Below are 71,876 nucleotides of genomic sequence, written 5' to 3'. Positions count from 1 at the left end.
TCCTATTGCTGAGGTCCTATTTCTGAGGTCCTATTGCTGAGATGGTCTTGCTGAGGTCCTATTTCTGAGGTCCTATTTCTGAGGTCACAATGCTGAGGTCCTATTGCTGAGGTCCTTTTGCTGAGGTCCTATTGCTGTGGTCCTATTGCTGATGTGACAATGCTGAGGTCCTATTGCTGAGGTCACAATGCTGAGGTCCTATTGCTGAGGTCACAATGTTGAGGTCCTTTTGCTCAGGTCCTATTGCTGAGGTCATATTGCTGAGGTCCTATTGCTGAGGTCCTATTGCTGAGGTTACAATGCTGAGGTCCTATTGCTTAGGTCCTATTACTGAGGTCACTATGCTGAGGTCCAATTGCTGAGGTCCTATTGCTGAGGTCACAATGCACAGGTAACAATTCTGAAGTCCTATTGCTGTGGTCCTATTGCTGATGTCCTATTGCTGAGGTCCTATTGCTGAGGTCACAATGCTGAGGTCCTATTGCTGAGGTCCTATTGCTGAGGTTCTGTTGCCGATGTCCTATTGCTGAGGTCCTATTGCTGAGGTCTTATTGCTGAGATCCTATTGCTGAGGTCCTATTGCTGAGGTCCTATTGCTGAGTTCACAATGCTGAGGTCCTATTGCTCAGGTCACAATGCTGAGGTCACAATTCTGAGGTCCTATTGCTGAGGTCCTATTGCTGAGGACACAATGCTGAGGTCCTATTACTGAGGTCACAATGCTGAGGTCACAATGCTGAGGTCCTATTGCTGAGGTCACAATGCTGAGGTCCTTTTGCTGTGGTCCTATTTCTGAGGTCCTACTGCTGAGGTCATAATGCTGAGGTCACAATGCTGTGGTCACAATGCTGAGGTCCTATTGCTGAGGTCACAATGCTGAGGTCACAATGCTGAAGTCCTATTGCTGAGGTCCTATTGCTGATGTCCTATTGCTGAGGTCACAATGCTGAGGTGCTATTGCTGAGTTCAAAATGCTGAGGTCACAATGCTGATGTCCTGTTGCTGAGGTCACAATGCAGAGGTCCTATTGCTGAGGTCACAATGCTGAGGTCACAATGCTGAGGTCCTATTGCTGAGGTCACAATGCTGAGGTCCTTTTGCTCTGGTCCTATTTCTGAGGTCCTATTGCTGAGGTCACCATGCTGAGGTCACAATGCTGAGGTCCTATTGCTGAGGTCTTATTGCTGAGGTCACAATGCTGAGGTCACAATGCTGAGGTCACAATGCTGAGGTCCTATTGCTGAGGTCCTATTGCTGAGGTCCTATTGCTGAGGTCCTATTGCTGAGTTCACAGTGCTGAGGTCCTATTGCTGAGGTCCTATTGCTGAGGTCTTTTTGCTGAGGTCACAATGCTGAGGTCACAATGCTGAGGTCACAGTGCTGAGGTCCTATTGCTGAGGTCCTATTGCTGAGGTCCTATTGCTGAGGTCCTATTGCTGTGGTCAAAATGCTGAGGTCACAATGCTGAGGTCACAATGCTGAGGTCCTATTGCTGAGGTCACAATGCTGAGGTCCTATTGCTGAGGTCCTATTGCTGAGGTCAAAATGCTGAGGTCACAATGCTGAGGTCACAATGCTGAGGTCACAATGCTGAGGTCCTATTGCTGAGGTCCTATTGCTGAGGTCTTTTTGCTGAGGTCCCAATGCTGAGGTCCTATTGCAGAGGTCCTATTCCTGAGGTCACAATGCTGAGGTCCTATTGCTGAGGACACAATGCTGAGGTCACAATGCTGAGGTCCTATTTCTGAGGTCCTATTGCTGAGGTCATAATGCTGAGGTCACAATGCTGAGGTCACAATGCTGAGGTCCTATTGCTGAGGTCACAATACTTAGGTTACAATGCTGATGTCCTATTGCTGAGGGCCTATTGCTGAGGTCCTATTGCTGAGGTCCTATTGCTGAGGTCACAATGCAGAGGTCACAATGCAGAGGTCACAATGCTGATTTCCTATTGCTGAGGTCCTATTACTGAGGTCACAATGCTGAGGTCCTATTGCTGAGGTCCTATTGCTGAGGTCACAATGCTGATGTCCTATTGCTGAGGTCACAATGCAGAGGTCCTATGGCTGAGGTCCTATTGCTGAGGTCCTATTGCTGAGGTCACAATGCTGAGGTCCTATTGCTTACGTCACAATGCTGAGGTCACAATGCTGAGGTCCTATTGCTGAGGTCTTATTGCTGAGGTCACAATGCTGAGGTCACAATGCTGAGGTCACAATGCTGAGGTCCTATTGCTGAGGTCCTATTGCTGAGGTCACAATGTTGAGGTCCTATTGCTGAGGTCCTAATGCTGAGGTCCTATTGCTGAGGTCCTATTGCTGAGGTTACAATGCTGAGGTCCTATTGCTGAGTTCACAATTCTGAGGTCACAATGCTGAGGTCCTGTTGCTGAGGTCCTATTGCCCATGTCTTATTCCTGAGGTCACAATGCTGAGGTCCTATTGCTGAGGTCCTATTGCTGAGGTCCTATTTCTGAGGTCCTATTTCTGAAGTCACAATGCTAAGGTCCTATTGATGAGGTCCTGTTGCTGAGGTCCTATTGCTGAGGTCACAATGCTGAGGTCCTATTGCTGAGGTCCTATTGCTGAGGTCTTTTTGCTGAGGTCCCAATGCTGAGGTCCTATTATTGAGGTCCTACTACTGAGGTCACAATGCTGAGGTCACAATGCTCAGGTCCTATTGCTGAGGTCCTATTGCTGTGGTCAAAATGCTGAGGTCACAATGCTGAGGTCACAATGCTGAGGTCACAATGCTGAGGTCCTATTGCTGAGGTCACAATGCTGAGGTCCTATTGCTGAGGTCCTATTGCTGAGGTCAAAATGCTGAGGTCACAATGCTGAGGTCACAATGCTGAGGTCACAATGCTGAGGTCCTATTGCTGAGGTCCTATTGCTGAGGTCTTTTTGGTGAGGTCCCAATGCTGAGGTCCTATTGCTGAGGTCCTTTTGCTGAGGTAACAATGCTGAGTTCTCAATGCTGAGGTCCTATTGCTGAGGTCGTATTGCTGAGGTCACAATGTTGAGGTCCTAATACTGAGGTCCTAATACTGAGGTCCTATTGCTGAGGTCCTATTGCTGAGGTTACAATGCTGAGGTCCTATTGCTGAGTTCACAATTCTGAGGTCACAATGCTGAGGTCCTATTGCTGAGGTCCTATTGCCGAGGTCCTATTGCTGAGGTCACAATGCTGGGGTCACAATGCTGAGGTCCTATTGCTGAGGTCACAATGCTGAGGTCACAATGCTGAAGTCCTATTGCTGAGGTCCTATTGCTGATGTCCTATTGCTGAGGTCACAATGCTGAGGTGCTATTGCTGAGTTCAAAATGCTGAGGTCACAATGCTGATGTCCTGTTGCTGAGGTCACAATGCAGAGGTCCTATTGCTGAGGTCACAATGCTGAGGTCACAATGCTGAGGTCCTATTGCTGAGGTCACAATGCTGAGGTCCTTTTGCTCTGGTCCTATTTCTGAGGTCCTATTGCTGAGGTCACCATGCTGAGGTCACAATGCTGAGGTCCTATTGCTGAGGTCTTATTGCTGAGGTCACAATGCTGAGGTCACAATGCTGAGGTCACAATGCTGAGGTCCTATTGCTGAGGTCCTATTGCTGAGGTCCTATTGCTGAGGTCCTATTGCTGAGTTCACAGTGCTGAGGTCCTATTGCTGAGGTCCTATTGCTGAGGTCTTTTTGCTGAGGTCACAATGCTGAGGTCACAATGCTGAGGTCACAGTGCTGAGGTCCTATTGCTGAGGTCCTATTGCTGAGGTCCTATTGCTGAGGTCCTATTGCTGTGGTCAAAATGCTGAGGTCACAATGCTGAGGTCACAATGCTGAGGTCCTATTGCTGAGGTCACAATGCTGAGGTCCTATTGCTGAGGTCCTATTGCTGAGGTCAAAATGCTGAGGTCACAATGCTGAGGTCACAATGCTGAGGTCACAATGCTGAGGTCCTATTGCTGAGGTCCTATTGCTGAGGTCTTTTTGCTGAGGTCCCAATGCTGAGGTCCTATTGCAGAGGTCCTATTCCTGAGGTCACAATGCTGAGGTCCTATTGCTGAGGACACAATGCTGAGGTCACAATGCTGAGGTCCTATTTCTGAGGTCCTATTGCTGAGGTCATAATGCTGAGGTCACAATGCTGAGGTCACAATGCTGAGGTCCTATTGCTGAGGTCACAATACTTAGGTTACAATGCTGATGTCCTATTGCTGAGGGCCTATTGCTGAGGTCCTATTGCTGAGGTCCTATTGCTGAGGTCACAATGCAGAGGTCACAATGCAGAGGTCACAATGCTGATTTCCTATTGCTGAGGTCCTATTACTGAGGTCACAATGCTGAGGTCCTATTGCTGAGGTCCTATTGCTGAGGTCACAATGCTGATGTCCTATTGCTGAGGTCACAATGCAGAGGTCCTATGGCTGAGGTCCTATTGCTGAGGTCCTATTGCTGAGGTCACAATGCTGAGGTCCTATTGCTTACGTCACAATGCTGAGGTCACAATGCTGAGGTCCTATTGCTGAGGTCTTATTGCTGAGGTCACAATGCTGAGGTCACAATGCTGAGGTCACAATGCTGAGGTCCTATTGCTGAGGTCCTATTGCTGAGGTCACAATGTTGAGGTCCTATTGCTGAGGTCCTAATGCTGAGGTCCTATTGCTGAGGTCCTATTGCTGAGGTTACAATGCTGAGGTCCTATTGCTGAGTTCACAATTCTGAGGTCACAATGCTGAGGTCCTGTTGCTGAGGTCCTATTGCCCATGTCTTATTCCTGAGGTCACAATGCTGAGGTCCTATTGCTGAGGTCCTATTGCTGAGGTCCTATTTCTGAGGTCCTATTTCTGAAGTCACAATGCTAAGGTCCTATTGATGAGGTCCTGTTGCTGAGGTCCTATTGCTGAGGTCACAATGCTGAGGTCCTATTGCTGAGGTCCTATTGCTGAGGTCTTTTTGCTGAGGTCCCAATGCTGAGGTCCTATTATTGAGGTCCTACTACTGAGGTCACAATGCTGAGGTCACAATGCTCAGGTCCTATTGCTGAGGTCCTATTGCTGTGGTCAAAATGCTGAGGTCACAATGCTGAGGTCACAATGCTGAGGTCACAATGCTGAGGTCCTATTGCTGAGGTCACAATGCTGAGGTCCTATTGCTGAGGTCCTATTGCTGAGGTCAAAATGCTGAGGTCACAATGCTGAGGTCACAATGCTGAGGTCACAATGCTGAGGTCCTATTGCTGAGGTCCTATTGCTGAGGTCTTTTTGGTGAGGTCCCAATGCTGAGGTCCTATTGCTGAGGTCCTTTTGCTGAGGTAACAATGCTGAGTTCTCAATGCTGAGGTCCTATTGCTGAGGTCGTATTGCTGAGGTCACAATGTTGAGGTCCTAATACTGAGGTCCTAATACTGAGGTCCTATTGCTGAGGTCCTATTGCTGAGGTTACAATGCTGAGGTCCTATTGCTGAGTTCACAATTCTGAGGTCACAATGCTGAGGTCCTATTGCTGAGGTCCTATTGCCGAGGTCCTATTGCTGAGGTCACAATGCTGGGGTCCTATTGCTGAGGTCCTATTGCTGAGGTCCTATTTCTGAGGTCCTATTTCTGAAGTCAAAATGCTAAGGTCCTATTGATGAGGTCCTATTGCTGAGGTCCTATTGCTAAGGTCACAATGCTGAGGTCCTATTGCTGAGGTCCTATTGCTGAGGTCTTTTTGCTGAGGTCCCAATGCTGAGGTCCTATTGCTGAGGTCCTACTACTGAGGTAACAATGCTGAGGTCACAATGCTGAGGTCCTATTGCTGAGGTCCTCTTGCTGAGGTCACAGTGCTGAGGTGCTATTTCTGAGGTCCTATTTCTGAGGTCACAATGCTGAGGTCCAATTGCTGAGGTCCTATTGCTGAGGTCCTATTGCTGAGGTCGTATTGCTGAGATCACAATGCTGAGGTCCTATTGCTGAGGTCCTATTGCTGAGGTCACAATGCTGAGGTCCTATTGCTGAGGTCCTACTGCTTAGGTCCTATTGCTGAGATCACAATGCTGAGGTCGCAATGCTGAGGTCCTATTGCTGAGGTCCTATTGCTGAGGTCTTTTTGATGAGGTCCCAATGCTGAGGTCCTATTGCTGAGGTCCTACTACTGAGGTAACAATGCTGAGGTCACAATGCTGAGGTCCTATTGCTGAGGTCCTCTTGCTGAGGTCACAATGCTGAGGTCCTATTTCTGAGGTCCTATTTCTGAGGTCACAATGCTGAGGTCCAATTGCTGAGGTCCTATTGCTGAGGTCCTATTGCTGAGGTCGTATTGCTGAGATCACAATGCTGAGGTCCTATTGCTGAGGTCCTATTGCTGAGGTCGTATTGCTGAGATCACAATGCTGAGGTCCTATTGCTGAGGTCCTATTGCTGAGGTCACAGTTCTGAGGTCACAGTGCTGAGGTCACAGTGCTGAGGTCCTACTGCTGAGGTAACAATGCGGAGGTCCTGTTGCTGAGGCCCTATTGCTGAGGTCCTATTGCTGAGGTCACAATGCTGAGGTCCTATTGCTGATGTCCTATTGCTGAGGTCACAGTTTTGAGGTCCTATTGCTGAGGTCACAATGCTGAGGTTCTATTTCTGAGGTCCTATTGCTGAGGTCACAATGCTGAGGTCCTATTGCTGAGGTCCTTTGCTGAGGTCAAAATGCTGAGGTCACAATGCTGAGGTCACAATGCTGAGGTCCTGTTGCTGAGGTCACAATGCTGAGGTCACAATGCTGAGGTCACAATGCTGAGGTCCTATTGCTGAGGTCACAATGCTGAGGTCCTATTGCTGAGGTCCTATTGCTGAGGTCAAAATGCTGAGGTCACAATGCTGAGGTCCTGTTGCTGAGGTCACAATGCTGAGGTCACAATACTGAGGTCCCATTGTTGAGGTCCTATTGCTGATGTCCTATTGCTTCTGTCCTTTTGCTGACGTCACAATGCTGAGGTCACAATGCTGAGGTCACAATGCTGAGGTCCTATTGCTCAGGTCCTATTGCTGAGGTCACAATGCTGAGGTCCTATTTCTGAGGTCCTATTGCTGAGGTCATAATGCTGAGGTCCTATTGCTGAGGTTACAATGTTGAGGTCCTTTTGCTGAGGTCCTATTGCTGAGGTCATATTGCTGAGGACCTATTGCTGAGGTCCTATTGCTGAGGTCACAATGCTCAGGTCACAATGCTGAGGTCCTATTGCTGAGGTCCTATTGTTGACGTCCTATTGCTGAGGTCACAATGCAAAGGTCCTATTGCTGAGGTCACAATGCTCAGGTCAAAATGCTCAGGTCACAATGCTCAGGTCACAATGCTGAGGTCCTATTGCTGAGGTCCTATTGCTGAGGTCCTATTGCTGAGGTCACAATGCTGAGGTCACAATGCTGAGGTCCTATTGCTGAGGTCCTATTGATGAGGACACAATGCTGAGGTCCTATTGCTGAGGTCACAATGTTGAGGTCCTATTGCTGAGGTCCTATTGCTGAGGTCACAATGCTGAGGTCCTATTGCTGAGGTCCTATTGCTGAGGTCACAATGCTGAGGTCCTATTGCTGAGGTCCTATTGCTGAGGTCCTATTGCTGAGGTCAAAATGCTGAGGTCCTATTGTTGAGGTCCTATTGTTGAGGTCCTATTGCTCAGGTCACAATGCTGAGGTCACAATGCTGAGGTCCTATTGCTGAGGACACAATGCTGTGGTCCTATTGCTGAGGACACAATGCTGTGGTCCTATTATTGAGGTCCTATTGTTGAGGTCCTATTGCTCAGGTCACAATGCTGAGGTCACAATGCTGAGGTCCTATTGCTGAGGTCACAATGCTGAGGTCCTATTGCTGAGGTCACAATGCTGAGGTCCTATTGTTGAGGTCCTATTGTTGAGGTCCTATTGCTCAGGTCACAATGCTGAGGTCACAATGCTGAGGTCCTATTGCTGAGGACACAATGCTGTGGTCCTATTGCTGAGGTCACAATGCTGAGGTCCTATTGTTGAGGTCCTATTGTTGAGGTCCTATTGCTCAGGTCACAATGCTGAGGTCACAATGCTGAGGTCCTATTGCTGAGGTCACAATGCTGAGGTCCTATTGCTGAGGACACAATGCTGTGGTCCTATTGCTGAGGTAACAATGCTGAGGTCCTATTGCTGAGGTCTTATTGCTGAGGTCACAATGCTGAGGTGCTATTGCTGAGGTCACAATGCTGAGGTCCTATTGCTGAGGTCACATTGCTGAGGTCACAATGCTGAGGTCCTATTGCTGAGGTCACAATGCTGAGGTCCTATTGCTGAGGTCCTATTGCTGAGGTCACAATGCTGAGGTCACAATGCTGAGGTCCTATTGCTGAGGTCACAATGCTGAGGTCCTATTGCTGACGTCCTATTGCTGAGGTCCTATTGCTGAGGTCACAATGCTGAGGTCCTATTGCTGACGTCCTATTACTGAGGTCCTATTGCTGAGGTCACAATGCTGAGGTCACAATGCTGAGGTCCTATTGCTGAGGTCCTATTGCTGAGGTCCTATGGCTGAGGTCACAATGCTGAGGCCTTTTTGCTGAGGTCCTATTGCTGAGGTCCTATTGCTGAGGTTCTATTGCTGAGGTCACAATGCTGAGGTCACAATGCTGAGGTCCTATTGCTGAGGTCAGAATTCGGAGGTATAATTGCTGAGGTGCTAGTGCTGAGGTACTATTGCTGAGGTCACAATGCTGAGGTCCTATTACTGAGGTCCTATCGCTGAGGTCAAAATGCTGAGGTCCTATGGCTGAGGTCACAATGCTGAGGTACTATTGCTGAGCTCCTATTGCTGAGGTCACAATGTTGAGGTCACAATGCTGAGGTCCTTTTGCTGAGGTCAAAATGCTGAGGTCACAATGTTGAGGTCACAATGCTGAGGTCCTATTTCTGAGGTCCTCTTGCTGAGGTCCCAATGCTGAGGTCTTATTGCTGAGGTCCTATTGCTGACGTCACAATGTTGAGGTCTCCATGCTGAGGTCCTGTTTCTGAAGTACTATTGCTGTGGTCCTATTGCTGTGGTCCTATTGCTGAGGTCACAATGCTGAGGTCCTATTGCTCAGGTCCTATTGCTCAGGTCACAATGCTAATGTCCTTTTGCTGAGGTCCTATTGCTGAGGTCACTATGCTTAGGTCCTATTGCTGAGGTCTTAATGCTGAGGTGACATTGCTGAGGTCCTATTGCTGAGGTCACAATGCTGAGGTCCTATTGCTGAGGTCCATTTGTCTGAGGTCCTATTGCTCAGGTCCTATTGCTGAGGTCACAATGCTGAGGTCCTATTGCTTAGGTCCTATTACTGAGGTTCTATTGCTGAAGTCCTATTGCTGAGGTCCTATTGCTGAGGTCACAATGCTGAGGTCCTATTGCTGAGGTCACAACGCTGAGGTCCTGTTGCTGAGGTCCTATTGCTGAGGTCCTATTGCTGAGGTCCTATTGCTGAGGTCACAATGCTGAAGTCACAATGCTGAGGTCCTATTGCTGAGGTCACAATGCTGAGGTTCTATTTCTGAGGTCCTATTGCTGAGTTCACAATGCTGAGGTCCTATTGCTGAGGTCCTATTACTGAGGTCACAATTCTGAGGTCACAATGCTGAGGTCCTATTTCTGAGGTCCTACTACTGAGGTCACAATGCTGAGGTCACAATGCTCAGGTCCTATTGCTGAGGTCCTATTGCTGAGGTCAAAATGCTGAGGTCACAATGCTGAGGTCCTATTGCTGAGGTCCTATTGCTGAGGTCTTTTTGCTGAGGTCCCAATGCTGAGGTCCTATTGCTGAGGTCCTTTTGCTGAGGTTACAATGCTGAGTTCTCAATGCTGAGGTCCTATTGCTGAGGTCGTATTGCTGAGGTCACAATGTTGAGGTCCTATATCTGAGGTCCTAATACTGAGGTCCTATTGCTGAGGTCCTATTGCTGAGGTTACAATGCTGAGGTCCTATTGCTGAGTTCAAAATTCTGAGGTCACAATGCTGAGGCCCTATTGCTGAGGTCCTATTGCCGAGGTCCTATTGCTGAGGTCACAATGCTGAGGTCCTATTGCTGAGGTCCTATTGCTGAGGTCCTATTTCTGAGGTCCTATTTCTGAAGTCAAAATGCTAAGGTCCTATTGATGAGGTCCTATTGCTGAGGTCCTATTGCTAAGGTCACAATGCTGAGGTCCTATTGCTGAGGTCCTATTGCTGAGGTCTTTTTGCTGAGGTCCCAATGCTGAGGTCCTATTGCTGAGGTCCTACTACTGAGGTAACAATGCTGAGGTCACAATGCTGAGGTCCTATTGCTGAGGTCCTATTGCTGAGGTCACAATGCTGAGGTCCTATTGCTGAGGTCCTATTTCTGAGGTCACAATGCTGAGGTCCAATTGCTGAGGTCCTATTGCTGAGGTCCTATTGCTGAGGTCGTATTGCTGAGATCACAATGCTGAGGTCCTATTGCTGAGGTCCTATTGCTGAGGTCACAATGCTGAGGTCCTATTGCTGAGGTCCTACTGCTTAGGTCCTATTGCTGAGATCACAATGCTGAGGTCCTATTGCTGAGGTCCTATTGCTGAGGTCCTATTGCTGAGGTCACAGTGCTGAGGTCACAGTGCTGAGGTCACAGTGCTGAGGTCCTACTGCTGAGGTCACAATGCGGAGGTCCTGTTGCTGAGGCCCTATTGCTGAGGTCCTATTGCTGAGGTCACAATGCTGAGGTCCTATTGCTGATGTCCTATTGCTGAGGTCACAGTTTTGAGGTCCTATTGCTGAGGTCACAATGCTGAGGTTCTATTTCTGAGGTCCTATTGCTGAGGTCACAATGCTGAGGTCCTATTGCTGAGGTCCTTTGCTGAGGTCAAAATGCTGAGGTCACAATGCTGAGGTCACAATGCTGAGGTCGTGTTGCTGAGGTCACAATGCTGAGGTCACAATGCTGAGGTCACAATGCTGAGGTCCTATTGCTGAGGTCACAATGCTGAGGTCCTATTGCTGAGGTCCTATTGCTGAGGTCAAAATGCTGAGGTCACAATGCTGAGGTCCTGTTGCTGAGGTCACAATGCTGAGGTCACAATACTGAGGTCCCATTGTTGAGGTCCTATTGCTGATGTCCTATTGCTTCTGTCCTTTTGCTGACGTCACAATGCTGAGGTCACAATGCTGAGGTCACAATGATGAGGTCCTATTGTTCAGGTCCTATTGCTGAGGTCACAATGCTGAGGTCCTACTTCTGAGGTCCTATTGCTGAGGTCATAATGCTGAGGTCCTATTGCTGAGGTTACAATGTTGAGGTCCTTTTGCTGAGGTCCTATTGCTGAGGTCATATTGCTGAGGACCTATTGCTGAGGTCCTATTGCTGAGGTCACAATGCTCAGGTCACAATGCTGAGGTCCTATTGCTGAGGTCCTATTGTTGACGTCCTATTGCTGAGGTCACAATGCAAAGGTCCTATTGCTGAGGTCACAATGCTCAGGTCACAATGCTCAGGTCACAATGCTCAGGTCACAATGCTGAGGTCCTATTGCTGAGGTCCTATTGCTGAGGTCCTATTGCTGAGGTCACAATGCTGAGGTCACAATGCTGAGGTCCTATTGCTGAGGTCCTATTGCTGAGGACACAATGCTGAGGTCCTATTGCTGAGGTCACAATGTTGAGGTCCTATTGCTGAGGTCCTATTGCTGAGGTCACAATGCTGAGGTCCTATTGCTGAGGTCACAATGCTGAGGTCCTATTGCTGAGGTCCTATTGCTGAGGTCCTATTGCTGAGGTCACAATGCTGAGGTCCTATTGTTGAGGTCCTATTGCTCAGGTCACAATGCTGAGGTCACAATGCTGAGGTCCTATTGCTGAGGACACAATGATGAGGTCCTATTGCTGAGGACACAATGCTGTGGTCCTATTGTTGAGGTCCTATTGTTGAGGTCCTATTGCTCAGGTCACAATGCTGAGGTCACAATGCTGAGGTCCTATTGCTGAGGTCACAATGCTGAGGTCCTATTGTTGAGGTCCTATTGTTGAGGTCCTATTGCTCAGGTCACAATGCTGAGGTCACAATGCTGAGGTCCTATTGCTGAGGACGCAATGCTGTGGTCCTATTGCTGAGGTCACAATGCTGAGGTCACAATGCTGAGGTCCTATTGTTGAGGTCCTATTGCTCAGGTCACAATGCTGAGGTCACAATGCTGAGGTCCTATTGCTGAGGTCAGAATTCGGAGGTATAATTGCTGAGGTGCTAGTGCTGAGGTACTATTGCTGAGGTCACAATGCTGAGGTCCTATTGCTGAGGTCCTATTGCTGAGGTCACAATGCTGAGGTGCTATTGCTGAGGTCACAATGCTGAGGTCCTATTGCTGAGGTCACATTGCTGAGGTCACAATGCTGAGGTCCTATTGCTGAGGTCACAATGCTGAGGTCACAATGCTGAGGTCCTATTGCAGGGGTCACAATGCTGAGGTCCTATTGCTGACGTCCTATTGCTGAGGTCCTATTGCTGAGGTCAAAATGCTGAGGTCATATTGCTGAGGTCCTATTACTGAGGTCCTATTGCTGAGGTCACAAAGCACAGGTCACAATGCTGAGGTCCTATTGCTGAGGTCCTATTGCTGAGGTCCTATGGCTGAGGTCACAATGCTGAGGCCTTTTTGCTGAGGTCCTATTGCTGAGGTCCTATTGCTGAGGTTCTATTGCTGAGGTCACAATGCTGAGGTTACAATGCTGAGGTCCTATTGCTGAGGTCAGAATTCGGAGGTATAATTGCTGAGGTGCTAGTGCTGAGGTACTATTGCTGAGGTCACAATGCTGAGGTCCTATTACTGAGGTCCTATTGCTGAGGTCAAAATGCTGAGGTCCTATGGCTGAGGTCACAATGCTGAGGTACTATTGCTGAGCTCCTATTGCTCAGGTCACAATGTTGAGGTCACAATGCTGAGGTCCTTTTGCTGAGGTCAAAATGCTGAGGTCACAATGTTGAGGTCAAAATGCTGAGGTCCTATTTCTGAGGTCCTCTTGCTGAGGTCCCAATGCTGAGGTCTTATTGCTGAGGTCCTATTGCTGACGTCACAATGTTGAGGTCTCCATGCTGAGGTCCTGTTTCTGAAGTACTATTGCTGTGGTCCTATTGCTGTGGTCCTATTGCTGAGGTCACAATGCTGAGGTCCTTTTGCTGAGGTCCTATTGCTGAGGTCCTATTGCTCAGGTCACAATGCTAATGTCCTATTGCTGAGGTCCTATTGCTGAGGTCACTATGCTTAGGTCCTATTGCTGAGGTCTTAATGCTGAGGTGACATTGCTGAGGTCCTATTGCTGAGGTCACAATGCTGAGGTCCTATTGCTGAGGTCCATTTGTCTGAGGTCCTATTGCTCAGGTCCTATTGCTGAGGTCACAATGCTGAGGTCCTATTGCTGAGGTCCTATTGCTTAGGTCCTATTACTGAGGTTCTATTGCTGAAGTCCTATTGCTGAGGTCCTATTGCTGAGGTCACAATGCTGAGGTCTAATTGCTGAGGTCACAACGCTGAGGTCCTTTTGCTGAGGTCCTGTTGCTGAGGTCCTATTGCTGAGGTCCTATTGCTGAGGTCCTATTGCTGAGGTCACAATGCTGAAGTCACAATGCTGAGGTCCTATTGCTGAGGTCACAATGCTGAGGTTCTAATTCTGAGGTCCTATTGCTGAGGTCACAATGCTGAGGTCCTATTGCTGAGGTCCTATTACTGAGGTCACAATTCTGAGGTCACAATGCTGAGGTCCTATTGCTGAGGTCCCATTGGTGAGGTCCTGTTGCTGAGGTCAGAATGCTGAGGTCACAATGCTGAGGTCCGATTGCTGAGGTAACAATTCTGAGGTCCTATTGCTGAGGTCAGAATGCTGAGGTCCTATTGCTTAGGTCCAGAAGATGACGTCCTATTGCTAAGGTCTTATTGCACAGGTCACAATGCTGAGGTCCTATTTCTGAGGTCCTATTGCTAAGGTCACAATGCTGAGGTCACAATGCTGAGGTCACAATGCTGAGGTCACAAGGCTGAGGTCCTATTGCTGGCGTCCTATTGCTTAGGTCACAATGCTGAGGTCACAATGCTGAGGTCACAATGCTGAGGTCCTATTGCTGAGGTAACAATGCTGATGTCACAATGCTGAGGTCCTATTTCTGAGGTCCTATTACTGAGGTCCTATTGCTGAGGTAACAGTGCTGAGGTCCTATTGCTGAGGTCACAATGCTGAGGTCTTATTGCTGAGGTCCTATTGATGAGGTACTATTTATGAGGTCACAATGCTGAGGTCCTATTGCTGAGGTCCTTTTGCTGAGGTCCTATTGCTGAGGTCACAATGCTGAGGTCGTGTTGCTGAGGCACTATTGCTGAGGTCCTATTGCTGAGGTCACAATGCTGAGGTCCTATTGTTGATGTCCTATTGCTCAGGTCACAATGCTGTGGTCCTATTGCTGTGGTCCTATTGCTGAGGTCCTATTGCTGAGGTCACAATGCTGAGGTCCTATTGCTGAGGTCCTTTTGCTGAGGTCCTATTGCTGAGGTCCTATTACTGAGGTCACAATGCTGAGGTCCTATTGCTGAGGTCATATTGCTTAGGTCCTATTGCTGAGGTCACAATGCTGAGGTCCTATTGCTGAGGTGAAAATGCTGAGGTCCTATTGCTGAGGTCACAATGCTGAGGTCGTATTGCTTAGGTCCTATTGCTGAGGTACTATTACTGAGGTCCTATTGCAGAGGTCACAATGCTGAGGTCCTATTGCTGAGGTCCTATTGCTGAGGTCACAATGCTGAGGTCCTATTGCTGAGGTCCTATTGCTGAAGTCACAATGCTGAGGTCCTATTGCTGAGGTCACAATGCTGAGGTCCTATTGCAGAGGCTCTATTGCTGAGGTCCTATTGCTGAAGTCCTATTGCTGAGGTCCTATTGCTGAGGTCGCAATGCTGAGGTCCTATTGCTGAGGTCCTATTGCTGAGTTCACAATGCTGAGGTCCTATTGCTGAGGTCACAATGCTGAGGTTTTATTGCCGAGGTCCTACTGCTGAGGTCACAATTCTGAGGTCCTATTGCTGAGGTCCTATTGCTGAGGTCCTATTGCTGAGTTCACAATGCTGAGGTCCTATTGCTGAGGTCACAATGCTGAGGTCACAATTCTGAGGTCCTATTGCTGAGGTCCTATTGCTGAGGTCACAATGCTGAGGTCCTATTGCTGAGATCCTATTGCTGAGGTCCTATTGCTGAGGTCCTATTTCTGAGGTCACAATGCTTAGGTCCTATTGCTGAGGTCCTATTGCTGAGGTCACAAAGATGAGGTCCTATTTCTGAGGTCCTATTGCTGAGGTCCTATGGCTGTGGTCCTATTACGGAGGTCATAATGCTGAGGTCCTATTGCTGAGGCCCTATTGCTGAGGTCACAATGCTGAGGTCCTATTGCTGAGGTCCTATTGCTGAGGCCCTATTGCTGAGGCCCTATTGCTGAGGCCCTATTGCTGAGGTCCTATTGCTGAAGTCACACTGCTGAGGTCCTATTGCTGAGGTCACAATTCTGAGGTCCTATTGCTGAGGTCCTATTGCTGAGGTCACAAAGCACAGGTCACAATTCTGAGGTCCTATTGCTGTGGTCATATTGCTGAGGTCCTATTGCTGAGGTCCTATTACTGAGGTCCTATTGCTGAGGTCCTATTGCTGAGGTTCTATTGCCGAGGTCCTTTTGCTGAGGTCACAATGCTGAGGTCCTATTGCTGAGGTCCTATTGCTGAGGTCCTATTGCTGAGTTCACAATGCTGAGGTCCTATTGCTGAGGTCACAATTCTGATGTCCTATTGCAGAGGTCCTATTGCTGAGGACACAATGCTGAGGTCCTATTGCTGAGGTCCTATTGCTGAGGTCCTATTGCTGAGGTCACAATGCTGAGGTCACAATGCTGAGGTCCTATTGCTGAGGTCACAATGCTGAGGTCACAATTCTGAGGTCCTATTTCTGAGGTCCTGTTGCTGTGGTCATAATGCTGAGGTCACAATGCTGAGGTCACAATGCTGAGGTCCTATTGCTGAGGTCTCAATGCTTAGGTTACAATGCTGAGGTCCTATTGCTGAGGTCCTATTGCTGAGGTCCTATTGCTGAGGTCACAATGCTGAGGTGCTATTGCTGAGTTCAAAATGCTGAGGTCACAATGCTGATGTCCTATTGCTGAGGTCACAATGCAGAGGTCCTATTGCTGAGGTCCTATTGCTGAGGTCCTATTGCTGAGGTCACAATCCTGAGGTCCTATTGCTGACGTCACAATGCTGAGGTCCTTTTGCTGTGGTCCTATTTCCGAGGTCCTATTGCTGAGGTCACAATGCTGAGGTCCTATTGCTGAGGTCCTACTACTGAGGTAACAATGCTGAGGTCACAATGCTGAGGTCCTATTGCTGAGGTGCTATTGCTGACGTCAAAATGCTGAGGTCACAATGCTGAGGTCCTATTGCTGAGGTCACAATGCAGAGGTCCTATTGCTGAGGTACTATTGCTGAGGTCACATTTCCGAGGTCCTATTGCTGATGTCATATTGCTTAGGTCCTATTGCTGAGGTCACAATGCTGAGGTCCTATTGCTGAGGTGAAAATGCTGAGGTCCTATTGCTGAGGTCACAATGCTGAGGTCGTATTGCTTAGGTCCTATTGCTGAGGTACTATTACTGAGGTCCTATTGCACAGGTCACAATGCTGAGGTCCTATTGCTGAGGTCCTATTGCTGAGGTCACAATGCTGAGGTCCTATTGCTGAGGTCCTATTGCTGAAGTCACAATGCTGAGGTCCTATTGCTGAGGTCACAATGCTGAGGTCCTATTGCAGAGGCTCTATTGCTGAGGTCCTATTGCTGAGATCACAATGGTGAGGCCCTATTGCTAAGGTCCTAATGCTGAGGTCCTATTAATGAGGTCACAATGCTGAGGTCCTATTGCTGAGGTCTTATTGCTGAGGTCCTATTGCTGAAGTCCTATTGCTGAGGTCCTATTGCTGAGGTCACAATGCTGAAGTCCTATTGCTGAGGTCCTATTGCTGAGGTCACAATGCTGAGGTCCTATTGCTGAGGTCCTATTGCTGAGGTCCTATTGCTGAGGTCCTATTGCTGAGTTCACAATGCTGACGTCCTATTGCTGAGGTCACAATGCTGAGGTTTTATTGCCGAGGTCCTACTGCTGAGGTCACAATTCTGAGGTCCTATTGCTGAGGTCACAATGTTGATGTCCTATTGCTGAGGTCCTATTGCTGAGTTCACAATGCTGAGGTCCTATTGCTGAGGTCACAATGCTGAGGTCACAATTCTGAGGTCCTATTGCTGAGGTCCTATTGCTGAGGTCACAATGCTGAGGTCCTATTGCTGAGATCCTATTGCTGAGGTCCTATTGCTGAGGTCCTATTTCTGAGGTCACAATGCTTAGGTCCTATTGCTGAGGTCCTATTGCTGAGGTCACAAAGATGAGGTCCTATTTCTGAGGTCCTATTGCTGAGGTCCTATGGCTGTGGTCCTATTACGGAGGTCATAATGCTGAGGTACTATTGCTGAGGCCCTATTGCTGAGGTCACAATGCTGAGGTCCTATTGCTGAGGTCCTATTGCTGAGGCCCTATTGCTGAGGCCCTATTGCTGAGGCCCTATTGCTGAGGTCCTATTGCTGAAGTCAAACTGCTGAGGTCCTATTGCTGAGGTCACAATTCTGAGGTCCTATTGCTGAGATCCTATTGCTGAGGTCACAAAGCACAGGTCACAATTCTGAGGTCCTATTGCTGTGGTCATATTGCTGAGGTCCTATTGCTGAGGTCCTATTACTGAGGTCCTATTGCTGAGGTCCTATTGCTGAGGTCCTATTGCTGAGGTTCTATTGCCGAGGTCCTATTGCTGAGGTCACAATGCTGAGGTCCTATTGCTGAGGTCCTATTGCTGAGGTCCTATTGCTGAGGTCCTATTGCTGAGTTCACAATGCTGAGGTCCTATTGCTGAGGTCACAATTCTGATGTCCTATTGCAGAGGTCCTATTGCTGAGGACACAATGCTGAGGTCCTATTGCTGAGGTCCTATTGCTGAGGTCCTATTGCTGAGGTCACAATGCTGAGGTCACAATGCTGAGGTCCTATTGCTGAGGTCACAATGCTGAGGTCACAATTCTGAGGTCCTATTTCTGAGGTCCTGTTGCTGTGGTCATAGTGCTGAGGTCACAATGCTGAGGTCACAATGCTGAGGTCCTATTGCTGAGGTCACAATGCTTAGGTTACAATGCTGAGGTCGTATTGCTGAGGTCCTATTGCTGAGGTCCTATTGCTGAGGTCCTATTGCTGAGGTCACAATGCTGAGGTGCTATTGCTGAGTTCAAAATGCTGAGGTCACAATGCTGATGTCCTATTGCTGAGGTCACAATGCAGAGGTCCTATTGCTGAGGTCCTATTGCTGAGGTCCTACTGCTGAGGTCACAATGCTGAGGTCACAATGCTGAGGTCCTATTTCTGAGGTCACAATGCTGAGGTCCTATTGCTGACGTCACAATGCTGAGGTCCTTTTGCTGTGGTCCTATTTCCGAGGTCCTATTGCTGAGGTCACAATGCTGAGGTCCTATTGCTGAGGTCCTACTACTGAGGTAACAATGCTGAGGTCACAATGCTGAGGTCCTATTGCTGAGGTGCTATTGCTGACGTCAAAATGCTGAGGTCACAATGCTGAGGTCCTATTGCTGAGGTCACAATGCAGAGGTCCTATTGCTGAGGTACTATTGCTGAGGTCCTATTGCTGAGGTCACAATGCTGAGGTCACAATGCTGAGGTCACAATGCTGAGGTCACAATGCTGAGGTCCTATTGCTGAGGTCACAATGCTGAGGTCACAATGCTGAGGTCCTTTTGCTGTGGTCCTTTTGCTGTGGTCCTATTTCTGAGGTCCTATTGCTGAGGTCACAATGCTGAAGTCACAATGCTGAGGTCACAATGCTGAGGTCCTACTGCTGAGGTCCTATTGCTGAAGTCACAATGCTGAGGTCACAATGCTGATGTCCTATTGCTGAGGTCACAATGCAGAGGTCCTATTACTGAGGTCCTATTGCTGAGGTCCTATTGCTGAAGTCACAATGCTGAGGTCCTATTGCTGATGTCCTATAGCTGAGATCCTATTGCTGAGGTCACAATGCTGATTTCACAATACTGAGGTCCTATTGCTGAGGTCACAATGCTGAGGTCACAATGCTGACGTCCTATTGCTGAGGTCCTATTTCTGAGGTCCTATTGCTGAGATGGTCTTGCTGAGGTCCTATTTCTGAGGTCCTATTGCTGAGGTCACAATGCTGAGGTCCTGTTGCTGAGGTCCTATTGCTGAGGTCCTATGGCTGAGGTCACAATGCTGAGGCCCTTTTGCTGAGGTCCTATTGCTGAGGTCCTATTGCTGAGGTTCTATTGCTGAGGTCACAATGCTGAGGTCACAATGCTGAGGTCCTATTGCTGAGGTTAGAATTCGGAGGTATAATTGCTGAGGTGCTAGCGCTGAGGTACTATTGCTGAGGTCACAATGCTGAGGTCCTATTACTGAGGTCCTATTGCTGAGGTCAAAATGCTGAGTTCCTATGGCTGAGGTCACAATGCTGAGGTACTATAACTGAGCTCCTATTGCTGAGGTCACAATGTTGAGGTCACAATGCTGAGGTCCTTTTGCTGAGGTCAAAATGCTGAGGTCACAATGTTGAGGTCACAAAGCTGAGGTCCTATTTCTGAGGTCCTCTTGCTGAGGTCCCAATGCTGAGGTCTTATTGCTGAGGTCCTATTGCTGACGTCACAATGTTGAGGTCTCCATGCTGAGGTCCTGTTTCTGAAGTACTATTGCTGTGGTCCTATTGCTGTGGTCCTATTGCTGAGGTCACAATGCTGAGGTCCTTTTGCTGAGGTCCTATTGCTGAGGTCCTATTGCTCAGGTCACAATGCTAATGTCCTATTGCTGAGGTCCTATTGCTGAGGTCACAATGCTTAGGTCCTATTGCTGAGGTCTTAATGCTGAGGTGACATTGGTGAGGTCCTATTGCTGAGGTCACAATGCTGAGGTCCTATTGCTGAGGTCCATTTGTCTGAGGTCCTATTGCTCAGGTCCTATTGCTGAGGTCACAATGCTGAGGTCCTATTGCTGAGGTCCTATTGCTTAGGTCCTATTACTGAGGTTCTATTGTTGAAGTCCTATTGCTGAGGTCCTATTGCTGAGGTCCTATTGCTGAGGTCACAATGCTGAGGTCCTATTGCTGAGGTCCTATTGCTGAGGTCCTATTGCTGAGGTCCTATTGCTGAGGTTCTATTACTGAGGTCACAATTCTGAGGTCACAATGCTGAGGTCCTATTGCTGAGGTCCCATTGCTGAGGTCCTATTGCTGAGGTCAGAATGCTGAGGTCACAATGCTGAGGTCCGATTGCTGAGGTAACAATTCTGAGGTCCTATTGCTGAGGTCAGAATGCTGAGGTCCTATTGCTTCGGTCCAGAAGATGACGTCCTATTGCTAAGGTCTTATTGCACAGGTCACAATGCTGAGGTCCTATTTCTGAGGTCCTATTGCTAAGGTCACAATGCTGAGGTCACAATGCTGAGGTCACAATGCTGAGGTCACAATGCTGAGGTCACAACGCTGAGGTCCTATTGCTGGCGTCCTATTGCTTAGGTCACAATGCTGAGGTCACAATGCTGAGGTCACAATGCTGAGGTCCTATTGCTGAGGTAACAATGCTGATGTCACAATGCTGAGGTCCTATTTCTGAGGTCCTATTACTGAGGTCCTATTGCTGAGGTAACAGTGCTGAGGTCCTATTGCTGAGGTCACAATGCTGAGGTCTTATTGCTGAGGTCCTATTGATGAGGTACTATTTATGAGGTCACAATGCTGAGGTCCTACTGCTGAGGTCCTATTGCTGAGGTCACAATGCTGAGGTCGTGTTGCTGAGGCACTATTGCTGAGGTCCTATTGCTGAGATCCTATTGCTGAGGTCACAATGCTGAGGTCCTATTGTTGATGTCCTATTGCTCAGGTCACAATGCTGTGGTCCTATTGCTGTGGTCCTATTGCTGTGGTCCTATTGCTGAGGTCCTATTGCTGAGGTCACAATGCTGAGGTCCTATTGCTGAGGTCCTTTTGCTGAGGTCCTATTGCTGAGGTCCTATTACTGAGGTCACAATGCTGAGGTCCTATTGCTGAGGTCACAATGCTGAGGTCACATTTCTGAGGTCCTATTGCTGATGTCATATTGCTTAGGTCCTATTGCTGAGGTCACAATGCTGAGGTCCTATTGCTGAGGTGAAAATGCTGAGGTCCTATTGCTGAGGTCACAATGCTGAGGTCGTATTGCTTAGGTCCTATTGATGAGGTACTATTACTGAGGTCCTATTGCAGAGGTCACAATGCTGAGGTCCTATTGCTGAGGTCACAATGCTGAGGTCCTATTGCTGAGGTCCTATTGCTGAAGTCACAATGCTGAGGTCCTATTGCTGAGGTCACAATGCTGAGGTCCTATTGCAGAGGCTCTATTGCTGAGGTCCTATTGCTGAGATCACAATGGTGAGGTCGTATTGCTTAGGTCCTATTGCTGAGGTACTATTACTGAGGTCCTATTGCAGAGGTCACAATGCTGAGGTCCTATTGCTGAGGTCCTATTGCTGAGGTCACAATGCTGAGGTCCTATTGCTGAGGTCCTATTGCTGAAGTCACAATGCTGAGGTCATTTTGCTGAGGTCACAATGCTGAGGTCCTGTTGCTGAGGTCAAAATGCTGAGGTCCTATTGCTGAGGTCACAATGCTGAGGTCGTATTGCTTAGGTCCTATTGCTGAGGTACTATTACTGAGGTCCTATTGCAGAGGTCACAATGCTGAGGTCCTATTGCTGAGGTCCTATTGCTGAGGTCACAATGCTGAGGTCCTATTGCTGAGGTCCTATTGCTGAAGTCACAATGCTGAGGTCCTATTGCTGAGGTCACAATGCTGAGGTCCTATTGCAGAGGCTCTATTGCTGAGGTCCTATTGCAGAGATCACAATGGTGAGGCCCTATTGCTAAGGTCCTATTGCTGAGGTCATATTACTGATGTCACAATGCTGAGGTCCTATTGCTGAGGTCTTATTGCTGAGGTCCTATTGCTGAAGTCCTATTGCTGAGGTCCTATTGCTGAGGTCACAATGCTGAAGTCCTATTGCTGAGGTCCTATTGCTGAGGTCACAATGCTGAGGTCATATAGCTGAGGTCCTATTGCTGAGGTCCTACTGCTGAGGTCGTATTGCTGAGTTCACAATGCTGAGGTCCTATTGCTGAGGTCACAATGCTGAGGTTTTATTGCCGAGGTCCTACTGCTGAGGTCACAATTCTGAGGTCCTATTGCTGAGGTCCTATTGCTGAGGTCCTATTGCTGAGGTCCTATTGCTGAGTTCACAATGCTGAGGTCCTATTGCTGAGGTAACAATGCTGAGGTCACAATTCTGAGGTCCTATTGCTGAGGTCCTATTGCTGAGGTCACAATGCTGAGGTCCTATTGCTGAGATCCTATTGCTGAGGTCCTATTGCTGAGGTCCTATTTCTGAGGTCACAATGCTTAGGTCCTATTGATGAGGTCCTATTGCTGAGGTCACAAACATGAGGTCCTATTTCTGAGGTCCTATTGCTGAGGTCGCAATGCTGAGGTTCTATTGCTGAGGTCCTATTGCTGAGGTCACAATGCTGAGGTCCTATTGCTGAGGTACGATTGCTGAGGTCGTATTGCTGAGGTCCTATTGCTGAGGTCACAATGCTGAGGTCCTATTTCTGAGGTCCTATTGCTGAGGTCCTATGGCTGTGGTCCTATTGCGGAGGTCACAATGCTGAGGTCCTTTTGCTGTGGTCCTATTTCTGAGGTCACAATGCTGAATTCCTATTGCTGAGGTCCTATTGCTGAGGCCCTATTGCTGAGGCCCTATTGCTGAGGTCACAATGCTGAATTCCTATTGCTGAGGTCCTATTGCTGAGGCCCTATTGCTGAGGCCCTGTTGCTGAGGCCCTATTGCTGAGGTCCTATTGCTGAAGTCACACTGCTGAGGTCCTATTGCTGAGGTCACAATTCTGAGGTCCTATTGCTGAGGTCCTATTAATGAGGTCACAAAGCACAGGTCACAATTCTGAGGTCCTATTGCTGTGGTCATATTGCTGAGGTCCTATTGCTGAGGTCCTATTACTGAGGTCCTATTGCTGAGGTCCTATTGCTGAGGTTCTATTGCCGAGGTCCTATTGCTGAGGTCACAATGCTGAGGTCCTATTGCTGAGGTCCTATTGCTGAGGTCCTATTGCTGAGTTCACAATGCTGAGGTCCTATTGCTGAGGTCACAATTCTGATGTCCTATTGCAGAGGTCCTATTGCTGAGGACACAATGCTGAGGTCCTATTGCTGAGGTCCTATTGCTGAGGTCACAATGCTGAGGTCACAATGCTGAGGTCCTATTGCTGAGGTCACAATGCTGAGGTCACAATGCTGAGGTCCTATTGCTGAGGTCACAATGCTTAGGTTACAATGCTGAGGTCCTATTGCTGAGGTCCTATTGCTGAGGTCCTATTGCTGAGGTCCTATTGCTGAGGTCACAATGCTGAGGTGCTATTGCTGAGTTCAAAATGCTGAGGTCACAATGCTGATGTCCTATTGCTGAGGTCACAATGCAGATGTCCTATTGCTGAGGTCCTATTGCTGAGGTCCTATTGCTGAGGTCACAATGCTGAGGTCACAATGCTGAGGTCCTATTGCTGAGGTCACAATGCTGAGGTCCTATTGCTGACGTCACAATGCTGAGGTCCTTTTGCTGTGGTCCTATTTCCGAGGTCCTATTGCTGAGGTCACAATGCTGAGGTCCTATTGCTGAGGTCCTACTACTGAGGTAACAATGCTGAGGTCACAATGCTGAGGTCCTATTCCTGAGGTGCTATTGCTGACGTCAAAATGCTGAGGTCACAATGCTGAGGTCCTATTGCTGAGGTCACAATGCAGAGGTCCTATTGCTGAGGTACTATTGCTGAGGTCCTATTGCTGAGGTCACAATGCTGAGGTCACAATGCTGAGGTCACAATGCTGAGGTCCTATTGCTGAGGTCACAATGCTGAGGTCCTTTTGCTGTGGTCCTTTTGCTGTGGTCCTATTTCTGAGGTCCTATTGCTGAGGTCACAATGCTGAGATCACAATGCTGAGGTCACAATGCTGAGGTCCTATTGCTGAGGTCACAATGCTGAGGTCCTATTGCTGAGGTCACAATGTTGAGGTCCTTTTGCTCAGGTCCTATTGCTGAGGTCATATTGCTGAGGTCCTATTGCTGAGGTCCTATTGCTGAGGTCACAATGCTGAGGTCACAATCCTGAGGTCCTCTTGCTGTGGTCCTCTTGCTGTGGTCCTTTTGCTGTGGTTCTATTTCTGAGGTCACAATGCTGAGGTCACAATGCTGAGGTCCTATTGCTGAGGTCCTATTGCTGAGGTCCTATTGCTGAGGTCCTATTGCTGAGTTCACAATGCTGAGGTCCTATTGCTGAGGTCACAATGCTGAGGTCACAATTCTGAGGTCCTATTGCTGAGGTCCTATTGCTGAGGTCACAATGCTGAGGTCCTATTGCTGAGATCCTATTGCTGAGGTCCTATTGCTGAGGTCCTATTTCTGAGGTCACAATGCTGATGTCCTATTGCTGAGGTCCTATTGCTGAGGTCACAAAGATGAGGTCCTATTGCTGAGGTTCTATTCCTGAGGTCCTATTGCTGAGGTCCTATTGCTGAGGTCCTATTGCTGAGGTCACAATGCTAAGGTTCTATTGCTGAGGTCCTATTGCTGAGGTCACAATGCTGAGGTCCTATTGCTGAGGTACGATTGCTGAGGTCGTATTGCTGAGGTCCTATTGCTGAGGTCACAATGCTGAGGTCCTATTTCTGAGGTCCTATTGCTGAGGTCCTATGGCTGTGGTCCTATTGCGGAGGTCATAATGCTGAGGTCCTATTGCTGAGGCCCTATTGCTGAGGTCCTATTGCTGAGGTCACAATGCTGAATTCCTATTGCTGAGGTCCTATTGCTGAGGCCCTATTGCTGAGGTCCTATTGCTGAAGTCACACTGCTTAGGTCCTATTGCTGAGGTCACAATTCTGAGGTCCTATTGCTGAGGTCCTATTGCTGAGGTCCTATTACTGAGGTCCTATTTCTGAGGTCCTATTGCTGAGGTTCTATTGCCGAGGTCCTATTGCTGAGGTCACAATGCTGAGGTCCTATTGCTGAGGTCCTATTGCTGAGGTCCTATTGCTGAGGACACAATGCTGAGGTCCTATTGCTGAGGTCCTACTGCTGAGGTCACAATGCTGAGGTCACAATGCTGAGGTCACAATGCTGAGGTCACAATGCTGAGGTCCTATTGCTGAGGTCACAATGCTGAGGTCACAATGCTGAGGTCCTATTTCTGAGGTCCTGTTGCTGAGGTCATAATGCTGAGGTCACAATGCTGAGGTCACAATGCTGAGGTCCTACTGCTGAGGTCACAATGCTTAGGTTACAATGCTGAGGTCGTATTGCTGAGGTCCTATTGCTGAGGTCCTATTGCTGAGGTCACAATGCTGAGGTGCTATTGCTGAGTTCAAAATGCTGACGTCACAATGCTGATGTCCTATTGCTGAGGTCACAATGCAGAGGTCCTATTGCTGAGGTACTATTGCTGAGGTCCTATTGCTGAGGTCACAATGCTGAGGTCCTTTTGCTGTGGTCCTATTTCCGAGGTCCTATTGCTGAGGTCACAATGCTGAGGTCACAATGCAGAGGTCCTATTGCTGAGGTCCTATTGCTGAGGTCCTATTGCTGAGGTCCTATTGCTGAGGTCACAATGCTGAGGTGCTATTGCTGACGTCAAAATGCTGAGGTCACAATGCTGATGTCCTATTGCTGAGGTCACAATGCAGAGGTCCTATTGCTGAGGTACTATTGCTGAGGTCCTATTGCTGAGGTCACAATGCTGAGGTCACAATGCTGAGGTCACAATGCTGAGGTCCTATTGCTGAGGTCACAATGCTGAGGTCACAATGCTGAGGTCCTTTTGCTGTGGTCCTTTTGCTGTGGTCCTATTTCTGAGGTCCTATTGCTGAGGTCACAATGCTGAGATCACAATGCTGAGGTCACAATGCTGAGGTCCTATTGCTGAGGTCCTATTGCTGAGGTCCTATTGCTGAAGTCACAATGCTGAGGTCACAATGCTGATGTCCTATTGCTGAGGTCACAATGCTGATGTCCTATTGCTGAGGTCACAATGCAGAGGTCCTATTACTGAGGTCCTATTGCTGAGGTCCTATTGCTGAAGTCACAATGCTGAGGTCCTATTGCTGATGTCCTATAGCTGAGATCCTATTGCTGAGGTCACAATGCTGATTTCACAATACTGAGGTCCTATTGCTGAGGTCACAATGCTGAGGTCACAATGCTGACGTCCTATTGCTGAGGTCCTATTTCTGAGGTCCTATTGCTGAGATGGTCTTGCTGAGGTCCTATTTCTGAGGTCCTATTGCTGAGGTCACAATGCTGAGGTCCTATTGCTGAGGTCCTATTGCTGAGGTCCTATTGCTGTGGTCCTATTGCTGATGTGACAATGCTGAGGTCCTATTGCTGAGGTCACAATGCTGAGGTCCTATTGCTGAGGTCACAATGTTGAGGTCCTTTTGCTCAGGTCCTATTGCTGAGGTCATATTGCTGAGGTTACAATGCTGAAGTCCTATTGCTGAGGTCCTATTGCTGAGGTCACTATGCTGAGGTCCTATTGCTGAGGTCCTATTGCTGAGGTCACAATGCACAGGTCACAATTCTGAAGTCCTATTGCTGTGGTCCTATTGCTGATGTCCTGTTGCTGAGGTCCTATTGCTGAGGTCACAATGCTGAGGTCACAATTCTGAGGTCCTATTGCTGAGGTCCTATTGCTGAGGACACAATGCTGAGGTCCTATTGCTGAGGTCCTATTACTGAGGTCACAATGCTGAGGTCACAATGCTGAGGTCCTATTGCTTAGGTCACAATGCTGAGGTCCTTTTGCTGTGGTCCTATTTCTGAGGTCCTATTGCTGAGGTCATAATGCTGAGGTCACAATGCTGAGGTCACAATGCTGAGGTCCTATTGCTGAGGTCACAATGCTGAGGTCACAATGCTGAGGTCCTATTGCTGAGGTCACAATGCAGAGGTTTTATTGCTGAGGTCACAATGCTGAGGTGCTATTGCTGAGTTCAAAATGCTAAGGTCACAATGCTGATGTCCTGTTCCTGAGGTCACAATGCAGAGGTCCTATTGCTGAGGTCCTATTGCTGAGGTCCTATTGCTGAGGTCACAATGCTGAGGTCACAATGCTGAGGTCCTATTGCTGAGGTCACAATGCTGAGGTCCTTCTGCTCTGGTACTATTTCTGAGGTCCTATTGCTGAGGTCACCATGCTGAGGTCACAATGCTGAGGTCCTATTGCTGAGGTCTTATTGCTGAGGTCACAATGCTGAGGTCACAATGCTGAGGTCACAATGCTGAGGTCCTATTGCTGAGGTCCTATTGCTGAGGTCCTATTGCTGAGGTCACAATGCTGAGGTGCTATTTCTGACGTCAAAATGCTGAGGACACAATGCTGATGTCCTATTGCTGAGGTCACAATGCAGAGGTCCTATTGCTGAGGTCCTATTGCTGAGGTCCTATTGCTGAGGACACAATGCTGAGGTCCTATTGCTGAGGTCCTATTGCTGAGGTCACAATGCTGAGGTCCTATTGCTGAGGTCCTATTGCTGAGGTCACAATGCTGAGGTCCTATTGCTGAGGTCACAATGCTGAGGTCCTTTTGCTCTGGTCCTATTTCTGAGGTCCTATTGCTGAGGTCACAATGCTGAGGTCACAATGCTGAGGTCCTATTGCTGAGGTCATATTGCTGAGGTTACAATGCTGAAGTCCTATTGCTGAGGTCCTATTGCTGAGGTCACTATGCTGAGGTCCTATTGCTGAGGTCCTATTGCTGAGGTCACAATGCACAGGTCACAATTCTGAAGTCCTATTGCTGTGGTCCTATTGCTGATGTCCTGTTGCTGAGGTCCTATTGCTGAGGTCACAATGCTGAGGTCACAATTCTGAGGTCCTATTGCTGAGGTCCTATTGCTGAGGACACAATGCTGAGGTCCTATTGCTGAGGTCCTATTACTGAGGTCACAATGCTGAGGTCACAATGCTGAGGTCCTATTGCTGAGGTCACAATGCTGAGGTCCTTTTGCTGTGGTCCTATTTCTGAGGTCCTATTGCTGAGGTCATAATGCTGAGGTCACAATGCTGAGGTCACAATGCTGAGGTCCTATTGCTGAGGTCACAATGCTGAGGTCACAATGCTGAGGTCCTATTGCTGAGGTCACAATGCTGAGGTCACAATGCTGAGGTCACAATGCTAATGTCCTATTGCTGAGGTCACAATGCAGAGGTCCTATTACTGAGGTCCTATTGCTGAGGTCCTATTGCTGAAGTCACAATGCTGAGGTCCTATTGCTGATGTCCTATAGCTGAGATCCTATTGCTGAGGTCACAATGCTGATTTCACAATACTGAGGTCCTATTGCTGAGGTCACAATGCTGAGGTCACAATGCTGACGTCCTATTGCTGAGGTCCTATTTCTGAGGTCCTATTGCTGAGATGGTCTTGCTGAGGTCCTATTTCTGAGGTCCTATTGCTGAGGTCCTATTGCTGAGGTCACAATGCTGAGGTCCTATTGCTGAGGTCACAATGTTGAGGTCCTTTTGCTCAGGTCCTATTGCTGAGGTCATATTGCTGAGGTTACAATGCTGAAGTCCTATTGCTGAGGTCCTATTGCTGAGGTCACTATGCTGAGGTCCTATTGCTGAGGTCCTATTGCTGAGGTCACAATGCACAGGTCACAATTCTGAAGTACTATTGCTGTGGTCCTATTGCTGATGTCCTGTTGCTGAGGTCCTATTGCTGAGGTCACAATGCTGAGGTCACAATTCTGAGGTCCTATTGCTGAGGTCCTATTGCTGAGGACACAATGCTGAGGTCCTATTGCTGAGGTCCTATTACTGAGGTCACAATGCTGAGGTCACAATGCTGAGGTCCTATTGCTGAGGTCACAATGCTGAGGTCCTTTTGCTGTGGTCCTATTTCTGAGGTCCTATTGCTGAGGTCATAATGCTGAGGTCACAATGCTGAGGTCACAATGCTGAGGTCCTATTGCTGAGGTCACAATGCTGAGGTCACAATGCTGAGGTCCTATTGCTGAGGTCACAATGCTGAGGTTTTATTGCTGAGGTCACAATGCTGAGGTGCTATTGCTGAGTACAAAATGCTAAGGTCACAATGCTGATGTCCTGTTGCTGAGGTCACAATGCAGAGGTCCTATTGCTGAGGTCCTATTGCTGAGGTCCTATTGCTGAGGTCCTATTGCTGAAGTCACAATGCTGAGGTCCTATTGCTGATGTCCTATAGCTGAGATCCTATTGCTGAGGTCACAATGCTGATTTCACAATACTGAGGTCCTATTGCTGAGGTCACAATGCTGAGGTCACAATGCTGACGTCCTATTGCTGAGGTCCTATTTCTGAGGTCCTATTGCTGAGATGGTCTTGCTGAGGTCCTATTTCTGAGGTCCTATTGCTGAGGTCCTATTGCTGAGGTCCTATTGCTGAGGTCCTATTGCTGAGGTCCTATTGCTGTGGTCCTATTGCTGATGTGACAATGCTGAGGTCCTATTGCTGAGGTCACAATGCTGAGGTCCTATTGCTGAGGTCACAATGTTGAGGTCCTTTTGCTCAGGTCCTATTGCTGAGGTCATATTGCTGAGGTTACAATGCTGAAGTCCTATTGCTGAGGTCCTATTGCTGAGGTCACTATGCTGAGGTCCTATTGCTGAGGTCCTATTGCTGAGGTCACAAAGCACAGGTCACAATTCTGAAGTCCTATTGCTGTGGTCCTATTGCTGATGTCCTGTTGCTTAGGTCCTATTGCTGAGGTCACAATGCTGAGGTCACAATTCTGAGGTCCTATTGCTGAGGTCCTATTACTGAGGTCACAATGCTGAGGTCACAATGCTGAGGTCCTATTGCTGAGGTCACAATGCTGAGGTCCTTTTGCTGTGGTCCTATTTCTGAGGTCCTATTGCTGAGGTCATAATGCTGAGGTCACAATGCTGAGGTCACAATGCTGAGGTCCTATTGCTGAGGTCACAATGCTGAGGTCACAATGCTGAGGTCCTATTGCTGAGGTCCTATTGCTGAGGTCCTATTGCTGAAGTCACAATGCTGAGGTCACAATGCTGATGTCCTATTGCTGAGGTCACAATTCTGATGTCCTATTGCTGAGGTCACAATGCAGAGGTCCTATTACTGAGGTCCTATTGCTGAGGTCCTATTGCTGAAGTCACAATGCTGAGGTCCTATTGCTGATGTCCTATAGCTGAGATCCAATTGCTGAGGTCACAATGCTGAGGTCACAATGCTGAGGTCCTATTTCTGAGGTCCTATTGCTGAGGTCCTATGGCTGTGGTCCTATTGCGGAGGTCATAATGCTGAGGTCCTATTGCTGAGGCCCTATTTCTGAGGTCCTATTGCTGAGGTCACAATGCTGAATTCCTATTGCTGAGGTCCTATTGCTGAGGCCCTATTGCTGAGGTCCTATTGCTGAAGTCACACTGCTGAGGTCCTATTGCTGAGGTCACAATTCAGAGGTCCTATTGCTGAGGTCCTATTGCTGAGGTCCTATTACTGAGGTCCTATTGCTGAGGTCCTATTGCTGAGGTTCTATTGCCGAGGTCCTATTGCTGAGGTCACAATGCTGAGGTCCTATTGCTGAGGTCCTATTGCTGAGGTCCTATTGCTGAGGACACAATGCTGAGGTCCTATTGCTGAGGTCCTACTGCTGAGGTCACAATGCTGAGGTCACAATGCTGAGGTCACAATGCTGAGGTCCTATTGCTGAGGTCACAATGCTGAGGTCACAATGCTGAGGTCCTATTTCTGAGGTCCTGTTGCTGAGGTCATAATGCTGAGGTCACAATGCTGAGGTCACAATGCTGAGGTCCTACTGCTGAGGTCACAATGCTGAGGTCGTATTGCTGAGGTCCTACTGCTGAGGTCCTATTGCTGAGGTCACAATGCTGAGGTGCTATTGCTGAGTTCAAAATGCTGACGTCACAATGCTGATGTCCTATTGCTGAGGTCACAATGCAGAGGTCCTATTGCTGAGTTCACAATGCTGAGGTCCTATTGCTGACGTCAGAATGCTGAGGTCCTTTTGCTGTGGTCCTATTTCCGAGGTCCTATTGCTGAGGTCACAATGCTGAGGTCACAATGCAGAGGTCCTATTGCTGAGGTCCTATTGCTGAGGTCCTATTGCTGAGGTCCTATTGCTGAGGTCACAATGCTGAGGTGCTATTGCTGACGTCAAAATGCTGAGGTCACAATGCTGATGTCCTATTGCTGAGGTCACAATGCAGAGGTCCTATTGCTGAGGTACTATTGCTGAGGTCCTATTGCTGAGGTCACAATGCTGAGGTCACAATGCTGAGGTCACAATGCTGAGGTCCTATTGCTGAGGTCACAATGCTGAGGTCACAATGCTGAGGTCCTTTTGCTGTGGTCCTTTTGCTGTGGTCCTATTTCTGAGGTCCTATTGCTGAGGTCACAATGCTGAGATCACAATGCTGAGGTCACAATGCTGAGGTCCTATTGCTGAGGTCCTATTGCTGAGGTCCTATTGCTGAAGTCACAATGCTGAGGTCACAATGCTGATGTCCTATTGCTGAGGTCACAATGCTGATGTCCTATTGCTGAGGTCACAATGCAGAGGTCCTATTACTGAGGTCCTATTGCTGAGGTCCTATTGCTGAAGTCACAATGCTGAGGTCCTTTTGCTGATGTCCTATAGCTGAGATCCTATTGCTGAGGTCACAATGCTGATTTCACAATACTGAGGTCCTATTGCTGAGGTCACAATGCTGAGGTCACAATGCTGACGTCCTATTGCTGAGGTCCTATTTCTGAGGTCCTATTGCTGAGATGGTCTTGCTGAGGTCCTATTTCTGAGGTCCTATTGCTGAGGTCACAATGCTGAGGTCCTATTGCTGAGGTCCTATTGCTGAGGTCCTATTGCTGTGGTCCTATTGCTGATGTGACAATGCTGAGGTCCTATTGCTGAGGTCACAATGCTGAGGTCCTATTGCTGAGGTCACAATGTTGAGGTCCTTTTGCTCAGGTCCTATTGCTGAGGTCCTATTACTGAGGTTACAATGCTGAAGTCCTATTGCTGAGGTCCTATTGCTGAGGTCACTATGCTGAGGTCCTATTGCTGAGGTCCTATTGCTGAGGTCACAATGCACAGGTCACAATTCTGAAGTCCTATTGCTGTAGTCCTATTGCTGATGTCCTGTTGCTGAGGTCCTATTGCTGAGGTCACAATGCTGAGGTCACAATTCTGAGTTCCTATTGCTGAGGTCCTATTGCTGAGGACACAATGCTGAGGTCCTATTGCTGAGGTCCTATTACTGAGGTCACAATGCTGAGGTCACAATGCTGAGGTCCTATTGCTTAGGTCACAATGCTGAGGTCCTTTTGCTGTGGTCCTATTTCTGAGGTCCTATTGCTGAGGTCATAATGCTGAGGTCACAATGCTGAGGTCACAATGCTGAGGTCCTATTGCTGAGGTCACAATGCTGAGGTCACAATGCTGAGGTCACAATGCTGATGTCCTATTGCTGAGGTCACAATGCAGAGGTCCTATTACTGAGGTCCTATTGCTGAGGTCCTATTGCTGAAGTCACAATGCTGAGGTCCTATTGCTGATGTCCTATAGCTGAGATCCTATTGCTGAGGTCACAATGCTGATTTCACAATACTGAGGTCCTATTGCTGAGGTCACAATGCTGAGGTCACAATGCTGACGTCCTATTGCTGAGGTCCTATTTCTGAGGTCCTATTGCTGAGATGGTCTTGCTGAGGTCCTATTTCTGAGGTCCTATTTCTGAGGTCCTATTGCTGAGGTCCTATTGCTGAGGTCCTATTGCTGAGGTCCTATTGCTGTGGTCCTATTGCTGATGTGACAATGCTGAGGTCCTATTGCTGAGGTCAAAATGCTGAGGTCCTATTGCTGAGGTCACAATGTTGAGGTCCTTTTGCTCAGGTCCTATTGCTGAGGTCATATTGCTGAGGTTACAATGCTGAAGTCCTATTGCTGAGGTCCTATTGCTGAGGTCACTATGCTGAGGTCCTATTGCTGAGGTCCTATTGCTGAGGTCACAATGCACAGGTCACAATTCTGAAGTCCTATTGCTGTGGTCCTATTGCTGATGTCCTGTTGCTGAGGTCATATTGCTGAGGTCACAATGCTGAGGTCACAATTCTGAGGTCCTATTGCTGAGGTCCTATTGCTGAGGACACAATGCTGAGGTCCTATTGCTGAGGTCCTATTACTGAGGTCACAATGCTGAGGTCACAATGCTGAGGTCCTATTGCTGAGGTCACAATGCTGAGGTCCTTTTGCTGTGGTCCTATTTCTGAGGTCCTATTGCTGAGGTCATAATGCTGAGGTCACAATGCTGAGGTCACAATGCTGAGGTCCTATTGCTGAGGTCACAATGCTGAGGTCACAATGCTGAGGTCCTATTGCTGAGGTCACAATGCTGAGGTTTTATTGCTGAGGTCACAATGCTGAGGTGCTATTGCTGAGTTCAAAATGCTAAGGTCACAATGCTGATGTCCTGTTGCTGAGGTCACAATGCAGAGGTCCTATTGCTGAGGTCCTATTGCTGAGGTCACAATGCTGAGGTCACAATGCTGAGGTCCTATTGCTGAGGTCTTATTGCTGAGGTCACAATGCTGAGGTCCTTATGCTCTGGTACTATTTCTGAGGTCCTATTGCTGAGGTCACCATGCTGAGGTCACAATGCTGAGGTCCTATTGCTGAGGTCTTATTGCTGAGGTCACAATGCTGAGGTCACAATGCTGAGGTCACAATGCTGAGGTCCTATTGCTGAGGTCCTATTGCTGAGGTCCTATTGCTGAGGTCACAATGCTGAGGTGCTATTTCTGACGTCAAAATGCTGAGGACACAATGCTGATGTCCTATTGCTGAGGTCACAATGCAGAGGTCCTATTGCTGAGGTCCTATTGCTGAGGTCCTATTGCTGAGGACACAATGCTGAGGTCCTATTGCTGAGGTCCTATTGCTGAGGTCACAATGCTGAGGTCACAATGCTGAGGTCCTATTGCTGAGGTCACAATGCTGAGGTCCTATTGCTGAGGTCACAATGCTGAGGTCCTTTTGCTCTGGTCCTATTTCTGAGGTCCTATTGCTGAGGTCACAATGCTGAGGTCACAATGCTGAGGTCCTATTGCTGAGGTCTTATTGCTGAGGTCACAATGCTGAGGTCACAATGCTGAGGTCCTATTGCTGAGGTAACAATGCTGATGTCACAATGCTGAGGTCCTATTTCTGAGGTCCTATTACTGAGGTCCTATTGCTGAGGTAACAGTGCTGAGGTCCTATTGCTGAGGTCACAATGCTGAGGTCCTATTGCTGAGGTCTTATTGATGAGGTCCTATTGATGAGGTCACCATGCTGAGGTCACAATGCTGAGGTCCTATTGCTGAGGTCTTATTGCTGAGGTCACAATGCTGAGGTCACAATGCTGAGGTCCTATTGCTGAGGTCCTATTGCTGAGGTCACAATGCTGAGGTGCTATTTCTGACGTCAAAATGCTGAGGACACAATGCTGATGTCCTATTGCTGAGGTCACAATGCAGAGGTCCTATTGCTGAGGTCCTATTGCTGAGGTCCTATTGCTGAGGACACAATGCTGAGGTCCTATTGCTGAGGTCCTATTGCTGAGGTCACAATGCTGAGGTCACAATGCTGAGGTCCTATTGCTGAGGTCACAATGCTGAGGTCCTATTGCTGAGGTCACAATGCTGAGGTCCTTTTGCTCTGGTCCTATTTCTGAGGTCCTATTGCTGAGGTCACAATGCTGAGGTCACAATGCTGAGGTCCTATTGCTGAGGTCTTATTGCTGAGGTCACAATGCTGAGGTCACAATGCTGAGGTCCTATTGCTGAGGTAACAATGCTGATGTCACAATGCTGAGGTCCTATTTCTGAGGTCCTATTACTGAGGTCCTATTGCTGAGGTAACAGTGCTGAGGTCCTATTGCTGAGGTCACAATGCTGAGGTCCTATTGCTGAGGTCTTATTGATGAGGTCCTATTGATGAGGTCACCATGCTGAGGTCACAATGCTGAGGTCCTATTGCTGAGGTCTTATTGCTGAGGTCACAATGCTGAGGTCACAATGCTGAGGTCCTATTGCTGAGGTCCTATTGCTGAGGTCACAATGCTGAGGTGCTATTTCTGACGTCAAAATGCTGAGGACACAATGCTGATGTCCTATTGCTGAGGTCACAATGCAGAGGTCCTATTGCTGAGGTCCTATTGCTGAGGTCCTATTGCTGAGGACACAATGCTGAGGTCCTATTGCTGAGGTCCTGTTGCTGAGGTCACAATGCTGAGGTCACAATGCTGAGGTCCTATTGCTGAGGTCACAATGCTGAGGTCCTTTTGCTCTGGTCCTATTTCTGAGGTCCTATTGCTGAGGTCACAATGCTGAGGTCACAATGCTGAGTTCCTATTGCTGAGGTCTTATTGCTGAGGTCACAATGCTGAGGTCACAATGCTGAGGTTCTATTGCTGAGGTAACAATGCTGATGTCACAATGCTGAGGTCCTATTTCTGAGGTCCTATTACTGAGGTCCTATTGCTGAGGTAACAGTGCTGAGGTCCTATTGCTGAGGTCACAATGCTGAGGTCCTATTGCTGAGGTCTTATTGCTGAGATCCTATTGATGAGGTACTATTTATGAGGTCACAATGCTGAGGTCCTACTGCTGAGGTCCTATTGCTGAGGTCACAATGCTGAGGTCCTGTTGCTGAGGCACTATTGCTGAGGTCCTATTGCTGAGGTCACAATGCTGAGGTCCTATTGTTGATGTCCTATTGCTGAGGTCACAATGCTGTGGTCCTATTGCTGTGGTCCTATTGCTGAGGTCCTATTGCTGAGGTCACAATGCTGAGGTCCTATTGCTGAGGTCCTTTTGCTGAGGTCCTATTGCTGAGGTCCTATTACTGAGGTCACAATGCTGAGGTCCTATTGCTGAGGTCACAATGCTGAGGTCACATTTCTGAGGTCCTATTGCTGATGTCATATTGCTGAGGTCCTATTGCTGAGGTCACAATGCTGAGGTCCTATTGCTGAGGTCAAAATGCTGAGGTCCTATTGCTGAGGTCACAATGCTGAGGTCGTATTGCTTAGGTCCTGTTGCTGAGGTACTATTACTGAGGTCCTATTGCAGAGGTCACAATGCTGAGGTCCTATTGCTGAGGTCACAATGCTGAGGTCACAATGCTGAGGTCCTATTGCTGAGGTCCTATTGCTGAAGTCACAATGCTGAGGTCCTATTGCTGAGGTCACAATTCTGAGGTCCTATTGCAGAGGCTCTATTGCTGAGGTCCTATTGCTGAGATCACAATGGTGAGGCCCTATTGCTAAGGTCCTATTGCTGAGGTCCTATTACTGAGGTCACAATGCTGAGGTCCTATTGCTTAGGTCCTATTGCTGAGGTCCTATTGCTGTGGTCCTATTGCTGATGTGACAATGCTGAGGTCCTATTGCTGAGGTCACAATGCTGAGGTCCTATTGCTGAGGTCACAATGTTGAGGTCCTTTTGCTCAGGTCCTATTGCTGAGGTCATATTGCTGAGGTTACAATGCTGAAGTCCTATTGCTGAGGTCCTATTGCTGAGGTCACTATGCTGAGGTCCTATTGCTGAGGTCCTATTGCTGAGGTCACAATGCACAGGTCACAATTCTGAAGTCCTATTGCTGTGGTCCTATTGCTGATGTCCTGTTGCTGAGGTCCTATTGCTGAGGTCACAATGCTGAGGTCACAATTCTGAGGTCCTATTACTGAGGTCCTATTGCTGAGGACACAATGCTGAGGTCCTATTGCTGAGGTCCTATTACTGAGGTCACAATGCTGAGGTCACAATGCTGAGGTCCTATTGCTGAGGTCACAATGCTGAGGTCCTTTTGCTGTGGTCCTATTTCTGAGGTCCTATTGCTGAGGTCATAATGCTGAGGTCACAATGCTGAGGTCACAATGCTGAGGTCCTATTGCTGAGGTCACAATGCTGAGGTCACAATGCTGAGGTCCTATTGCTGAAGTCACAATGCTGAGGTCACAATGCTGATGTCCTATTGCTGAGGTCACAATGCAGAGGTCCTATTACTGAGGTCCTATTGCTGAGGTCCTATTGCTGAAGTCACAATGCTGAGGTCCTATTGCTGATGTCCTATAGCTGAGATCCTATTGCTGAGGTCACAATGCTGATTTCACAATACTGAGGTCCTATTGCTGAGGTCACAATGCTGAGGTCACAATGCTGACGTCCTGTTGCTGAGGTCCTATTTCTGAGGTCCTATTGCTGAGATGGTCTTGCTGAGGTCCTATTTCTGAGGTCCTATTGCTGAGGTCACAATGCTGAGGTCCTATTGCTGAGGTCCTATTGCTGAGGTCCTATTGCTGTGGTCCTATTGCTGATGTGACAATGCTGAGGTCCTATTGCTGAGGTCACAATGCTGAGGTCACAATGCTGAGGTCCTATTGCTGAGGTCACAATGCTGAGGTTTTATTGCTGAGGTCACAATGCTGAGGTGCTATTGCTGAGTTCAAAATGCTAAGGTCACAATGCTGATGTCCTGTTGCTGAGGTCACAATGCAGAGGTCCTATTGCTGAGGTCCTATTGCTGAGGTAACAATGCTGAGGTCACAATGCTGAGGTCCTATTGCTGAGGTCACAATGCTGAGGTCCTTTTGCTCTGGTACTATTTCTGAGGTCCTATTGCTGAGGTCACCATGCTGAGGTCACAATGCTGAGGTCCTATTGCTGAGGTCTTATTGCTGAGGTCACAATGCTGAGGTCACAATGCTGAGGTCACAATGCTGAGGTCCTATTGCTGAGGTCCTATTGCTGAGGTCCTATTGCTGAGGTCACAATGCTGAGGTGCTATTTCTGACGTCAAAATGCTGAGGACACAATGCTGATGTCCTATTGCTGAGGTCACAATGCAGAGGTCCTATTGCTGAGGTCCTATTGCTGAGGTCCTATTGCTGAGGACACAATGCTGAGGTCCTATTGCTGAGGTCCTATTGCTGAGGTCACAATGCTGAGGTCACAATGCTGAGGTCCTATTGCTGAGGTCACAATGCTGAGGTCCTTTTGCTCTGGTCCTATTTCTGAGGTCCTATTGCTGAGGTCACAATGCTGAGGTCACAATGTTGAGGTCCTATTGCTGAGGTCTTATTGCTGAGGTCACAATGCTGAGGTCACAATGCTGAGGTCCTATTGCTGAGGTAACAATGCTGATGTCACAATGCTGAGGTCCTATTTCTGAGGTCCTATTACTGAGGTCCTATTGCTGAGGTAACAGTGCTGAGGTCCTATTGCTGAGGTCACAATGCTGAGGTCCTATTGCTGAGGTCTTATTGCTGAGATCCTATTGCTGAGGTCACAATGCTGATTTCACAATACTGAGGTCCTATTGCTGAGGTCACAATGCTGAGGTCACAATGCTGACGTCCTATTGCTGAGGTCCTATTTCTGAGGTCCTATTGCTGAGGTTCTATTGCCGTGGTCCTATTTCTGAGGTCCTATTGCTGAGGTCACAATGCTGAGGTCCTATTGCTGAGGTCCTATTGCTGAGGTCCTATTGCTGTGGTCCTATTGCTGATGTGACAATGCTGAGGTCCTATTGCTGAGGTCACAATGCTGAGGTCACAATGCTGAGGTCCTATTGCTGAGGTCACAATGCTGAGGTTTTATTGCTGAGGTCACAATGCTGAGGTGCTATTGCTGAGTTCAAAATGCTAAGGTCACAATGCTGATGTCCTGTTGCTGAGGTCACAATGCAGAGGTCCTATTGCTGAGGTCCTATTGCTGAGGTAACAATGCTGAGGTCACAATGCTGAGGTCCTATTGCTGAGGTCACAATGCTGAGGTCCTTTTGCTCTGGTACTATTTCTGAGGTCCTAATGCTGAGGTCACCATGCTGAGGTCACAATGCTGAGGTCCTATTGCTGAGGTCTTATTGCTGAGGTCACAATGCTGAGGTCACAATGCTGAGGTCACAATGCTGAGGTCCTATTGCTGAGGTCCTATTGCTGAGGTCCTATTGCTGAGGTCACAATGCTGAGGTGCTATTTCTGACGTCAAAATGCTGAGGACACAATGCTGATGTCCTATTGCTGAGGTCACAATGCAGAGGTCCTATTGCTGAGGTCCTATTGCTGAGGTCCTATTGCTGAGGACACAATGCTGAGGTCCTATTGCTGAGGTCCTATTGCTCAGGTCACAATGCTGAGGTCACAATGCTGAGGTCCTATTGCTGAGGTCACAATGCTGAGGTCCTTTTGCTCTGGTCCTATTTCTGAGGTCCTATTGCTGAGGTCACAATGCTGAGGTCACAATGCTGAGGTCCTATTGCTGAGGTCTTATTGCTGAGGTCACAATGCTGAGGTCACAATGCTGAGGTCCTATTGCTGAGGTAACAATGCTGATGTCACAATGCTGAGGTCCTATTTCTGAGGTCCTATTACTGAGGTCCTATTGCTGAGGTAACAGTGCTGAGGTCCTATTGCTGAGGTCACAATGCTGAGGTCCTATTGCTGAGGTCTTATTGCTGAGGTCCTATTGATGAGGTACTATTTATGAGGTCACAATGCTGAGGTCCTACTGCTGAGGTCCTATTGCTGAGGTCACAATGCTGAGGTCCTGTTGCTGAGGCACTATTGCTGAGGTCCTATTGCTAAGGTCACAATGCTGAGGTCCTATTGCTGTGGTCCTATTGCTGAGGTCCTATTGCTGAGGTCACAATGCTGAGGTCCTATTGCTGAGGTCCTTTTGCTGAGGTCCTATTGCTGAGGTCCTATTACTGAGGTCACAATGCTGAGGTCCTATTGCTGAGGTCACAATGCTGAGGTCACATTTCTGAGGTCCTATTGCTGATGTCATATTGCTGAGGTCCTATTGCAGAGGTCACAATGCTGAGGTCCTATTGCTGAGGTCCTATTGCTGAAGTCACAATGCTGAGGTCCTATTGCTGAGGTCACAATTCTGAGGTCCTATTGCAGAGGCTCTATTGCTGAGGTCCTATTGCTGAGATCACAATGGTGAGGCCCTATTGCTAAGGTCCTATTGCTGAGGTCCTATTACTGAGGTCACAATGCTGAGGTCCTATTGCTGAGGTCTTATTGCTGAGGTCCTATTGCTGAAGTCCTATTGCTGAGGTCCTATTGCTGAGGTCACAATGCTGAAGTCCTATTGCTGAGGTCCTATTGCTGAGGTCACAATGCTGAGGTCCTATTGCTGAGGTCCTATTGCTGAGGTCCTATTGCTGAGTTCACAATGCTGAGGTCCTATTGCTGAGGTCACAATGCTGAGGTTTTATTGCCGAGGTCCTATTGCTGAGGTCACAATGCTGAGGTCCTATTGCTGAGGTCCTATTGCTGAGGTCCTATTGCTGAGGTCACAATGCTGAGGTGCTATTTCTGACGTCAAAATGCTGAGGACACAATGCTGATGTCCTATTGCTGAGGTCACAATGCAGAGGTCCTATTGCTGAGGTCCTATTGCTGAGGTCCTATTGCTGAGGACACAATGCTGAGGTCCTATTGCTGAGGTCCTATTGCTGAGGTCACAATGCTGAGGTCACAATGCTGAGGTCCTATTGCTGAGGTCACAATGCTGAGGTCCTTTTGCTCTGGTCCTATTTCTGAGGTCCTATTGCTGAGGTCACAATGCTGAGGTCACAATGCTGAGGTCCTATTGCTGAGGTCTTATTGCTGAGGTCACAATGCTGAGGTCACAATGCTGAGGTCCTATTGCTGAGGTAACAATGCTGATGTCACAATGCTGAGGTCACAATGCTGAGGTCCTATTGCTGAGGTAACAATGCTGATGTCACAATGCTGAGGTCCTATTTCTGAGGTCCTATTACTGAGGTCCTCTTGCTGAGGTAACAGTGCTGAGGTCCTATTGCTGAGGTCACAATGCTGAGGTCCTATTGCTGAGGTCTTATTGCTGAGATCCTATTGCTGAGGTCACAATGCTGATTTCACAATACTGAGGTCCTATTGCTAAGGTCACAATGCTGAGGTCACAATGCTGACGTCCTATTGCTGAGGTCCTATTTCTGAGGTCCTATTGCTGAGATGGTCTTGCTGAGGTCCTATTTCTGAGGTCCTATTGCTGAGGTCACAATGCTGAGGTCCTATTGCTGAGGTCCTATTGCTGAGGTCCTATTGCTGTGGTCCTATTGCTGATGTGACAATGCTGAGGTCCTATTGCTGAGGTCACAATGCTGAGGTCACAATGCTGAGGTCCTATTGCTGAGGTCACAATGCTGAGGTTTTATTGCTGAGGTCACAATGCTGAGGTGCTATTGCTGAGTTCAAAATGCTAAGGTCACAATGCTGATGTCCTGTTGCTGAGGTCACAATGCAGAGGTCCTATTGCTGAGGTCCTATTGCTGAGGTAACAATGCTGAGGTCATAATGCTGAGGTCCTATTGCTGAGGTCACAATGCTGAGGTCCTTTTGCTCTGGTACTATTTCTGAGGTCCTATTGCTGAGGTCACCATGCTGAGGTCACAATGCTGAGGTCCTATTGCTGAGGTCTTATTGCTGAGGTCACAATGCTGAGGTCACAATGCTGAGGTCACAATGCTGAGGTCCTATTGCTGAGGTCCTATTGCTGAGGTCCTATTGCTGAGGTCACAATGCTGAGGTGATATTTCTGACGTCAAAATGCTGAGGACACAATGCTGATGTCCTATTGCTGAGGTCACAATGCAGAGGTCCTATTGCTGAGGTCCTATTGCTGAGGTCCTATTGCTGAGGACACAATGCTGAGGTCCTATTGCTGAGGTCCTATTGCTCAGGTCACAATGCTGAGGTCACAATGCTGAGGTCCTATTGCTGAGGTCACAATGCTGAGGTCCTTTTGCTCTGGTCCTATTTCTGAGGTCCTATTGCTGAGGTCACAATGCTGAGGTCACAATGCTGAGGTCCTATTGCTGAGGTCTTATTGCTGAGGTCACAATGCTGAGGTCACAATGCTGAGGTCCTATTGCTGAGGTAACAATGCTGATGTCACAATGCTGAGGTCCTATTTCTGAGGTCCTATTACTGAGGTCCTATTTCTGAGGTAACAGTGCTGAGGTCCTATTGCTGAGGTCACAATGCTGAGGTCCTATTGCTGAGGTCTTATTGCTGAGGTCCTATTGATGAGGTACTATTTATGAGGTCACAATGCTGAGGTCCTACTGCTGAGGTCCTATTGCTGAGGTCACAATGCTGAGGTCCTGTTGCTGAGGCACTATTGCTGAGGTCCTATTGCTAAGGTCACAATGCTGAGGTCCTATTGCTGTGGTCCTATTGCTGAGGTCCTATTGCTGAGGTCACAATGCTGAGGTCCTATTGCTGAGGTCCTTTTGCTGAGGTCCTATTGCTGAGGTCCTATTACTGAGGTCACAATGCTGAGGTCCTATTGCTGAGGTCACAATGCTGAGGTCACATTTCTGAGGTCCTATTGCTGATGTCATATTGCTGAGGTCCTATTGCTGAGGTCACAATGCTGAGGTCCTATTGCTGAGGTCAAAATGCTGAGGTCCTATTGCTGAGGTCACAATGCTGAGGTCGTATTGCTTAGGTCCTATTGCTGAGGTACTATTACTGAAATCCTATTGCAGAGGTCACAATGCTGAGGTCCTATTGCTGAGGTCCTATTGCTGAAGTCACAATGCTGAGGTCCTATTGCTGAGGTCACAATTCTGAGGTCCTATTGCAGAGGCTCTATTGCTGAGGTCCTATTGCTGAGGTCCTATTGCTGAGGTCACAATGCTGAGGTTCTATTGCTGAGGTCCTATTGCTGAGGTCACAATGCTGAGGTCCTATTGCTGAGGTACGTTTGCTGAGGTCGTATTGCTGAGGTCCTATTGCTGAGGTCACAATGCTGAGGTCCTATTTCTGAGGTCCTATTGCTGAGGTCCTATGGCTGTGGTCCTATTGCGGAGGTCATAATGCTGAGGTCCTATTGCTGAGGCCCTATTGCTGAGGTCCTATTGCTGAGGTCACAATGCTGAATTCCTATTGCTGAGGTCCTATTGCTGAGGCCCTATTGCTGAGGTCCTATTGCTGAAGTCACACTGCTGAGGTCCTATTGCTGAGGTCACAATTCTGAGGTCCTATTGCTGAGGTCCTATTGCTGAGGTCACAAAGCACAGGTCACAATTCTGAGGTCCTATTGCTGTGGTCATATTGCTGAGGTCCTATTGCTGAGGTCCTATTACTGAGGTCCTATTGCTGAGGTCCTATTGCTGAGGTTCTATTGCCGAGGTCCTATTGCTGAGTTCACAATGCTGAGGTCCTATTGCTGAGGTCACAATTCTGATGTCCTATTGCTGAGGTCCTATTGCTGAGGACACAATGCTGAGGTCCTATTGCTGAGGTCCTACTGCTGAGGTCACAATGCTGAGGTCCTATTGCTGAGGTCATAATGCTGAGGTCACAATGCTGAGATCACAATGCTGAGGTCACAATGCTGAGGTCCTATTGCTGAGGTCCTATTGCTGAGGTCCTATTGCTGAGGTCACAATGCTGAGGTGCTATTTCTGACGTCAAAATGCTGAGGACACAATGCTGATGTCCTATTGCTGAGGTCACAATGCAGAGGTCCTATTGCTGAGGTCCTATTGCTGAGGTCCTATTGCTGAGGACACAATGCTGAGGTCCTAATGCTGAGGTCCTATTGCTGAGGTCCTATTGCTGAGGTCCTATTGCTGAGTTCACAGTGCTGAGGTCCTATTGCTGAAGTCACAATGCTGAGGTCACAATTCTGAGGTCCTATTGCTGAGGTCCTATTGCTGAGGTCCTATTTCTGAGGTCACAATGCTTAGGTCCTATTCCTGAGGTCCTATTGCTGAGGTCACAAAGATGAGTTCCTGTTGCTGAGGTTCTATTGCTGAGGTCCTATTGCTGAGGTCCTATTGCTGAGGTCCTATTGCTGAGGTCACAATGCTGAGGTTCTATTGCTGAGGTCCTATTGCTGAGGTCACAATGCTGAGGTCCTATTGCTGAGGTACGTTTGCTGAGGTCGTATTGCTGAGGTCCTATTGCTGAGGTCACAATGCTGAGGTCCTATTTCTGAGGTCCTATTGCTGAGGTCCTATGGCTGTGGTCCTATTGCGGAGGTCATAATGCTGAGGTCCTATTGCTGAGGCCCTATTGCTGAGGTCCTATTGCTGAGGTCACAATGCTGAATTCCTATTGCTGAGGTCCTATTGCTGAGGCCCTATTGCTGAGGTCCTATTGCTGAAGTCACACTGCTGAGGTCCTATTGCTGAGGTCACAATTCTGAGGTCCTATTGTAGAGGTCCTATTGCTGAGGTCACAAAGCACAGGTCACAATTCTGAGGTCCTATTGCTGTGGTCATATTGCTGAGGTCCTATTGCTGAGGTCCTATTACTGAGGTCCTATTGCTGAGGTCCTATTGCTGAGGTTCTATTGCCGAGGTCCTATTGCTGAGTTCACAATGCTGAGGTCCTATTGCTGAGGTCACAATTCTGATGTCCTATTGCTGAGGTCCTATTGCTGAGGACACAATGCTGAGGTCCTATTGCTGAGGTCCTACTGCTGAGGTCACAATGCTGAGGTCACAATGCTGAGGTCCTATTGCTGAGGTCACAATGCTGAGGTCCTATTTCTGAGGTCCTTTTTCTGAGGTCCTGTTGCTGAGGTCATAATCCTGAGGTCAAAATGCTGAGGTCACAATGCTGAGGTCCTATTGCTGAGGTCAAAATGCTTAGGTTACAATGCTGAGGTCCTATTGCTGAGGTCCTATTGCTGAGGTCACAATGCTGAGGTCACAATGCTGAGGTGCTATTGCTGAGTTCAAAATGCTGAGGTCACAATGCTGATGTCCTATTGCTGAGGTCACAATGCAGAGGTCCTATTGCTGAGGTCCTATTGCTGAGGTCCTATAGCTGAGGTCACAATGCTGAGGTCACAATGCTGAGGTCCTATTGCTGAGGTCACAATGCTGAGGTCCTATTGCTGAGGTCACAATGCTGAGGTCCTTTTGCTGCGGTCCTATTTCCGAGGTCCTATTCCTGAGGTCACAATGCTGAGGTCACAATGCAGAGGTCCTAATGCTAAGGTCCTATTGCTGAGGTCCTATTGCTGAGGTCACAATGCTGAGGTGCTATTGCTGACGTCAAAATGCTGAGGTCACAATGCTGATGTCCTATTGCTGAGGTCACAATGCAGAGGTCCTATTGCTGAGGTACTATTGCTGAGGTCCTATTGCTGAGGTCACAATGCTGAGGTCACAATGCTGAGGTCACAATGCTGAGGTCCTATTGCTGAGGTCACAATGCTGAGGTCACAATGCTGAGGTCCTTTTGCTGTGGTCCTTTTGCTGTGGTCCTATTTCTGAGGTCCTATTGCTGAGGTCACAATGCTGAGGTCACAATGCTGAGGTCCTATTGCTGAGGTCACAATGCTGAGGTCCTATTGCTGAGGTCCTATTGCTGAGGTCCTATTGCTGAGGTCCTATTGCTGAGTTCACAATGCTGAGGTCCTATTGCTGAGGTCACAATTCTGAGCTCCTATTGCTGAGGTCCTATTGCTGAGGTCACAATGCTGAGGTCCTATTGCTGAGATCCTATTGCTGAGGTCCTGTTGCTGAGGTCCTATTTCTGAGGTCAAAATGCTTAGGTCCTATTCCTGAGGTCCTATTGCTGAGGTCACAAAGATGAGGTCCTATTGCTGAGGTTCTGTTCCTGAGGTCCTATTGCTGAGGTCCTATTGCTGAGGTCCTATTGCTGAGGTCACAATGCTAAGGTTCTATTGCTGAGGTCCTATTGCTTAGGTCACAATGCTGAGGTCCTATTGCTGAGGTACGATTGCTGAGGTCGTATTGCTGAGGTCCTATTGCTGAGGTCACAATGCTGAGGTCCTATTTCTGAGGTCCTATTGCTGAGGTCCTATGGCTGTGGTCCTATTGCGGAGGTCATAATGCTGAGGTCCTATTGCTGAGGCCCTATTGCTGAGGTCCTATTGCTGAGGTCACAATGCTGAATTCCTATTGCTGAGGTCCTATTGCTGAGGCCCTATTGCTGAGGTCCTATTGCTGAAGTCACACTGCTGAGGTCCTATTCCTGAGGTCACAATTCTGAGGTCCTATTGCTGAGGTCCTATTGCTGAGGTCACAAAGCACAGGTCACAATTCTGAGGTCCTATTGCTGTAGTCATATTGCTGAGGTCCTATTGCTGAGGTCCTATTACTGAGGTCCTATTGCTGAGGTCCTATTGCTGAGGTTCTATTACCGAGGTCCTATTGCTGAGGTCACAATGCTGAGGTCCTATTGCTGAGGTCCTATTGCTGAGGTCCTATTGCTGAGGTCCTATTGCTGAGTTCACAATGCTGAGGTCCTATTGCTGAGGTCACAATTCTGAGGTCCTATTGCTGAGGTCCTATTGCTAAGGTCACAATGCTGAGGTCCTATTGCTGAGATCCTATTGCTGAGGTCCTGTTGCTGAGGTCCTATTTCTGAGGTCAAAATGCTTAGGTCCTATTCCTGAGGTCCTATTGCTGAGGTCACAAAGATGACGTCCTATTGCTGAGGTCACAATGCTGAGGTCCTATTGCTGAGGTCCTATTGCTGAGGTCCTATTGCTGAGGTCACAATGCTAAGGTTCTATTGCTGAGGTCCTATTGCTGAGGTCACAATGCTGAGGTCCTATTGCTGAGGTACGATTGCTGAGGTCGTATTGCTGAGGTCCTATTGCTGAGGTCACAATGCTGAGGTCCTATTTCTGAGGTCCTATTGCTGAGGTCCTATGGCTGTGGTCCTATTGCGGAGGTCATAATGCTGAGGTCCTATTGCTGAGGCCCTATTGCTGAGGTCCTATTGCTGAGGTCACAATGCTGAATTCCTATTGCTGAGGTCCTATTGCTGAGGCCCTATTGCTGAGGTCCTATTGCTGAAGTCACACTGCTGAGGTCCTATTGCTGAGGTCACAATTCTGAGGTCCTATTGCTGAGGTCCTATTGCTGAGGTCACAAAGCACAGGTCACAATTCTGAGGTCCTATTGCTGTAGTCATATTGCTGAGGTCCTATTGCTGAGGTCCTATTGCTGAGGTCCTATTGCTGAGGTCCTATTGCTGAGGTTCTATTACCGAGGTCCTATTGCTGAGGTCACAATGCTGAGGTCCTATTGCTGAGGTCCTATTGCTGAGGTCCTATTGCTGAGGTCCTATTGCTGAGTTCACAATGCTGAGGTCCTATTGCTGAGGTCACAATTCTGATGTCCTATTGCTGAGGTCCTATTGCTGAGGACACAATGCTGAGGTCCTATTGCTGAGGTCCTACTGCTGAGGTCACAATGCTGAGGTCACAATGCTGAGGTCCTATTGCTGAGGTCACAATGCTGAGGTCACAATGCTGAGGTCCTATTTCTGAGGTCCTGTTGCTGAGGTCATAATGCTGAGGTCACAATGCTGAGGTCACAATGCTGAGGTCCTACTGCTGAGGTCACAATGCTTAGGTTACAATGCTGAGGTCCTATTGCTGAGGTCCTATTGCTGAGGTCCTATTGCTGAGGTCACAATGCTGAGGTGCTATTGCTGAGTTCAAAATGCTGACGTCACAATGCTGATGTCCTATTGCTGAGGTCACAATGCAGAGGTCCTATTGCTGACGTCACAATGCTGAGGTCCTTTTGCTGTGGTCCTATTTCCGAGGTCCTATTGCTGAGGTCACAATGCTGAGGTCACAATGCAGAGGTCCTATTGCTGAGGTCCTATTGCTGAGGTCCTATTGCTGAGGTCCTATTGCTGAGGTCACAATGCTGAGGTGCTATTGCTGACGTCAAAATGCTGAGGTCACAATGCTGATGTCCTATTGCTGAGGTCACAATACAGAGGTCCTATTGCTGCGGTCCTATTGCTGAGGTCCTATTGCTGAGGTCACAATGCTGAGGTCACAATGCTGAGGTCACAATGCTGAGGTCACAATGCTGAGGTCCTATTGCTGAGGTCACAATGCTGAGGTCACAATGCTGAGGTCCTTTTGCTGTGGTCCTTTTGCTGTGGTCCTATTTCTGAGGTCCTATTGCTGAGGTCACAATGCTGAGATCACAATGCTGAGGTCACAATGCTGAGGTCCTATTGCTGAGGTCCTATTGCTGAGGTCCTATTGCTGAAGTCACAATGCTGAGGTCACAATGCTGATGTCCTATTGCTGAGGTCACAATGCTGATGTCCTATTGCTGAGGTCACAATGCAGAGGTCCTATTACTGAGGTCCTATTGCTGAGGTCCTATTGCTGAAGTCACAATGCTGAGGTCCTATTGCTGATGTCCTATAGCTGAGATCCTATTGCTGAGGTCACAATGCTGATTTCACAATACTGAGGTCCTATTGCTGAGGTCACAATGCTGAGGTCACAATGCTGACGTCCTATTGCTGAGGTCCTATTTCTGAGGTCCTATTGCTGAGATGGTCTTGCTGAGGTCCTATTTCTGAGGTCCTATTGCTGAGGTCACAATGCTGAGGTCCTATTGCTGAGGTCCTATTGCTGAGGTCCTATTGCTGTGGTCCTATTGCTGATGTGACAATGCTGAGGTCCTATTGCTGAGGTCACAATGCTGAGGTCCTATTGCTGAGGTCACAATGTTGAGGTCCTTTTGCTCAGGTCTTATTGCTGAGGTCCTATTGCTGAAGTCCTATTGCTGAGGTCCTATTGCTGAGGTCACAATGCTGAAGTCCTATTGCTGAGGTCCTATTGCTGAGGTCACAATGCTGAGGTCCTATTGCTGAGGTCCTATTGCTGAGGTCCTATTGCTGAGTTCAAAATGCTGAGGTCACAATGCTGAGGTCACAATGCTGAGGTTTTATTGCCGAGGTCCTATTGCTGAGGTCACAATGCTGAGGTCCTATTGCTGAGGTCCTATTGCTGAGGACCTATTGCTGAGGTCCTATTGCTGAGGTCACAATGCTGAGGTCACAATTCTGAGGTCCTATTGCTGAGGTCCTATTTCTGAGGTCACAATGCTGAGGTCCTATTGCTGAGATCCTATTGCTGAGGTCGTATTGCTGAGGTCCTATTTCTGAGGTCACAATGCTTAGGTCCTATTCCTGAGGTCCTATTGCTGAGGTCACAAAGATGAGTTCCTATTGCTGAGGTCCTATTGCTGAGGTCCTATTGCTGAGGTCCTATTGCTGAGGTCCTATTGCTGAGGTCACAATGCTGAGGTCCTATTGCTGAGGTCCTATTGCTGAGGTCACAATGCTGAGGTCCTATTGCTGAGGTCCTATTGCTGAGGTCACAATGCTGAGGTCCTATTGCTGAGGTACGATTGCTGAGGTCGTATTGCTGTGGTCCTATTGCGGAGGTCATAATGCTGAGGTCCTATTGCTGAGGCCCTATTGCTGAGGTCCTATTGCTGAGGTCACAATGCTGAATTCCTATTGCTGAGGTCCTATTGCTGAGGCCCTATTGCAGAGGTCCTATTGCTGAAGTCACACTGCTGAGGTCCTATTGCTGAGGTCACAATTCTGAGGTCCTATTGCTGAGGTCCTATTGCTGAGGTCACAAAGCACAGGTCACAATTCTGAGGTCCTATTGCTGAGGTCCTATTGCTGAGGTCCTATTGCTGAGGTCCTATTACTGAGGTCCTATTGCTGAGGTCCTATTGCTGAGGTTCTATTGCCGAGGTCCTACTGCTGAGGTCACAATTCTGATGTCCTATTGCTGAGGTCCTATTGCTGAGGACACAATGCTGAGGTCCTATTGCTGAGGTCCTACTGCTGAGGTCACAATGCTGAGGTCACAATGCTGAGGTCCTATTGCTGAGGTCACAATGCTGAGGTCACAATGCTGAGGTCCTATTTCTGAGGTCCTGTTGCTGAGGTCATAATGCTGAGGTCACAATGCTGAGGTCACAATGCTGAGGTCCTATTGCTGAGGTCACAATGCTTAGGTTACAATGCTGAGGTCCTATTGCTGAGGTCCTATTGCTGAGGTCCTATTGCTGAGGTCACAATGCTGAGGTGCTATTGCTGAGTTCAAAATGCTGAGGTCACAATGCTGATGTCCTATTGCTGAGGTCACAATGCAGAGGTCCTATTGCTGAGGTCCTATTGCTGAGGTCCTATTGCTGAGGTCACAATGCTGAGGTCACAATGCTGAGGTCCTATTGCTGAGGTCACAATGCTGAGGTCCTATTGCTGACGTCACAATGCTGAGGTCCTTTTGCTGTGGTCCTATTTCCGAGGTCCTATTGCTGATGTCACAATGCTGAGGTCACAATGCAGAGGTCCTATTGCTGAGGTCCTATTGCTGAGGTCCTATTGCTGAGGTCACAATGCTGAGGTGCTATTGCTGACGTCAAAATGCTGAGGTCACAATGCTGATGTCCTATTGCTGAGGTCACAATGCAGAGGTCCTATTGCTGAGGTCCTATTGCTGAGGTCCTATTGCTGAGGTCCCAATGCTGAGGTCACAATGCTGAGGTCACAATGCTGAGGTCCTATTGCTGAGGTCACAATGCTGAGGTCACAATGCTGAGGTCCTTTTGCTGTGGTCCTTTTGCTGTGGTCCTATTTCTGAGGTCCTATTGCTGAGGTCACAATGCTGAGGTCACAATGCTGAGGTCCTATTGCTGAGGTCCTATTGCTGAGGTCCTATTGCTGAGTTCACAATGCTGAGGTCCTATTGCTGAGGTCACAATGCTGAGGTCACAATTCTGAGGTCCTATTGCTGAGGTCCTATTGCTGAGGTCACAATGCTTAGGTCCTATTGCTGAGATCCTATTGCTGAGGTCCTATTGCTGAGGTCCTATTTCTGAGGTCACAATGCTTAGGTCCTATTGCTGAGGTCACAATGCTAAGGTTCTATTGCTGAGGTCCTATTGCTGAGGTCACAATGCTGAGGTCCTATTGCTGAGGTACGATTGCTGAGGTCGTATTGCTGAGGTCCTATTGCTGAGGTCACAATGCTGAGGTCCTATTTCTGAGGTCCTATTGCTGAGGTCCTATGGCTGTGGTCCTATTGCGGAGGTCATAATCCTTAGGTCCTATTGCTGAGGCCCTATTGCTGAGGTCCTATTGCTGAGGTCACAATGCTGAATTCCTATTGCTGAGGTCCTATTGCTGAGGCCCTATTGCTGAGGTCCTATTGCTGAAGTCACACTGCTGAGGTCCTATTGCTGAGGTCACAATTCTGAGGTCCTATTGCTGAGGTCCTATTGCTGAGGTCACAAAGCACAGGTCACAATTCTGAGGTCCTATTGCTGAGGTCATATTGCTGAGGTCCTATTGCTGAGGTCCTATTACTGAGGTCCTATTGCTGAGATCCTATTGCTGAGGTCCTATTGCTGAGGTCCTATTTCTGAGGTCACAATGCTTAGGTCCTATTGCTGAGGTCCTATTGCTGAGGTCACAAAGATGAGGTCCTATTGCTGAGGTTCTATTGCTGAGGTCCTATTGCTGAGGTCCTATTGCTGAGGTCCTATTGCTGAGGTCACAATGCTAAGGTTCTATTGCTGAGGTCCTATTGCTGAGGTCACAATGCTGAGGTCCTATTGCTGAGGTACGATTGCTGAGGTCGTATTGCTGAGGTCCTATTGCTGAGGTCACAATGCTGAGGTCCTATTTCTGAGGTCCTATTGCTGAGGTCCTATGGCTGTGGTCCTATTGCGGAGGTCATAATGCTGAGGTCCTATTGCTGAGGCCCTATTGCTGAGGTCCTATTGCTGAGGTCACAATGCTGAATTCCTATTGCTGAGGTCCTATTGCTGAGGCCCTATTGCTGAGGTCCTATTGCTGAAGTCACACTGATGAGGTCCTATTGCTGAGGTCACAATTCTGAGGTCCTATTGCTGAGGTCCTATTGCTGAGGTCACAAAGCACAGGTCACAATTCTGAGGTCCTATTGCTGAGGTCATATTGCTGAGGTCCTATTGCTGAGGTCCTATTACTGAGGTCCTATTGCTGAGGTCCTATTGCTGAGGTTCTATTGCCGAGGTCCTATTGCTGAGGTCACAATGCTGAGGTCCTATTGCTGAGGTCACAATTCTGATGTCCTATTGCTGAGGTCCTATTGCTGAGGACACAATGCTGAGGTCCTATTGCTGAGGTCCTACTGCTGAGGTCACAATGCTGAGGTCACAATGCTGAGGTCACAATGCTGAGGTCACAATGCTGAGGTCCTATTGCTGAGGTCACAATGCTGAGGTCACAATGCTGAGGTCCTATTTCTGAGGTCCTGTTGCTGAGGTCATAATGCTGAGGTCACAATGCTGAGGTCACAATGCTGAGGTCCTACTGCTGAGGTCACAATGCTTAGGTTACAATGCTGAGGTCCTATTGCTGAGGTCCTATTGCTGAGGTCACAATGCTGAGGTCCTATTGCTGAGGTCCTATTGCTGAGGTCACAATGCTGAGGTGCTATTGCTGAGTTCAAAATGCTGAGGTCACAATGCTGATGTCCTATTGCTGAGGTCACAATGCAGAGGTCCTATTGCTGAGGTCACAATGCTGAGGTCCTATTGCTGACGTCACAATGCTGAGGTCCTTTTGCTGTGGTCCTATTTCCGAGGTCCTATTGCTGAGGTCACAATGCTGAGGTCACAATGCAGAGGTCCTATTGCTGAGGTCCTATTGCTGAGGTCACAATGCTGAGGTGCTATTGCTGACGTCAAAATGCTGAGGTCACAATGCTGATGTCCTATTGCTGAGGTCACAATGCAGAGGTCCTATTGCTGAGGTCCTATTGCTGAGGTCCTATTGCTGAGGTCACAATGCTGAGGTCACAATGCTCAGGTCACAATGCTGAGGTCCTATTGCTGAGGTCACAATGCTGAGGTCACAATGCTGAGGTCCTTTTGCTGTGGTCCTTTTGCTGTGGTCCTATTTCTGAGGTCCTATTGCTGAGGTCCTATTGCTGAGGTAACAATGCTGAGGTCACAATGCTGAGGTCCTATTGCTGAGGTCCTATTGCTGAGGTCCTATTGCTGAAGTCACAATTCTGAGGTCACAATGCTGATGTCCTATTGCTGAGGTCACAATGCTGAGGTCACAATGCTGATGTCCTATTGCTGAGGTCACAATGCTGATGTCCTATTGCTGAGGTCACAATGCAGAGGTCCTATTACTGAGGTCCTATTGCTGAGGTCCTATTGCTGAAGTCACAATGCTGAGGTCCTATTGCTGATGTCCTATAGCTGAGATCCTATTGCTGAGGTCACAATGCTGATTTCACAATACTGAGGTCCTATTGCTGAGGTCACAATGCTGAGGTCACAATGCTGACGTCCTATTGCTGAGGTCCTATTTCTGAGGTCCTATTGCTGAGATGGTCTTGCTGAGGTCCTATTTCTGAGGTCCTATTGCTAAGGTCACAATGCTGAGGTCCTATTGCTGAGGTCCTATTGCTGAGGTCCTATTGCTGTGGTCCTATTGCTGATGTGACAATGCTGAGGTCCTATTGCTGAGGTCACAATGCTGAGGTCCTATTGCTGAGGTCACAATGTTGAGGTCCTTTTGCTCAGGTCCTATTGCTGAGGTCATATTGCTGAGGTCCTATTGCTGAGGTCCTATTGCTGAGGTTACAATGCTGAAGTCCTATTGCTGAGGTCCTATTGCTGAGGTCACAATGCACAGGTCACAATTCTGAAGTCCTATTGCTGTGGTCCTATTGCTGATGTCCTGTTGCTGAGGTCCTATTGCTGAGGTCACAATGCTGAGGTCACAATTCTGAGGTCCTATTGCTGAGGACACAATGCTGAGGTCCTATTGCTGAGGTCCTATTACTGAGGTCACAATGCTGAGGTCACAATGCTGAGGTCCTATTGCTGAGGTCACAATGCTGATGTCCTTTTGCTGTGGTCCTATTTCTGAGGTCCTATTGCTGAGGTCATAATGCTGAGGTCACAATGCTGAGGTCACAATGCTGAGGTCCTATTGCTGAGGTCACAATGCTGAGGTTTTATTGCTGAGGTCACAATGCTGAGGTGGTATTGCTGAGTTTAAAATGCTAAGGTCACAATGCTGATGTCCTGTTGCTGAGGTCACAATGCAGAGGTCCTATTGCTGAGGTCCTATTGCTGAGGTCCTATTGCTGAGGACACAATGCTGAGGTCCTATTGCTGAGGTCCTATTGCTGAGGTCCTATTGCTGAGGTCCTATTGCTGAGGTCCTATTGCTGAGTTCACAGTGCTGAGGTCCTATTGCTGAGGTCACAATGCTGAGGTCACAATTCTGAGGTCCTATTGCTGACGTCCTATTGCTGAGGACACAATGCTGAGGTCACAATGCTGAGGTCCTGTTTCTGAGGTCTTGTTGCTGAGGTCATAATCCTGAGGTCACAATGCTGAGGTCATAATGATGAGGTCCTATTGCTGAGGTCACAATGCTTAGGTTACAATGCTGATGTACTATTGCTGAGGTCCTATTGCTGAGGTCCTATTGCTGAGGTCCTATTGCTGAGGTCACAATGCTGAGGTCACAATGCTGAGGTCCTATTGCTGAGGTCCTATTGCTGATGTCCTATTACTGAGGTCACAATGCTGAGGTGCTATTGCTGAGTTCAAAATGCTGACGTCACAATGCTGAGGTCACAATGCTGAGGTCCTATTGCTGAGGTCACAATGCTGAGGTCCTATTGCTGACGTCACAATGCTGAGGTCCTTTTCCTGTGCTCCTATTTCCGAGGTCCTATTGCTGAGGTCACAATGCTGAGGTCACAATGCAGAGGTCCTATTGCTGAGGTCCTATTGCTGAGGTCCTATTGCTGAGGTCACAATGCTGAGGTGCTATTGCTGATGTCAAAATGCTGAGGTCACAATGCTGAGGTCCTATTGCTGAGGTCACAATGCAGAGGTCCTATTGCTGAGGTACTATTGCTGAGGTCTTATTGCTGAGGTCACAATGCTGAGGTCACAATGCTGAGGTCACAATGCTGAGGTCCTATTGCTGAGGTCACAATGCTGAGGTCACAATGCTGAGGTCCTTTTGCTGTGGTCCTTTTGCTGTGGTCCTATTTCTGAGGTCCTATTGCTGAGGTCACAATGCTGAGGTCACAATGCTGAGGTCCTATTGCTGAGGTCCTATTGCTGAGGTCCTATTGCAGAGTTCACAATGCTGAGGTCCTATTGCTGAGGTCACAATGCTGAGGTCACAATTCTGAGGTCCTATTTCTGAGGTCACAATGCTGAGGTCACAATGCTGAGGTCCTTTTGCTGAGATCCTATTGCTGAGGTCCTATTGCTGAGGTCCTATTTCTGATGTCACAATGCTTAGGTCCTATTGCAGAGGTTATGTTGCTGAGGTCACAAAGATGAGGTCCTATTGCTGAGGTTCTATTGCTGAGGTCCTATTGCTGAGGTCCTATTGCTGAGGTCCTATTGCTGAGGTCACAATGCTGAGGTTCTATTGCTGAGGTCCTATTGCTGAGGTCACAATGCTGAGGTCCTATTGCTGAGGTACGATTGCTGAGGTCGTATTGCTGAGGTCCTATTGCTGAGGTCACAATGCTGAGGTCCTATTGCTGAGGTACGATTGCTGAGGTCGTATTGCTGAGGTCCTATTGCTGAGGTCACAATGCTGAGGTCCTATTTCTGAGGTCCTATTGCTGAGGTCCTATGGCTGTGGTCCTATTGCGGAGGTCATAATGCTGAGGTCCTATTGCTGAGGCCCTATTGCTGAGGTCCTATTGCTGAGGTCACAATGCTGAATTCCTATTGCTGAGGTCCTATTGCTGAGGCCCTATTGCTGAGGTCCTATTGCTGAGGTCCTATTGCTGAGGTCCTATTGCTGAGGTCCTATTGCTGAGTTCACAATGCTGAGGTCCTATTGCTGAGGTCACAATTCTGATGTCCTATTGCAGAGGTCCTATTGCTGAGGTCCTATTGCTGAGGTCCTATTGCTGAGGACACAATGCTGAGGTCCTATTGCTGAGGTCCTACTGCTGAGGTCCTATTGCTGAGGTCCTATTGCTGAGGACACAATGCTGAGGTCCTATTGCTAAGGTCCTACTGCTGAGGTCACAATGCTGAGGTCCTATTGCTGAGGTCCTATTGCTGAGGTCACAATGCTGAGGTCACAATGCTGAGGTCCTATTGCTGAAATCACAATGCTGAGGTCACAATGCTGAGGTCCTATTTCTGAGGTCCTGTTGCTGAGGTCATAATGCTGAGGTCACAATGCTGAGGTCACAATGCTGAGGTCCTACTGCTGAGGTCACAATGCTTAGGTTACAATGCTGAGGTCCTATTGCTGAGGTCCTATTGCTGAGGTCCTATTGCTGAGGTCACAATGCTGAGGTGCTATTGCTGAGTTCAAAATGCTGAGGTCACAATGCTGATGTCCTATTGCTGAGGTCACAATGCAGAGGTGCTATTGCTGAGGTCCTATTGCTGAGGTCCTATTGCTGAGGTCCTATTGCTGAGGTCACAATGCTGAGGTGCTATTGCTGACGTCAAAATGCTGAGGTCACAATGCTGATGTCCTATTGCTGAGGTCACAATGCAGAGGTCCTATTGCTGAGGTACTATTGCTGAGGTCCTATTGCTGAGGTCACAATGCTGAGGTCACAATGCTGAGGTCACAATGCTGAGGTCCTATTGCTGAGGTCACAATGCTGAGGTAACAATGCTGAGGTCCTTTTGCTGTGGTCCTTTTGCTGTGGTCCTATTGCTGATGTGACAATGCTGATGTCCTGTTGCTGAGGTCACAATGTTGAGGTCCTTTTGCTGTGGTCCTTTTGCTGTGGTCCTATTGCTGATGTCCTATTGCTGAGGTCACAATGCTGAGATCACAATGCTGAGGTCACAGTGCTGAGGTCCTATTGCTGAGATGGTATTGCTGAGGTCCTATTTCTGAAGTCACAATGCTGAGGTCACAATGCTGATGTCCTATTGCTGAGGTCACAATGCAGAGGTCCTATTACTGAGGTCCTATTGCTGAGGTCCTATTGCTGAAGTCACAATGCAGAGGTCCTATTGCTGATGTCCTATAGCTGAGATCCTATTGCTGAGGTCACAATGCTGATTTCACAATACTGAGGTCCTATTGCTGAGATCACAATGCTGAGGTCACAATGCTGACGTCCTATTGCTGAGGTCCTATTTCTGAGGTCCTATTGCTGAGATGGTCTTGCTGAGGTCCTATTTCTGAGGTCCTATTGCTGAGGTCACAATGCTGAGGTCCTATTGCTGAGGTCCTATTGCTGAGGTCCTATTGCTGTGGTCCTATTGCTGATGTGACAATGCTGAGGTCCTATTGCTGAGGTCACAATGCTGAGGTCCTATTGCTGAGGTCACAATGTTGAGGTCCTTTTGCTCAGGTCCTATTGCTGAGGTCATATTGCTGAGGTCCTATTGCTGAGGTCCTATTGCTGAGGTTACAATGCTGAAGTCCTATTGCTGAGGTCCTATTGCTGAGGTCCCAATGCTGAAGTCCTATTGCTGAGGTCCTATTGCTGAGGTCACAATGCACAGGTCACAATTCTGAAGTCCTATTGCTGTGGTCCTATTGCTGATGTCCTGTTGCTGAGGTCCTATTGCTGAGGTCACAATGCTGAGGTCCTATTGCTGAGGTCACAATGCTGAGGTCACAATTCTGAGGTCCTATTGCTGAGGTCCTATTGCTGAGGACACAATGCTGAGGTCCTATTGCTGAGGTCCTATTGCTGAGGTCCTATTGCTGAGGTCAGAATGCTGAGGTCCTATTGCTGAGGTCACAATGCTGAGGTGCTTTTGCTGAGGTCTCAATGCTGAGGTCACAATGCTGAGGTCACAATGCTGAGGTCACAATGCTGAGGTCCTATTGCTGAGGTCACAATGCTGAGGTCCTTTTGCTGAGGTCCTATTGCTGAGGTCCTATTGCTGAGGTTTTATTGCTGAGGTCACAATGCTGAGGTCCTATTGCTGAGGTCCTATTGCTGAGGTCACAATGCAGAGGTCCTATTGTTGAGGTCACAATGCAGAGGTCCAGTTGCTGAGGTCCTATTGCTGATGTCCTGTTGCTGAGGTCCTATTGCTGAGGTCCTATTGCTGAGGTCCTATTGCTGAGGTCCTATTGCTGAGGTCACAATGCTGAGGTCACAATGCTGAGGTGCTTTTGCTGAGGTCTCAATACTGAGGTCACAATGCTGAGGTCCTATTGCTGAGGTCCTATTGCTGAGGTCCTATTGCTGAGGTCACAATGCTGAGGTCCTATTGCTGAGGTCACAATGCTGAGGTCACAATGCTGAGGTCCTTTTGCTGAGGTCCTATTCCTGAGGTCACAATGCTGAGGTCCTATTGCTGAGGTCACAATGCTGAGGTCCTATTGCTGAGGTCCAATTGCTGAGGTCCAATTGCTGAGGTCCTATTGCTGAGGTCGTATTGCTGAGGTCGTATTGCTGAGGTCCTATTGCTGAGGTCCTATTTTTGAGGTCCTACTGCTGAGGTCACAATGCGGAGGTCCTGTTGCTGAGGTCCTATTGCTGAGGTCACAATGCTTAGGTCACAATGCTTAGGTCACAATGCTGAGGTCCTATTTCTGAGGTCCTATTTCTGAGGTCCTATTTCTGAGGTCCTATTGCTGAGGTCCTATTGCTGAGGTCCTATTGCTGAGGTCCTATTGCTGAGGTCACAATGTTGAGGTCCTATTGCTGAGGTCCTATTTCTGAGGTCCTATTGCTGAGGTCCTATTGCTGAGGTCCTATTGCTGAGGTCACAATGCTGAGGTCCTATTGCTGAGGTCCTATTTCTGAGGTCCTATTCCTGAGGTCACAATGCTGTGGTCCTATTGCTGAGGTCCTATTGCTGAGGTCACAATGCTGAGGTCCTATTTCTGGGGTCCTATTTCTGAGGTCCTATTGCTGAGGTCGTATTGCTGAGGTCGCATTGCTGAGGTCGTATTGCTGAGTTCGTATTGCTGAGGTCCTTCTGCTGAGGTCCTACTGCTGATGTCCTACTGCTGAGGTCCTACTGCTGAGGTCCTACTGCTGAGGTCCTACTGCTGAGGTCCTATTGCTGAGGTCCTATTGCTGAGGCCCTATTGCTGAGGTCCTACTGCTGAGGTCCTACTGCTGAGGTCCTATTGCCGAGGTGCTATTTTTGCGGTCCTACTGCTGAGGTCACAATGCGGAGGTCCTGTTGCTGAAGTCCTATTGCTGAGGTCCTATTGCTGAGGTCACAATGCTTAGGTCACAATGCTTAGGTCACAATCCTGAGGTCCTATTTCTGAGGTCCTATTGCTGAGGTCCTATTGCTGAGGTTACAATGCTGAGGTCCTATTGCTGAGGTTACAATGCTGAGGTCCTATTGCTGAGGTCCTCTTGCTGAGGTCACAATGCTGAGGTCGTATTGCTGAGGTCACACTGCTGAGGTCACAATGCTGATGTCCTATTGCTGAGGTCACAATGCTGAGGTCACAATGCTGAGGTCCTATTGCTGAGGTCACAATGATGAGGTCACAGTGCTGAGGTCCTATTGCTGTGGTCCCAATGCTGAGGTCACAATATTGCGGTCACAATCCTGAGGTCCTTTTGCTGAGGTCCTATTGCTGAGGTCACAATGCTGAGGTCCCAATGCTGAGGTCCTATTTCTGAGGTCACAATGCTGAGGTCACAATGCTGAGGTCTTATTGCTGAGGTCCTATTGCTTACGTCCTATTGCTGAGGTCCTATTGCTGAGGTCACAATGCTGAGGTCACAATGCTGACGTCACAATGCTGAGGTCACAATGCTGAGGTCCTATTGCTGAGGTCACAATGCGGAGATCCTATTGCTGAGGTGCTATTCCTGAGGTCCTATTGCTGAGGTCCTATTGCTGAGGTCCTACTGCTGAGGTCACAAAGCTGAGGTCCTCTTGCTGAGGTCACAATGCTGAGGTCCTATTGCTGAGGTCCTAGTGCTGAGGTCCTAGTGCTGAGGTCCTATTGCTGAGGTCACAATGCTGAGGTCACAATGCTGAGGTCTTATTGCTGAGGTCCTATTGCTGAGGTCCTATTGCTGAGGTCACAATGTTGAGGTCACAATGCTGAGGTCCTATTGCTGAGGTCATATTGCTGAGGTCCTATTGCTGAGGTCACAGTGCTGAGGCCACAATGCTGAGGTCACAATGCTGAGGCCACAATGCTGAGGTCCTATTGCCGAGGTCCTATTGCTGAGGTCACGTTGCTGAGGTCCTATTTCTTCGGTGACAATGCTGAGGTCCTGTTGCTGAGGTCCTTTTGCTGAGGTCCTATTGCTGAGGTCCTATTGCTGAGGTCACAATGCTGAAGTCACAATGCTGAGGTCCTATTTCTGAGGTCACAATGCTGAGGTTCTATTTCTGAGGTCCTATTGATGAGGTCACAATGCTGAGGTCCTATTGCTGACGTCCTATTGCTGAGGTCACAATTCTGAGGTCACAATGCTGAGGTCCCATTGCTGAGGTCCTATTGCTGAGGTCAGAATGCTGAGGTCACAATGCTGAGGTCCGATTGCTAAGGTAACAATTCTGAGGTCCTATTGCTGAGGTCAGAATGCTGAGGTCCTATTGCTGAGGTCCTATTGCTTAGGTCCAGAAGATGACGTCCTATTGCTAAGGTCTTATTGCACAGGTCACAATGCTGAGGCCCTATTGCTGAGGCCCTATTGCTGAGGCCCTATTGCTGAGGTCCTATTGCTGAAGTCACACTGCTGAGGTCCTATTGCTGAGGTCACAATTCTGAGGTCCTATTGCTGAGGTCCTATTGCTGAGGTCCTATTGCTGAGGTCAAAATGCTGAGGTCACAATGCTGAGGTCACAATGCTGAGGTCACAATGCTGAGGTCCTATTGCTGAGGTAACAATGCTGATGTCACAATGCTGAGGTCCTATTGCTGAGGTCCTATTACTGAGGTCCTATTGCTGAGGTAACAGTGCTGAGGTCCTATTGCTGAGGTCACAATGCTGAGGTCTTATTGCTGAGGTCCTATTGATGAGGTACTATTTATGAGGTCACAATGCTGAGGTCCTACTGCTGAGGTCCTATTGCTGAGGTCACAATGCTGAGGTACTGTTGCTGAGGCACTATTGCTGAGGTCCTATTTCTGAGGTCACAATGCTGAGGTCCTATTGTTGATGTCCTATTGCTCAGGTCACAATGCTGTGGTCCTATTTCTGTGGTCCTATTGCTGAGGTCCTATTGCTGAGGTCACAATGCTGAGGTCCTATTGCTGAGGTCCTTTTGCTGAGGTCCTATTCCTGAGGTCCTATTACTGAGGTCACAATGCTGAGGTCCTATTGCTGAGGTCACAATGCTGAGGTCACATTTCTGAGGTCCTATTGCTGATGTCATATTGCTGAGGTCCTATTTCTGAGGTCACAATGCTGAGGTCCTATTGCTGAGGTCAAAATGCTGAGGTCCTATTGCTGAGGTCACAATGCTGAGGTCGTATTGCTTAGGTCCTATTGCTGAGGTACTATTACTGAGGTCCTATTGCAGAGGTCACAATGCTGAGGTCCTATTGCTGAGGTCCTATTGCTGAGGTCACAATGCTGAGGTCCTATTACTGAGGTCCTATTGCTGAAGTCACAATGCTGAGGTCCTATTGCTGAGGTCACAATTCTGAGGTCCTATTGCAGAGGCTCTATTGCTGAGGTCCTATTGCTGAGATCACAATGGTGAGGCCCTATTGCTAAGGTCCTATTGCTGAGGTCCTATTACTGAGGTCACAATGCTGAGGTCCTATTGCTGAGGTCTTATTGCTGAGGTCCTATTGCTGAAGTCCTATTGCTGAGGTCCTATTGCTGAGGTCACAATGCTGAAGTCCTATTGCTGAGGTCCTATTGCTGAGGTCACAATGCTGAGGTCCTATTGCTGAGGTCCTATTGCTGAGTTCACAATGCTGAGGTCCTATTGCTGAGGTCACAATGCTGAGGTTTTATTGCCGAGGTCCTATTGCTGAGGTCACAATGCTGAGGTCCTATTGCTGAGGTCCTATTGCTGAGGTCCTATTGCTGAGGTCCTATTGCTGAGTTCACAATGCTGAGGTCCTATTGCTGAGGTAACAATGCTGAGGTCACAATTCTGAGGTCCTATTGCTGAGGTCCTATTGCTGAGGTCACAATGCTGAGGTCCTATTGCTGAGATCCTATTGCTGAGGTCCTATTGCTGAGGTCCTATTTCTGAGGTCACAATGCTTAGGTCCTATTGCTGAGGTCCTATTGCTGAGGTCCTATTACTGAGGTCCTATTACTGAGGTCACAATGCTGAGGTCCTATTGCTGAGGTCCTATTGCAGAGGTTCTATTGCCGAGGTCCTATTGCTGAGGTCACAATGCTGAGGTCCTATTGCTGAGGTCTTATTGCTGAGGTCCTATTGCTGAGGTCCTATTTCTGAGGTCACAATGCTTAGGTCCTATTGCTGAGGTCCTATTGCTGAGGTCACAAAGATGAGGTCCTATTGCTGAGGTCCTATTGCTGAGGTCCTATTGCTGAGGTCACAATGCTGAGGTTCTATTGCTGAGGTCCTATTGCTGAGGTCACAATGCTGAGGTCCTATTGCTGAGGTACGATTGCTGAGGTCGTATTGCTGAGGTCCTATTGCTGAGGTCACAATGCTGAGGTCCTATTTCTGAGGTCCTATTGCTGAGGTCCTATGGCTGTGGTCCTATTGCGGAGGTCATAATGCTGAGGTCCTATTGCTGAGGCCCTATTGCTGAGGTCCTATTGCTGAGGTCACAATGCTGAATTCCTATTGCTGAGGTCCTATTGCTGAGGCCCTATTGCTGAGGTCCTATTGCTGAGGTCACAATTCTGAGGTCCTATTGCTGAGGTCACAAAGCACAGGTCACAATTCTGAGGTCCTATTGCTGTGGTCATATTGCTGAGGTCCTATTACTGAGGTCCTATTGCTGAGGTCCTATTGCTGAGGTTCTATTGCCGAGGTCCTATTGCTGAGGTCACAATCCTGAGGTCCTATTGCTGAGGTCCTATTGCTGAGGTCCTATTGCTGAGGTCCTATTGCTGAGGTCCTATTGCTGAGTTCACAATGCTGAGGTCCTATTGCTGAGGTCACAATTCTGATGTCCTATTGCTGAGGTCCTATTGCTGAGGACACAATGCTGAGGTCCTATTGCTGAGGTCCTATTGCTGAGGTCACAATGCTGAGGTCACAATGCTGAGGTCCTATTGCTGAGGTCACAATGCTGAGGTCACAATGCTGAGGTCCTTTTTCTGAGGTCCTGTTGCTGTGGTCATAATGCTGAGGTCACAATGCTGAGGTCTTATTGCTGAGGTCCTATTGCTGAGGTCACAATGCTTAGGTTACAATGCTGAGGTCCTATTGCTGAGGTCCTATTGCTGAGGTCCTATTGCTGAGGTCCTATTGGTGAGGTCATAATGCTGAGGTGCTATTGCTGAGTTCAAAATGCTGAGGTCACAATGCTGATGTCCTATTGCTGAGGTCACAATGCAAAGGTCCTATTGCTGAGGTCCTATTGCTGAGGTCCTATTGCTGAGGTCACAATGCTGAGGTCACAATGCTGAGGTCCTATTGCTGAGGTCACAATCCTGAGGTCCTTTTGCTGACGTCACAATGCTGAGGTCCTTTTGCTGTGGTCCTATTTCCGAGGTCCTATTGCTGAGGTCACAATCCTGAGGTCACACTGCAGAGGTCCTATTGCTGAGGTCCTATTGCTGAGGTCACAATGCTGAGGTGCTATTGCTGACGTCAAAATGCTGAGGTCACAATGCTGATGTCCTATTGCTGAGGTCACAATGCAGAGGTCCTATTGCTGAGGTACTATTGCTGAGGTCCTATTGCTGAGGTCACAATGCTGAGGTCACAATGCAGAGGTCCTATTGCTGAGGTACTATTGCTGAGGTCCTATTGCTGAGGTCACAATGCAGAGGTCCTATTTCTGAGGTCACAATGCTGAGGTCCTATTGCTGAGGTCCTATTGCTGAGGTCACAATGCTGAGGTCCTATTACTGAGGTCCTATTGCTGAAGTCACAATGCTGAGGTCCTATTGCTGAGGTCACAATTCTGAGGTCCTATTGCAGAGGCTCTATTGCTGAGGTCCTATTGCTGAGGTCACAATGCTGAGGTCACAATGCTGAGGTCCTTTTGCTGTGGTCCTTTTGCTGTGGTCCTATTTCTGAGGTCCTATTGCAGAGGTCACAATGCTGAGATCACAATGCTGAGGTCACAATGCTGAGGTCCTATTGCTGAGGTCCTATTGCTGAAGTCACAATGCTGAGGTCACAATGCTGATGTCCTATTGCTGAGGTCACAATGCTGATGTCCCATTGCTGAGGTCACAATGCAGAGGTCCTATTAATGAGGTCCTATTGCTGAGGTCCTATTGCTGAAGTCACAATGCTTAGGTCCTATTGCTGTTGTCCTATAGCTGAGATCCTATTGCTGAGGTCACAATGCTGATTTCACAATACTGAGGTCCTATTGCTGAGGTCACAATGCTGAGGTCACAATGCTGACGTCCTATTGCTGAGGTCCTATTTCTGAGGTCCTATTGCTGAGATGGTCTTGCTGAGGTCCTATTTCTGAGGTCCTATTTCTGAGGTCACAATGCTGAGGTCCTATTGCTGAGGTCCTTTTGCTGAGGTCCTATTGCTGTGGTCCTATTGCTGATGTGACAATGCTGAGGTCCTATTGCTGAGGTCACAATGCTGAGGTCCTATTGCTGAGGTCACAATGTTGAGGTCCTTTTGCTCAGGTCCTATTGCTGAGGTCATATTGCTGAGGTCCTATTGCTGAGGTCCTATTGCTGATGTTACAATGCTGAGGTCCTATTGCTGAGGTCCTATTACTGAGGTCACTATGCTGAGGTCCTATTGCTGAGGTCCTATTGCTGAGGTCACAATGCACAGGTAACAATTCTGAAGTCCTATTGCTGTGGTCCTATTGCTGATGTCCTATTGCTGAGGTCCTATTGCTGAGGTCACAATGCTGAGGTCCTATTGCTGAGGTCCTATTGCTGAGGTTCTGTTGCCGATGTCCTATTGCTGAGGTCCTATTGCTGAGGTCTTATTGCTGAGATCCTATTGCTGAGGTCCTATTGCTGAGGTCCTATTGCTGAGTTCACAATGCTGAGGTCCTATTGCTGAGGTCACAATGCTGAGGTCACAATTCTGAGGTCCTATTGCTGAGGTCCTATTGCTGAGGACACAATGCTGAGGTCCTATTACTGAGGTCACAATGCTGAGGTCACAATGCTGAGGTCCTATTGCTGAGGTCACAATGCTGAGGTCCTTTTGCTGTGGTCCTATTTCTGAGGTCCTACTGCTGAGGTCATAATGCTGAGGTCACAATGCTGTGGTCACAATGCTGAGGTCCTATTGCTGAGGTCACAATGCTGAGGTCACAATGCTGAAGTCCTATTGCTGTGGTCCTATTGCTGATGTCCTATTGCTGAGGTCACAATGCTGAGGTGCTATTGCTGAGTTCAAAATGCTGAGGTCACAATGCTGATGTCCTGTTGCTGAGGTCACAATGCAGAGGTCCTATTGCTGAGGTCACAATGCTGAGGTCACAATGCTGAGGTCCTATTGCTGAGGTCACAATGCTGAGGTCCTTTTGCTCTGGTCCTATTTCTGAGGTCCTATTGCTGAGGTCACCATGCTGAGGTCACAATGCTGAGGTCCTATTGCTGAGGTCTTATTGCTGAGGTCACAATGCTGAGGTCACAATGCTGAGGTCACAATGCTGAGGTCCTATTGCTGAGGTCCTATTGCTGAGGTCCTATTGCTGAGGTCACAATGCTGAGGTGCTATTTCTGACGTCAAAATGCTGAGGACACAATGCTGATGTCCTATTGCTCAGGTCACAATGCAGAGGTCCTATTGCTGAGGTCCTATTGCTGAGGTCCTATTGCTGAGGACACAATGCTGAGGTCCTATTGCTGAGGTCCTATTGCTGAGGTCCTATTGCTGAGTTCACAGTGCTGAGGTCCTATTGCTGAGGTCACAATGCTGAGGTCACAATTCTGAGGTCCTATTGCTGACGTCCTATTGCTGAGGACACAATGCTGAGGTCACAATGCTGAGGTCCTATTTCTGAGGTCCTATTGCTGAGGTCATAATGCTGAGGTCACAATGCTGAGGTCACAATGCTGAGGTCCTATTGCTGAGGTCACAATACTTAGGTTACAATGCTGATGTCCTATTGCTGAGGGCCTATTGCTGAGGTCCTATTGCTGAGGTCCTATTGCTGAGGTCACAATGCAGAGGTCACAATGCAGAGGTCACAATGCTGAGGTCCTATTGCTGAGGTCCTATTACTGAGGTCACAATGCTGAGGTCCTATTGCTGAGGTCCTATTGCTGAGGTCACAATGCTGATGTCCTATTGCTGAGGTCACAATGCAGAGGTCCTATGGCTGAGGTCCTATTGCTGAGGTCCTATTGCTGAGGTCACAATGCTGAGGTCCTATTGCTTACGTCACAATGCTGAGGTCACAATGCTGAGGTCCTATTGCTGAGGTCTTATTGCTGAGGTCACAATGCTGAGGTCACAATGCTGAGGTCACAATGCTGAGGTCCTATTGCTGAGGTCCTATTGCTGAGGTCACAATGTTGAGGTCCTATTGCTGAGGTCCTAATGCTGAGGTCCTATTGCTGAGGTCCTATTGCTGAGGTTACAATGCTGAGGTCCTATTGCTGAGTTCACAATTCTGAGGTCACAATGCTGAGGTCCTGTTGCTGAGGTCCTACTGCTTAGGTCCTATTGCTGAGATCACAATGCTGAGGTCGCAATGCTGAGGTCCTATTGCTGAGGTCCTATTGCTGAGGTCACAGTTCTGAGGTCACAGTGCTGAGGTCACAGTGCTGAGGTCCTACTGCTGAGGTAACAATGCGGAGGTCCTGTTGCTGAGGCCCTATTGCTGAGGTCCTATTGCTGAGGTCACAATGCTGAGGTCCTATTGCTGATGTCCTATTGCTGAGGTCACAGTTTTGAGGTCCTATTGCTGAGGTCACAATGCTGAGGTTCTATTTCTGAGGTCCTATTGCTGAGGTCACAATGCTGAGGTCCTATTGCTGAGGTCCTTTGCTGAGGTCAAAATGCTGAGGTCACAATGCTGAGGTCACAATGCTGACGTCCTGTTGCTGAGGTCACAATGCTGAGGTCACAATGCTGAGGTCACAATGCTGAGGTCCTATTGCTGAGGTCACAATGCTGAGGTCCTATTGCTGAGGTCCTATTGCTGAGGTCAAAATGCTGAGGTCACAATGCTGAGGTCCTGTTGCTGAGGTCACAATGCTGAGGTCACAATACTGAGGTCCCATTGTTGAGGTCCTATTGCTGATGTCCTATTGCTTCTGTCCTTTTGCTGACGTCACAATGCTGAGGTCACAATGCTGAGGTCACAATGCTGAGGTCCTATTGCTCAGGTCCTATTGCTGAGGTCACAATGCTGAGGTCCTATTTCTGAGGTCCTATTGCTGAGGTCATAATGCTGAGGTCCTATTGCTGAGGTTACAATGTTGAGGTCCTTTTGCTGAGGTCCTATTGCTGAGGTCATATTGCTGAGGACCTATTGCTGAGGTCCTATTGCTGAGGTCACAATGCTCAGGTCACAATGCTGAGGTCCTATTGCTGAGGTCCTATTGTTGACGTCCTATTGCTGAGGTCACAATGCAAAGGTCCTATTGCTGAGGTCACAATGCTCAGGTCACAATGCTCAGGTCACAATGCTCAGGTCACAATGCTGAGGTCCTATTGCTGAGGTCCTATTGCTGAGGTCCTATTGCTGAGGTCACAATGCTGAGGTCACAATGCTGAGGTCCTATTGGTGAGGTCCTATTGCTGAGGACACAATGCTGAGGTCCTATTGCTGAGGTCACAATGTTGAGGTCCTATTGCTGAGGTCCTATTGCTGAGGTCACAATGCTGAGGTCCTATTGCTGAGGTCCTATTGCTGAGGTCCTATTGCTGAGGTCACAATGCTGAGGTCCTATTGCTGAGGTCCTATTGCTGAGGTCCTATTGCTGAGGTCACAATGCTGAGGTCCTATTGCTGAGGTCCTATTGTTGAGGTCCTATTGCTCAGGTCACAATGCTGAGGTCACAATGCTGAGGTCCTATTGCTGAGGACACAATGCTGTGGTCCTATTGCTGAGGACACAATGCTGTGGTCCTATTATTGAGGTCCTATTGTTGAGGTCCTATTGCTCAGGTCACAATGCTGAGGTCACAATGCTGAGGTCCTATTGCTGAGGTCACAATGCTGAGGTCCTATTGTTGAGGTCCTATTGTTGAGGTCCTATTGCTCAGGTCACAATGCTGAGGTCACAATGCTGAGGTCCTATTGCTGAGGACACAATGCTGTGGTCCTATTGCTGAGGTCACAATGCTGAGGTCACAATGCTGAGGTCCTATTGTTGAGGTCCTATTGCTCAGGTCCCAATGCTGAGGTCACAATGCTGAGGTGCTATTGCTGAGGTCACAATGCTGAGGTCCTATTGCTGAGGTCACATTGCTGAGGTCACAATGCTGAGGTCCTATTGCTGAGGTCACAATGCTGAGGTCCTATTGCTGAGGTCCTATTGCTGAGGTCCTATTGCTGAGGTCACAATGCTGAGGTCACAATGCTGAGGTCCTATTGCTGAGGTCACAATGCTGAGGTCCTATTGCTGACGTCCTATTGCTGAGGTCCTATTGCTGAGGTCACAATGCTGAGGTCCTATTGCTGACGTCCTATTACTGAGGTCCTATTGCTGAGGTCACAATGCTGAGGTCACAATGCTGAGGTCCTATTGCTGAGGTCCTATTGCTGAGGTCCTATGGCTGAGGTCACAATGCTGAGGCCTTTTTGCTGAGGTCCTATTGCTGAGGTCCTATTACTGAGGTTCTATTGCTGAGGTCACAATGCTGAGGTCACAATGCTGAGGTCCTATTGCTGAGGTCAGAATTCGGAGGTATAATTGCTGAGGTGCTAGTGCTGAGGTACTATTGCTGAGGTCACAATGCTGAGGTCCTATTACTGAGGTCCTATCGCTGAGGTCAAAATGCTGAGGTCCTATGGCTGAGGTCACAATGCTGAGGTACTATTGCTGAGCTCCTATTGCTGAGGTCACAATGTTGAGGTCACAATGCTGAGGTCCTTTTGCTGAGGTCAAAATGCTGAGGTCACAATGTTGAGGTCACAATGCTGAGGTCCTATTTCTGAGGTCCTCTTGCTGAGGTCCCAATGCTGAGGTCTTATTGCTGAGGTCCTATTGCTGACGTCACAATGTTGAGGTCTCCATGCTGAGGTCCTGTTTCTGAAGTACTATTGCTGTGGTCCTATTGCTGTGGTCCTATTGCTGAGGTCACAATGCTGAGGTCCTATTGCTGAGGTCCTATTGCTCAGGTCACAATGCTAATGTCCTATTGCTGAGGTCCTATTGCTAAGGTCACTATGCTTAGGTCCTATTGCTGAGGTCTTAATGCTGAGGTGACATTGTTTAGGTCCTATTGCTGAGGTCACAATGCTGAGGTCCTATTGCTGAGGTCCATTTGTCTGAGGTCCTATTGCTCAGGTCCTATTGCTGAGGTCACAATGCTGAGGTCCTATTGCTTAGGTCCTATTACTGAGGTTCTATTGCTGAAGTCCTATTGCTGAGGTCCTATTGCTGAGGTCACAATGCTGAGGTCCTATTGCTGAGGTCACAACGCTGAGGTCCTGTTGCTGAGGTCCTATTGCTGAGGTCCTATTGCTGAGGTCCTATTGCTGAGGTCACAATGCTGAAGTCACAATGCTGAGGTCCTATTGCTGAGGTCACAATGCTGAGGTTCTATTTCTGAGGTCCTATTGCTGAGTTCACAATGCTGAGGTCCTATTGCTGAGGTCCTATTACTGAGGTCACAATTCTGAGGTCACAATGCTGAGGTCCTATTTCTGAGGTCCTACTACTGAGGTCACAATGCTGAGGTCACAATGCTCAGGTCCTATTGCTGAGGTCCTATTGCTGAGGTCAAAATGCTGAGGTCACAATGCTGAGGTCCTATTGCTGAGGTCAATTGCTGAGGTCTTTTTGCTGAGGTCCCAATGCTGAGGTCCTATTGCTGAGGTCCTTTTGCTGAGGTTACAATGCTGAGGTCCTATTGCTGAGTTCAAAATTCTGAGGTCACAATGCTGAGGTCCTATTGCTGAGGTCCTATTGCCGAGGTCCTATTGCTGAGGTCACAATGCTGAGGTCCTATTGCTGAGGTCCTATTGCTGAGGTCCTATTTCTGAGGTCCTATTTCTGAAATCAAAATGCTAAGGTCCTATTGATGAGGTCCTATTGCTGAGGTCCTATTGCTAAGGTCACAATGCTGAGGTCCTATTGCTGAGGTCCTATTGCTGAGGTCTTTTTGCTGAGGTCCCAATGCTGAGGTCCTATTGCTGAGGTCCTACTACTGAGGTAACAATGCTGAGGTCACAATGCTGAGGTCCTATTGCTGAGGTCCTATTGCTGAGGTCACAATGCTGAGGTCCTATTGCTGAGGTCCTATTTCTGAGGTCACAATGCTGAGGTCCAATTGCTGAGGTCCTATTTCTGAGGTCCTATTGCTGAGGTCGTATTGCTGAGATCACAATGCTGAGGTCCTATTGCTGAGGTCCTATTGCTGAGGTCACAATGCTGAGGTCCTATTGCTGAGGTCCTATTGCTTAGGTCCTATTGCTGAGATCACAATGCTGAGGTCGCAATGCTGAGGTCCTATTGCTGAGGTCCTATTGCTGAGGTCACAGTGCTGAGGTCTCAGTGCTGAGGTCACAGTGCTGAGGTCCTACTGCTGAGGTCACAATGCGGAGGTCCTGTTGCTGAGGCCCTATTGCTGAGGTCCTATTGCTGAGGTCACAATGCTGAGGTCCTATTGCTGATGTCCTATTGCTGAGGTCACAGTTTTGAGGTCCTATTGCTGAGGTCACAATGCTGAGGTTCTATTTCTGAGGTCCTATTGCTGAGGTCACAATGCTGAGGTCCTATTGCTGAGGTCCTTTGCTGAGGTCAAAATGCTGAGGTCACAATGCTGAGGTCACAATGCTGAGGTCCTGTTGCTGAGGTCACAATGCTGAGGTCACAATGCTGAGGTCACAATGCTGAGGTCCTATTGCTGAGGTCACAATGCTGAGGTCCTATTGCTGAGGTCCTATTGCTGAGGTCAAAATGCTGAGGTCACAATGCTGAGGTCCTGTTGCTGAGGTCACAATGCTGAGGTCACAATACTGAGGTCCCATTGTTGAGGTCCTATTGCTGATGTCCTATTGCTTCTGTCCTTTTGCTGACGTCACAATGCTGAGGTCACAATGATGAGGTCACAATGATGAGGTCCTATTGTTCAGGTCCTATTGCTGAGGTCACAATGCTGAGGTCCTATTTCTGAGGTCCTATTGCTGAGGTCATAATGCTGAGGTCCTATTGCTGAGGTTACAATGTTGAGGTCCTTTTGCTGAGGTCCTATTGCTGAGGTCATATTGCTGAGGACCTATTGCTGAGGTCCTATTGCTGAGGTCACAATGCTCAGGTCACAATGCTGAGGTCCTATTGCTGAGGTCCTATTGTTGACGTCCTATTGCTGAGGTCACAATGCAAAGGTCCTATTGCTGAGGTCACAATGCTCAGGTCACAATGCTCAGGTCACAATGCTCAGGTCACAATGCTGAGGTCCTATTGCTGAGGTCCTATTGCTGAGGTCCTATTGCTGAGGTCACAATGCTGAGGTCACAATGCTGAGGTCCTATTGCTGAGGTCCTATTGCTGAGGACACAATGCTGAGGTCCTATTGCTGAGGTCACAATGTTGAGGTCCTATTGCTGAGGTCCTATTGCTGAGGT

Source organism: Anas platyrhynchos, chromosome 4 (assembly GCF_047663525.1).
Source record: "Anas platyrhynchos isolate ZD024472 breed Pekin duck chromosome 4, IASCAAS_PekinDuck_T2T, whole genome shotgun sequence".
NCBI lineage: Eukaryota > Metazoa > Chordata > Aves > Anseriformes > Anatidae > Anas > Anas platyrhynchos.
Note: the sequence above shows the minus strand (reverse complement) of the source record.